General features: G+C 48.2%; 1 protein-coding gene across 4 annotated transcripts; it reads right to left on the bottom strand.

Moving 5' to 3' along the window:
• Positions 1–19,685: 19,685 nt before the first annotated feature.
• BLK (BLK proto-oncogene, Src family tyrosine kinase) lies at positions 19,686–71,021 on the bottom strand. Of its 4 annotated transcripts, none has more exons than XM_043487073.1 (13): positions 70,833–71,021; positions 38,443–38,551; positions 36,046–36,100; positions 34,541–34,634; positions 33,604–33,702; positions 32,567–32,670; positions 28,464–28,610; positions 27,850–28,002; positions 26,404–26,583; positions 25,218–25,294; positions 22,692–22,842; positions 21,005–21,136; positions 19,686–20,334 (listed from the first exon to the last, which is right to left on the bottom strand). In XM_043487073.1, exons 2-13 carry the CDS (start codon positions 38,548–38,550, stop codon positions 20,129–20,131), a joined length of 1,506 nt encoding a protein of 501 aa, XP_043343008.1. In that variant the 5' UTR covers position 38,551; positions 70,833–71,021; the 3' UTR covers positions 19,686–20,128. The 4 variants fall into 4 exon arrangements, with proteins under 4 accessions (XP_043343008.1, XP_043343010.1, XP_043343007.1 ...); XM_043487075.1 differs by lacking the exon at positions 70,833–71,021 and adding an exon at positions 57,275–57,296; XM_043487072.1 differs by lacking the exon at positions 70,833–71,021 and adding an exon at positions 43,324–43,473.
• Positions 71,022–71,237: the final 216 nt, after the last annotated feature.

Genomic DNA, 71,237 nt, shown 5'->3' with positions numbered 1-71,237 from the left:
GGCTGGGAGTCATACATCCATTAAAGCTGACAAATGCTTTGTCCAGCTGACGGGTGGCCAGATAGCCACTCTGGGGGACTAGAGAGCTGCGAGGAGCCAAGCAGAGGAGGGTAGACCTGCGCTGGGCCGAAGGCTGGAGAGGCAGGGCTGAGCATGGAGCCAGAGAGGGTCATGCAGGGTGGCCACGGCATCCAGGCCCCAGCCTCCAGCAGCACCCAGTCTTCCATGAGGACAGTTGATGTTTTCTCAGGACAGTGCAGAAAAGCAGGTTCAAGATGCTCTCCGCATTTGCCGTCATATCCTCCAGTTCTCTGGCTAAGGTAGGCATATGCTCTCCAGGGTCCACAGAGGAGAAAGTCCTTCTGAGAGTTCCTGCTGGAGTGACATCATCAGTTTCCCTCCACTTTCAGGGGAGTCACTCTGCAGACGGAGCAAAGTGTCCCGGAGGGGGCCTGATGCTCTCCTGGCCTGTGGGAGAACATAGGCTGCTGTTTTTCCCCAAATAAGGAGAGGTCTTAGGTCAGAATGTGCTTGGATCTCTGTGTGTGTGTATGAGAGAGACAGGAGGCGGAGAGAGAGCGAGACAGAGGCGCTGAGACCTGGACCAGGAGCTCTGGCTGCTGCAGGAAACCACAGTTGGAGGTGCTGAACTATTCCGGTCCCTGCAAACATCATACAAGTCAGTGTGCTTCCAGGGGAGCCTCATGATAACCGCACAGCCTGGGCTGGCTTCACAGAGGAAGTCTCCCTTCAAAGCTGCAGCTGGTGGGGGCTGCCCAGGAACTGCCAAGGAAGCCTTGTCTCTAGTTTTGAGAGATGCTGCGCTCAGAGTGTGAAGACAGCATGGTTGCTAGGGGACGAGCTGGTCCTCACAGCTGCTCTGGCTTTGCTCCTCTGGGTATCTTTGTCCAGTGCTAAGCTCATGGAAGCAGATCGAGAATAAGACGTGCAGTCGGTGAGCCTTCTCCTTCTTCATGCCAGGATCTGCTGTCCCCATTACACCTCCACCTGTCCCCGCCGACCTTGTCTCAACCTCAAGGCTAAGGAAGCAATCCTCCGGGCAGCCCCTACTTACAAATGGCCTCTTTCGGAAATAATAACACAGGTTCCTATGGAGACAGTGCAATAGTTCCAATCCTCCAGACAAAGCAACAGATTTGATAAAGCAATCATTTTCCTCTCCTAAATGCTAGTTCTTGAGGAGACATAGATTTGGTTTTTAATGTTGGTAATTCTTATCAGTCTTTTATTTATTTGTTTTTTCAATTATTTGGCCTCAAGGCATGTGGGATCTTAGTTCCCCAACCAGGGTTCAACCTCTTGCTCCCTGTACTCACAGCACGGAGTCTTAACCACTGGACCACCATGGAAGTCTAGGGAGACATAGATTTTTTTAATCAGAGGAAGGTGGAGAAATAGATGGCAATTTACCCACCTGAGGGGACTCCTGAGTATCTATGAGTGCTGTTTTGTAGAGATTGAGGACATTGTTCTTCTTTTTTCTAAATAGAAGATGACAAGTCTTTTAAAAGATATTTATTTATTTATTCCGCTTCATCAGGTCTTTATTGTGGCATGCAGGATCTTTGCTGTGATGCACATAATTCTACTTTAAAAATTGTACTTAGCTTCAGATCTAATATGTGTTCCTTCCATTCATACCGACCCTTTGCTATCCTTCATTAATTGTGACTGGGGTCATTTAAGGTGACTTCTTCAAGCGAAATTCAAGAAAAAGCAAGAAAAAGCAAGATGGGAAAGGAGAGAAGTTTCCCCTGAGAAAACTGGGTATGAGCTAAGGCAGAGATGCAGGAGTTAAGAGGGGATGTGTGTATATGTGAGCAAGTGTCTGATCTGAAGGGAGCTAAATTTTCGACAGAGTACTACTGCACGTTCTAAAGAGGTGAGGGGGGAGGGTATGTGATTCCTTCAAAGAAAAATGGGAGTTGGCCCACATGCAGATGTCTCTTGGTTTTTATTTCCAGCCACTAGAGGGCAGCACTAGCCCAGAACAGTTTGGTTGCTTTGGGCGGAGAGGCTGGTGGGTGAGACCCACGCAGGCAGCTCTCGGGCCAGGACTTGCCTGGTTCTCAGCTTTCCTGAAGCTCCCCCACCTCACAGCTCAGGCCGCTCAATTCCCACCCTCATTCCAAGTTCTGACGAAGTCTGACAAGAATCTTGACAAATGTGGTTTTCATCACTAAAGCTTTTGACTTTTATCCTTGGCCCCAAGTTTTCACTTGTACCCCAATTCTCACCACCCCCTTTTACCTCCTAACTGCTACTTATTCTTTAAAAAAAAACACAACCTTCCCTGGATCTCTGTACCTCAATCTCTTCTCTTCCTTGAGTCCCCCTGCCTCACACCCCGGGGACAGAATTTCCTGACTAAGCAGAGACTGGCATCCGCTGCTGACATCTCTGATAAAGATGCTGCCTTTGCCCATAGTGGTAGGTCCTGCCTGAAGTCTGTCCTGTCCCATGTGCTGGGGCTGTCTCTTCAGCTCCTGCCCCTCCTGAACTTCCCCCAGACTTCTGCAGTTAAGCCTCTTGACCAGCAATATCAGGAGGAAAGACAGCCACACGTATAGACCCTCCTTGGTGCCGCATGGTTTAGGATGAAGCCCACTAGCCTTAAGATGAGAGATGCCTGGCTCTTCTTCAGTCTTTGTCTCCAGCCTCCCCTCTCCCTGCCCCTTTAGGCATACCCTTTGCCCTAGTCATCCCCTTGCTTGCCTGTGCGCTCAGGTCTGACTCTTTGTGACCCCAGGGTCTGTAGCCTGCCAGGCTCCTCTGTCCATGGGATTCTTCAGGTAAGAATACTGGACTGGGTTGCCTTTTCCTTCTCCAGGGGATCTTCCTGACCCAGGGGTCGAACCTGCACCTCCTGCATTGGCAGACTGATCCTTTACTGCCGAGCCACTGAGGAAGCCCCAGTCATTCCTACTTGGGTTCTTTTTGTTGATGTTTGGAAGTCCCTCACAAGCTTATCCTTCTTTCTAGAACAACCTTCTCCTACATGAGCTTGGCTAACTCCTCTGCTTGATTTAAGGCTCCGCTCAAGCTGTATGTCCAAGGGGAAGCCCTCCCTGATGCCTGACTTGGGGTGGGAGCCCTCTCCTGGGCATCTCCATATCCTGTTCTGCCCGCTGTTGCGACTCTGGTTCAGTGTTTTGCTGAATCACACAGCCCCTGCAAAGCTGCCTGATGCTGGAGTTCCCCCACGGTGTGTGTCTGGTGGACGGGGGCTGCGACTCACGCTGTCTGTGTTCCTAGTGCCTGGACAACACAGCCTGTCTTTGTGCGTGAACACTGACTGTTCAATGAATCATGAGTCAAGGGTATCTGAATGATATACTTAAGCATTTTCCTAAGTACGTTCCAAGAAATACTATTTCCACTGAATGATAGATGTTAGTAGACTAAGGTTTTCGTAGAAAATCAATTTGGAGAAATGCTAGATTAAACAAAGTGAAACAGATGTCTTTTTTGAAGTATTTTCCACAGTTTCAAGTATGTAGTATGTATTACTGTCTTAAGAAGCCTCTGATTTTGTAGGGCTGTCTGGCACATCCTTTGGGAAACTCTGTTATAATTCCTATATCCACTCTCACATGAAGCACAGGAAGAGAGAAGTGTGATTGCTTCTGTGGGAATAAGGCCACCGTGGCCATGGTGACACACACCTTGTTTGTGTGTTTACGTGTCCCCTACGTTTGTCGCTGTTGTTGTCTAGTCACTACGTTGTGTCCAACACTTTTGCAACCCGTGGACTGTAGCCTGCCAGCCTCCTCTGTCTATGGATTTCCCAGGCAGTAATACTGGAGTGGGTTGCCATTTCTTTCTCCAGGGGATTTTCCCAACCCAGGGATCAAACTCAATACAGGGATCAAACCCTGTATTGGCAGGTGGATTCTTTACCACTGAGCCACCAGGGAAGCCCATCCATCACGTTTACTGTCTTCTTACACCAGTAATACTAGTGTTTCATAATCCTTAAGATCTATGGAAAACTGATTGAACTTCACCATTTCATCCCAGGGATACTGGGAAGTAAGGCCATTTCATCATTTCTTAATATTTTCAACCCAGACATTCTTTTAGTCAGGGACCTTCTTCCTTCTCCTTACGAGATGGAATTCACTTGCCTAATTTGTGGGTTTTGACACTATTTGCGCCCTTTTGCTGCACAATTACTTCCCGGGGTTTCCATGGGGCCCGGCAATCGTGAGGCCACTGTTGGGCTCTTAGAAACCCACTCGTCAGAGAGAGGTTCCAAGATGGCGGCCCCTCAGCCTGGGCTCCTGAGCGCCACCTGCCCTTGGCTTCACAGACTCTGAGAATTCCGAGACTTGGTAAAGGGACCCCCTTGGGGCATATTCTCCGTCTCCAGCTCCAGGAAAGGCCTCATTAATCCTCATAACGTTTTGTCTGGGCGGATAGTTTTTCAGAGGGGGCCGAGTCTTACTCTTACCTGCGCGCCCCCTCCTTCAGTCCTGCGAGGCACCCTCCCACCTGTCTTCAGGGCCCCCTCACAGTTCTCAGGGGAAAATAATTGGGTGGGTGGGTGTGGGAGGTATAAATCAGGGCAGAAAAGACAGAATAATGTCCCATCAATCACAGAGCATTAAATACATGACCCAGGTGGGATTAGCGGGACCCGTTCCGTAGCGGCCTTTAAGAACTTAGACATCGGGACTTCCCTGGCGGTTCCAGTGGTTAAGACTTCACCTACCCATACAGGGCTTGCAGGTTCAATCCCTGGTGGTGGAGCTAAGATACCACCTGCCTTGAGACCAAAAAAACTAAAACGTGGTAAAGACTTAAAAACGGTCCACAACAACAACCAAAAAACTTAGACATCAATTGCCTGGAACAGTGATCCCTGGGGTAAAGAGCTTGAAGGAAATGACTCTCAAAGGTCCCTACCACAGAGGGCATCAGAACCAAATCAGCTGACCACTGCTTTCTGATGAGGATGGAGAAGGGAAGATGGTGGGTGGAGTGGGAGGTAAGAAGGGCAAGAAGGATTTCCACTGTGGCCTTCTCAATTCATGCCTTCGTCAGCCCAAAGGACACAGCAGTGAACAATGGGGCTGACACTCTCCAAGTATCTGCAGAACTGTCCCAAACTCTGAAACAAAGACTTGTTCAACAAACAATTTTTAAGTCTACTCTGTGCCAAGTCAGTTGCCAACTTTATGTTTCATTTTCCTATTGTGGCAAAATATCCATAACATTAAATCTTAACCATTGTTGACTATACAGACCTTCATTAGCAAAGTAATGTCTCTGCTTTTCTAGACAGCATATTAAAAAGCAGAAACATTACTTTGCCAACAAAGGTCCATACAGTTAAAGCTATGGTATTTCCAGTAGTCATGTATGGATGTGAGAGTTGGACCATTGAGAAGGCTGAGTGTCTAAGAGCTAATGCTTTTGAACTGTGGTGCTGGAAAAGACTCCTGAGAGTCCTTTGAACAGCAAGGAGATCAAACCAGCCAATCCTAAAAGAAGTCAACCCTGAATATTCATTGGAAGGGCTGATACTGAAGCTGAAGCTCCAATACTTTGGCCACTTGATGTGAAGAGCTGACTCATTAGAAAAGACCCTGATGCTGGGAAAGATTGAAGGCAGGAGGAGAAGGGGGCGACAGAGAATGAGATGGTTGGATGGCATCACTGACTCAAGGAATGTGAATTTGAACAAACTCCAGGAGATGATGAAGGACGGGGAAGCCTGGCGGGCTGTAGTCCATGGGACGCAAACAGTTGGACACGACTGAGCAACTAAACAACAACAAACCATTGTTGAGCATGCAGTTCCACCAGTGGCATCAAGTTCATTCACGGTGGTGTGCAACCACCACCACCATCCATCTCCAGAACTTATCTTCCTAAACTCAGACCCTGTACCCATTAAACACTGATTCCAGTGCCTGGAAACCGTCATCCTACTTGCTGTCTCTGTGAACTTGACTACACTGGTGGAATCATACAGTGTCTGTCCTTCTGTGATTGGCCGGTTTCACTTAGCAGAATGTCCTCATTTTATCCATGTGTCATTTTCCTTCTTTTTTAACGCTGAGTAATATCCTAGTATAAACACCGCATTTTGTTTATCTGTTCATCTGTTGATGAACATCTGGGTGATTTCCACCTTTTGGCTATTGTGAATAACGCTGCTATGAACTTGGATGGGGGGCTTCCCTGGTGATTGAGTGGTAAAGTATCCGCCTGCCAATGCAGGAGACTTGGGTTCAATCCCTGGGTCGGGAAGATCCCCTGGAGAAAGAAATGGCAACCCACTTCAGGATTCTTGCCTGGGAAATCCCATGGACAGAGGAGCCCAGCGGGCTGAAGTCCTTGGGGTGGCAAAAGTAACAAACATGATGTAGCGACAACAGAAAACAATGAGAACTTGGACGGGCAGCCAGCTTTCATTTTACTTTAATGGTGTAGGCAAGCATTATTCCTGGGAAGCGAAAGGGGAGGTGGGGACATCCCTTAATTGCATCACTTGAGTTCAGATGTCATGAATCTAAGGTGCTCAACTACAGAAGTGTTTTGTGGTTGTAACCTCGTTCCAACAGGTCCAAGGGGCAGGAAATAGAAGGTTAAGTGTCCAAAGCAGATTTGAACTCATCTGGGGTGGATCTTGCAAGTTCAAGAGGAAGAATCGAGATGACCTTGGGGCTCTCTGCCTCCTCTCAAGGAGGATTCCTCTTGATTCTTCACAGAATCAAGAACATGAGCTAGTGGGCAGGTGCCAGACTTCCTAAAGAGACCACGCTGTGAGTGGACAGACAGTTGATGAATCGGAAATGTGGGGGTTTCACTGGCTCCAGAATTCTTACACTGAGCAGTCCCCACCCCCCCTCTAGCCTGCCTAAGGCAGGTACTGGAAATTCAGTCCTGATTTTTAGCTGGAAATTTTCCAGTCTCCTTGTTTTCCCCTCCTGGCATGTCTTGCCACCTTTTATTTGCAACTTACTTAAAATAACACACACACAGTGAAAGTGAGTTGATTTGAGAATACGCAGAGGAATTGCAGTTTGGAAGCATGAAATATGGAGGCCCATGGGCAAATCTAGAGAATAAGGAAGGGAAACTTAATTTTACAGAGTAAAAGGAAGGGTAGGGAGGGGCTGCAGAAACCACAGAATCTGCAGGAGGAAGCTGATCTAAAGTAGTTTTTGGCTTATTTTAAGGCATGTACGGAGAAAAAGAGTGAAAAGTAAATGTAGGTCTTTAAACAGATGCTTATGAACAGTCCTGACCAAGGAGAGGAGATCAAAATCAAAGTGATCAAATGAGTTTTCAGATTAGCGAACGAATTTGTGGTTGTTGGGGGGAAGGATCGGGGGGAAGGGATAGTTAGGGAGTTTGAGATTGACTTGTACACACTGCTGCATTTTAAGTGGATAACCAACAAGGACCTACTGTACCGGGAACTCTGCCCAGAGTCATGTGGCAGCCTGGATGGGAGGAGAATTTGAGGGAGGATGGATACCTGTATATGTGTGGCTGAGTCTCTCCACTGTCCACCTGAGACTATCCCAACACTGTTAATAGGTTATACTCCAGTATAAAATAAAAACTTCTAAGAAATAAAAGTTTTAAGTATCTGAAGATGTCAATGTATTGATCACTCACTAGGCAATTACTTCCTGACTCTCCAACCCTCTCAGGCAGGTGGAGGCTGGGGCAATGGGGCCAGGATCCTGAGTATGGGGGTGGGGGGAGAACGAGGCTGTGTGAGGGACCCTGGGAAGCCAGATGGGGTGACGGGGAGGGGAGAGGAGCCAGAGGGACCAGAGCAAACAGAAAGAACAACAATAATTTAAGATGCTGAGCACTAACTGTATGCCAAGCCCTGTTCTAGGCCAGGGACATAGCAGGAAACAAACTGACTGCTCTCAGGGAGCTTACACTCATTCTTGTGGTTTACAGATGTTCCAGACACCTCCTGGCAATTTCTACCAGTCAAGATGGGTTCCCTCAGGCCTAATGGGTCAGGATCTTCCTCTTGCTTCCTCCCTCTCTTTCTTTTCTTTCATGTATTAATTAATCAATCAACTGATTAATTATGGGATTGCTAACTGGTTAGATCAGGGCAATGCTGTAGACATGGATTCCCCACTTGGTGTCATGGATTTCGAGTGGGAACTGGAGGGAAAGGCCAGAAATGGAAGAGGTACAGCCCTTAGGGGAAGGACGCTCACCAGAGGGCTGCAAGTTGACCTTCTGTGTCACCATTGTGACTCAGATCTGGGTCACCTGGGGCCTGGCTGACACCTGAGTCAGAAGCTGGCAGGACTGTTCAGAGGGAAATAGAGGCAGCCCTACCCTGGAGAACTGTTCAGCATTGGTGGTGAAAAGCTTACATGTAGGAGACAAGGCAGTATTTTACAGGGACCAAATGGACCAGCTCCAGTTTTTAGAGTTACAAGAGGTTGGAAGGTGTGCTTGGAGTAGGGATTTAATCCACAAGACTAATGGGGAGGATATTTAGGAAGAATGGTAAGAACAAGAGCAAAAATTTTGGTGTCAGAAGGACCCATGTTGTGATCCAGCCTCAGCTGGTGATTTGTCCTCAGTTTTCTCATCCATAAAATGGACACAAGAATAGGACCCACTTCATAAGGACAGACTTAATAGAATCAAATTCCAAAGGTGTAGTAAGTACTTGGACATAGGAAGCACTTAATAGACAATAGTCCCCATTACTTTGAGGTTTTGACTATAATTTAGTCATATTCCCCTCATAGGCAGGGGCCGTGACTGACTGTGTATATCCCTTGAGCTTGGATCGTGCCTGGCACGTGCTGCCCATGGGAAGACTGAAAAGGTAAGTTGGGGCCTCTATACTCTGGGCTTCTATACTCTGGGGATGAATGTGGAGGGCATGGCCCACAGCGGGCAGATCCCACTCAACAGCTACTGCTAAGTCACTTCAGTCGTATCCGACTCTTCGCGACCCCATGGACCGAAGCCTACCAGGCTCCTCCGTCCATGGGATTTCCCAGGCAAGAGTACTGGAGTGGGGTGCCATTGCCTTCTCCGCACTCAACAGCTACTAGTATTGAATTAGGACTTGCAGTGCTGGAGCCTGGCTTCAGCCCTGGGTTGCTAGGTCTAGACCCCGGACTGGCTGCCTCCCTGGACCAGGGAAGGGAGGATGTGTGGGGGTCAGGCTAGGTGAGTCTGGTCCCCCGCTAACTTGGGGAAACACTCAGCTATTTGAGCTTCTGAAAGCAGTGCAAATAATTAGAAATTTTCTCCTACCTCACCTGTTTTTAGGAAAAAAAAAATGACATTTTTTAAAAGATCTTTTTAAATGTCTTTATTGAATTTGTCACATTGTTTCAGTTTTATGTTTCGGTTTTTTGGCCCTGAGGCATATAGGATCTTAGCTATCTGATCAGGGCTTGAACCCGCACTCCCTGCTTTAGGAGGCAAAGTCTTAACCACTGGACTGCCAGGGAAGTCCCTTGTATCTTACCTTTATGAATGGGGGGTCAGGGGAGCAGATGTCCTCATCACCTGCACGTTAAGACCTGGATGCTGTGGTTTAGGAGGTTGAGAGCCTGCTCTAAGCGCGCACACTTGGTGAATGGGGGTCCCGAATGACCCTGCTGACCACAAGCCCTGCAGCCTTTTTAAGGGAATTGTGACTGGGCTTGCCCAGATCGGCAGAGGCCTTTTGGCTTCAGAGTTCTGTAATCCTGTCTTCATTGTTCCTCCACCGACAGATGTCATAGACCAGCCTGCCTCTATCCCAGGGATCTTAGCATCTTAGGAAAGGGCTTTTGGAGAGGGGTGAGCTCAAGGTGGGAAGGTGCTAACTGGTCCTGAGTGCTTTTCTGTGTCTAGGCCCTGCGTTGGGCACTGCACAGTCTAGTGTTCGCAAACATTCCAGGCCAAGCAAGAGGGGGCATTATCCTCCATTTGCGGAAGAGACCAAAGTTCACAGTGGTCCCGTGATTACAAAGACCTATATGGGGATTATCAGGAGTAAGTGAGCCCGAGGGGCAGTGTTTCAGGAAAGGAGGCCTGAGAGATGGCTTGCCCCTTACTCTACCATCTGCACATGGTACCTGCAGCACTGGGTCCCTAGATCAGGTCCTCCTAGGCTCAGGTGATGCTTTCCAGGCTTGTGGAAGGATTCCCGTCCCCCAGGCCTGTGGCTCCCCCAGCAGAGAGAAGGATGCTTCCCAGCTCATCCAGATTTGCTACGGATGCTGTCGTGTCCATCTCAGTGTTTACACCAACTTCTCAGAGATTCTCGAGCCTCCAGTTCAGCCCCCAATCAGCAGGGAGCGTGGAGAGATCCGGAGGCCTGAGCAGCTGCTGGCCGCAGGCTGACCCCTGTGACCCCAGAGTTATCGCAGGGATTCAGTGCTGCGGTGGGCCCAGGACCACCAACGATGCAGCCAGGACAAGGGCGGGGTGGAGTGAAGAGGAAAGCTAAGGGAGGCTGCCTCAGGCCCCTGGACCAGTTCTGGCTCTTCACCGGGTGTGTAATGAAAGCCCGCTGCCTGCAGGGACAATAATGCAAGTACTGCTAGCATCTCCCAGGCACGTTACAGATACTGCTGCCCTCCCCCAGCCCTGGAGGCAGGCACGGGCACTGACCAGATTCTGTGGCTGGGGAAACCGAGGTATGGAGCAGAGAGGGGTAAATGCTACACATGGGGCGACGGCCGGGATGTTAATCCAGGCGAGTCAGCTCCAGAGCCCCGCCTTACTCCACAGTCCTAGATTGAAGCCCACTGGAATTCCCACCAAGCCTTCACATGAGCCTGGGAGCAGGAATCCTTGTGGGGCTCCAGGAACTCAGAGAGAAGATGGAAGAGAGGGCTGAGGGTTTCTGTGTCAGTGGGTAGACTGCCCACCACTGGTCCCACCCCAACCCCACTCCCAGGGAACGAGGGCATCAGCCCACAGCACACCGGCATTAGGAATCACCAGCCACAGCGGGGAGGGACTTGTCCAAGACCACGTGTCTGTCACCTCTCGTGAGTGTAGGAACTATCAGGTCACAGCCATTGTCCCAGCAAGGCTGATCACACTTGCAGTTAAACTCAAGGGACAAATCTTAGCCTCCTGAGCCAGACAAAGGTCATTTCCTCCAGCCCCCTGTCTCCAGATTTTTTTTCCCCCTCAAATACTCTTAGGATAAACCACCCAAAATTGTTAATATTCAATTATTTTGATCAACAAAAATGGCAGTTTCATATGGTCCAGTCTAATATTGAGAAGATCACACTGACTCAAGAAAATTTGCTGGGAAAACCCAGATTGGAACTCTGATACCTTTCTTGCTCAAGTCCTTTCTCATCCAGCTGCCTGTTCTCGGCACAGTTTATCCAGGGCCAGTTGTGTTGCAAGCAGTTGGGTCTGCCGTCCTGCAAATGTCACCAGCTGAGGAGTAGTGGAGGGGGTCTGGGCTGGAAGTCTAAACCACGGAAATCTGAGCAAGTCACCCACTTCCTTGGGCCTCGGTTTCCTCACCTGTGTCTTCTTACGGTGTTTTCACCATTAGACAGAATGATACATGCCAAGGACCTAGCTCCAGGCACCCAGTCAGTGCTCATGCTATATGTGCTGGGTGAATCTGAGTCAGCAAGATCAATGTTCAGCTCAGAAAGAGTCCTCACAGAGATGAAGCCCCACTTGGCCATCGACCACCCCCACCCCAACTCCACTGTGGAAAACGCTCTGCAGGCGCCTCCAGCCATTGGCAGCTGCCACCTGTGTCCCCATCAGGCTCTCTGCATCCACCTCCCCCGTCCGCTCTGTCTCTTCTGGCCGTCCACCTGGGTGCTGTTTTGCCTGGAGTCTCAGGGGTTCAGAGAGGCCTGCCAGGCAGGGATGTGATCCCATGAAGTGCACCTTCCACCTCACTCAGTCCCTCAAAAAGCCAGGAGACACAGGTCTCAGTTAGCGGGGCTCAAGTGTAATGGCATTCACTTGAGTCACCCCCAGTGGAGAGGGTCCCTCTCCCGCTGACAAAGCTAAGGGGAGCCACTGCTAGGGTTCCAGGCACTTGGGGGAGACCCAGGGCTGGAGCTGATGAGATCCACTGGGACCCCCTGCATTCCCCGCTGATGTCCATTCAGTGGCCTGCATTCAGATCCTGGTTCTGCCTTCTATTTGTTAGAAACCTTGGTCACTTAATATCTCAAGAGCTTCCTCCCTATTGGGTAGAAAGATTAAGAAGCAAAAAAGCAGACCCACCACCAGCACAGCAGCAGGCCCGTGGAGGGTGTGCAATCCATTCCGGTGACCTTACTGTTGCTATAGAAACAGATGGGAACTTCCCTGGTGGTCCAGTGGTTCAGACTCCGCCTACCAGTGCAGGGGTGCAGGTTTGATCCCTGGTCGGGGAGCTAAGATCCCACATGCCTTGAGACCAAAACACCAAAACATAAAACAAAAGCAATCTTGTAACAAATTCAATAAAGACTTAAAAAAAAAAAGGTCTACATCAAAAAAAAAAAAAAAAGAGAGGGCTCCTGAGGCTTGAAGACTGTCACGGGGATGTGGGAGCTGTGGAGGGAGGAGACGCTGGTGGTGGGAAGTTCGGCTCCCAACCCCCACCCCATTAGGATGCCGGCCTGCGCGAGGGGAGGGGTTTGGTCCCGATCCACCAGCCCAGGCTGGTTCCTGGACCTCCCGCTGGCCTCCCTCCGGGCAGGGATGATAAGCCTGCTGACGGCGCATTAAAGGTGTGGTGCAGGGCTGGCCTCCCCGAGAGGCAGCCGCTGATAACCTGGTGGGGGGGCCGCTATCTGGAGAGGAAATGGGCTGAAATGGGGGGCGGCAAATGAGGCCGGGCATCAGGAGGCTGATTGGAGCCCCAGGGCGGGACCCAGCCCCGGGGTCACGTCATCCCTTCTCTGCCACCAGGCACAATTGCATCGTGCAATCCATCACTGACGCTGCCTGGCTTTTTTCCTTCAAGTGCATTACTGCATTCTCATCCTAAAAGATTCCAGCCAAGGACAGTCAACTGTGAGCCCCTCCCTTATCTGCCTCTGTCCCCTGAGTCCCCACCCCCAGCCCAGGTCAGGCTGGGCACTCTGGTCCCTTTGCTGCACATTTACATACATGTAAGAGTGGGTGTGAGAAATACTAAAACTGTGTGTGTAAATTCACGCCATACCTGTCTTTCTGCACCTTCCCCATCCTGAAGCCTTGACATGTCTTGGGCATGTTTTCACATCATAAGGAAGTGCCCCATTCATTTTAATGACAGAAGTCTAGTCCACAAAATACATTTCCTTAATTTACTTATATCTTCCTCTTCGCTGTACCTTCGAGTTGCTTTTTTTTTTTTTTTAAATTTTTAAAATATTTATTTGGCTGCCTTGGTCTTAGTTGCAGCATGCGGGTTTCTCTGATTGTGGCCCTCTGGCTTATTATCCTGAGGCCTGTGGGATCTTAGTTCCTTAACCAGGGATTGAATTTGCGTCCCCTGCATTGGAAGCTCAGAGTCTTAACCACTGGACAACTAGGGAAATCCCTCAAGTTGTTTTTGATGTTTGCTGTTGCTATGACAGAATGTGGCCATGAATGGTAACCTTCGCATATCTTTGAGAAGGAGGGTGTGTCTTAGTGTACCATTGTTTTCTAGAAGTGCAATTACTCCACCGCTGAGTATAATCATCCCAGATTTTGCATGATGCTGCCAACAATGCTCCCCAGAACATTTTTTATCAACACTCTTGTCAACACTAGATGAGGGTAACTAGTTTCCTACATCATCATTAGAAATGAGCAATATTGTCATTTTTGCCATTCTGATGGCAAAAATATTGCATACCTATTTAATTTTCACTTTTCCACTTATTGCTGTGACCAGGCAACCTTGCTTATGTTATTAGCTGTTTGTAGTCGTCTTTCTGTCCAGTACTCATGTGCACTATTTGTCCACTTGTCTTTTGGTTGTTTAGAAACAGGAAAGTGTTAGTCGCTCAGTCGTGTCCAAGTCTTTACGACCCCGTGGACTGTAGCCCATCAGGCTCCTCTGTCCGTGGAATTTTTCAGGCAAGAACATTGGAGTGACCAGCCATTTCCTTCTCCAGGGGATCTTCCTGACCCAGGGATCAAAACCAGGCCTCCTGCACTGGAGGCAGATTCTTTACCATCCAAGCCACCAGGGAAACCCTAGAAATAGGAAGGACTCAAGTTTTCTTTCCTTTGTTATACAACTACTGCAACAATTTCCCCTTGTCTGATACTCTTAACTCATTCATGTCCTTCCTGAGGCTTTCATGTCCTTTGCAGGATTTTTCAAAAATTATTTATTTTTATTGATTTTTGCTGCCCTGGGTCTTCATTGCTTCGCATGGGCTTTCTCTAGTTGTGGCGAGTAGGGGCTGCTCTTGCTGAGGGCTCAGTAATTGTGGCACATGGGCTTAGTTGCTCCTCAGCATATTGAATCTTCCCAGACCAGGGGTCAAGGCCCTGTTCCCTGCATTGGCAGGCGGATGCTTATCCACCCTTTGCAGGATTAGCAGCAACCCACCCCATCCTTTGATTCTGGAAGTTTAGCCCACCTTTCTTTTGTAGATACCTGGTACTAGTATTAACAGTTACTCTTATTGAATGCCTGCCATGTGCCAGGCTTTCCGTGAGGGGCAGGAGAGGTATTGACTATCTCATCTGCTGCAGGCAAGGAAGCACTTAGTGGGTGCACCTGATTGATGAGAGAGGACTCAGGCTCAAGGAGTCAGTTGACTTGCAAAGGCCTCCTGGCTGAGCAGGACTCCAGCCCCCAGAGCCACGACCACTGGCTCTTTTCTTCCCAGCCTCAGCCCCTTTCTGATGTGGCTCAAACCATCCTTGCCTGAGCCCCAGTTGGGTGCATCATTTTGACTTTAACATGTTACTATCTCTGGGATGTGGGCAAAGAGCAAAATAGCAACTTGTCCCCGTTCACTCATGGATTTGACAAATCTCCACTGAGGACTTTCTATGCTTCCAGCTCTGTGCCAAGGGCTGGGGAGGCAGTGGGAAAAAGACACAGCCTGGCTCAACAGAAGGGACCGTCTGGTCAAAGCTTTCTGCATTTCGCTTTATCATTTGTTCACTCACTTAATAAGTATCCGTGGGTCATCTGGGATTCAAGAGGCACTGCTTGTTTTTCTTAATCTTGTGTGTGGTGCATGGGGATGCAGTAGGTCAACTGTTCAAATCTAGGGGCTAGAAATGAGTAAGAAAGAAACAACACAATCAAGAAACAATGCCGATGGCAAGAAGCTTGTACAGTTCTGTACTTACGTCTCTTCCCCAGGTGCCCTGTTTCCCAAGTGGCACTAGTGGTAAAGAACCTGGCTGCCAATGTAGGAGACTTAAAAGACACAGGTTCTGGAGAAGGAAATGGCAAACCACTCCAGTGTTCTTGCCTGGAGAATCCCAGGGATGGGGCCACACAGCGAAAAAAAAAAAAAAAAAAAAGACACAGGTTCGGTCCCTGGGTCAGGAAGATTCCCTGGAGGAGGGCATGACAAGCCACTCCAGTATTCTGGCCTGGAGAATCCCATGGACAGAGCAGCCTGGTGGGCTATGGTCCACAGGGTCGTACACAGTTGGACACCAATGAAGCAACTTAGCACATACCGCGTGCCCTGGCCTGGTTAGTTACCATGCATGCAGGCCAGCCCGCGTGTGCATATGAGCAGCTTCATGTGCACACGCCCCACCCCTCTTGTCCAGTCTCCAGAACAGAGGCCACAGATTCCATTTCTCTCTGGAGAGCAGAGGGCACACAGCCCAGCTCATCCATGAAAGGCCAGGTCCCGGCGGCTCATGGAAAAGGCCGTTCAGTCCAGAGCAATGAGCAAGAGGTTAATTTTAACCAAGAGCCCACAGAGTGACCTTGGCCTAGAAGGAAATGCTCCAGCAGAGGCACCCCCCAGAGGGGACCCTCCTCCTTCCAGGAGACATCAGGCCGAGATTAGGGACCCCCCTGCCCTCCTGCCCTCCTTCCTCACAGCGATGCTGTCAGCTCATGGGCAGTTGTCCCCTTCACCTCATCAGTCCTCAGTAATCTGCCTTCAGACCCCTTGGGACTGGCTCCCATCAGCCCTGTCAGCCTCTGCTACCCATGGGAACCTGGTGGCCCAGGGGCCAAACTGATTTGAAATGGAGGCAGAGGGGCTGGGGGTGAGCAGGCTGGGCTCCCACACTAACTCCCACATGACCCCAGGAAGATGCTGTCTGGCCTGGGCCCCCGGCAGGGGAGGGAGCGATTGTGTGCTGACCTCCTACTGCATGCACAACCCATACCCGAAGCTTTATGCACGTTATCTCAGCTTACCCTTGGCTTCCCTGTGAGCTGGTAAGTTTGTGTCCATTTTAAAGACAGTGAAACTGAGGCCAAGAGAGGTTAAGTGACTGGCCGGGGATTTGGCAGCCAGTAAGAGGCAGAGCCAAGAGGTGGAGTGAACACTTCCTGGTTCCTGCAAAGCCTGTCCTTCCACAGCACAATGGACAAGTGGCCAGGGAATGAGGCCATAGGGGTCTGGGCCCAGCCTATGGATGGGTCTGGGGCAGCGCCAGCTCTGCCTCCAGCAAAGCCTAACCTCCTCGTTCCAGGAACTCCCCACTGGAGTGGGCCCTGCACTGAGGCTCACCTGGGCTTGCATCCCCGATGTCCAAGCTAGGCAGGTGACTTCACCTCTTACAGACGAGGTTTTCTCATCTACAAAGGGGCCTAGTAACAGAATCGGTTCTGAGGTTGTCATGTGGCATAAACTCGGTGTGTAGCTGAAGTAGGAGCGTGGCGCTGGGCAGGGAACAAAGGTGAGCAGCACTGCTCCAGCATCCTCGCTTGGGATCACAGCAATGGATGTGAGACGCACACTCCCACGAGTGAGGTATTTAAGAGCCCTTTGGGAACAGATTCTTGTCTTCCTAATCGCTGGAGCCCTTCACGGCCAAGGAGGAACTGAAAGGTCAAAAAGTCCCTGCAGGTGCCAGTCAGACCTTTGCACACACCCACCATCCTGCCCAGAAATTTTAATTTTCCCCAGTGTCTGCTGGACACTCCCTGATGGCTATTTTTATGTTCTTGGTTGCTGTCAGGGGGAGCCGCCACCCCATGAATTATCAACAGAATCCCCATCTTATGGGCAAGGACTCTGGCCACCTCACCTCTCTGGGGACCAGAGTTACTGTCTCAAGGATGAGACATGCAGCCCGCGGCCCCACCAGCACCAGATGTTTCTCCTCCTTGCTTTTCCACCAGGCGCTCACAAAACCTTCCTGTCATCCTCTCAAAGCGGTTTGCTTAACCTTATTAAGAGGATAGCCCCACACGGCCACTTAGCCTGCCCTGCATGAGTTGGGTCCACCCCAATCCTCACTTTTCATCTCAGTGCTATTTGCTGGATCCCTCAAGTGCTGGGCGTGAAGCCAGGGTCAGCGCGCCGGCCCCTCCACCGCAGTGATGTGATGGTGAGTGGCACCGTCAGCCTTGCCACCTCCCTCCCGTTCAGGACTAGGAGGAACCCAGCGGCCACTCAGGCAGCCACACGTCTCAGAGGCCTCGTAGAGCCAGGGACCCCTTTGTAAATTGTCAAGTGCTGCGCCCTGGGGGCCCCATTCTCATTAGTAACTTTTTTAAAAATATTGGATTCCTGTTCTTTTGCCTGTGCCCCAGGGCATGTGGGAACTTAGTTCCTGGACCAGGGATTGAACCCTCGCCCCCTGCAGTGGAAGCGTGGAGTCTTAACCACTGGACCACTAGGGAGGTACTGTGAGTAATGTTTTAAAGGCTCTGGACTCTGTTCCATCAAATGAATAGCTCTTTTGCCATGGTTAAGAAATGAGGTTTTTCCAGGGAGCTAATTAATCTGATTTGGAGAATTCTCAAATACAAGAAGGGCTTCCCAGGTGGCTCAGTGGTAAAGAACACACCTGCCAATGTAGACGCCTCAGGAGACATGAGTTCAATCCCTGGATTGGGAATATCCCCTGGAGGAGAAAATGGCAACCCACTTCAGTATTCTTGTCTGGAAAATCCCATGGACAGAAGAGCCTGGTGGGCTACAGTCCATGGGGTTGCAAAAAGTCGGATACGACTGAGTGACTGCATACACACACAAATACAAAGATGTCTGTTTTTTATAAAAAAAAAAAAAAGCCTGCAATAAACTAAAATCTGCCCTCCAGGAAAGCGGGTGAGTTGGTGTGGGCAGAGGCAGGACTAGGGCTGAGGGCTGGGCCCCGGTCTTCGGACCTGGTGTGACTCTGAGTCCTCATCTAGGCCTCAGTTTCCACTCGGGAGAGGGTGAGAATGGCGTGAGGGTTGGACCCAATGACCGATTTTCAAAACAATTTAACAGTCACACTCTGTTCAAATAACTGAGCATGTGAGCCAGAAGCAAGAGGGGTTTCTGTGCTTGAGGTGGGTGGGCTTTCTCCCAACCGCTCAGCCTACTGTGAGCCTCCTTCTCCCGAGAGCCCAGCACGGAGGCCCAAGGCTTAGAGGGGGCATGGTCTGAGACATCGGGACAGAATCTTCCTGGAAGAATGGTTAAGAGTGGTGAGTCCTCACTCCACTATTTACTAGCTGTGTGGCCTTGGGTTGGTTACTTACACTCTCTGTGCCCCAGTTTCCTCATTTCTAAAACAAGGATCATAGGGTCTACCTCTCTCTTTATACCCAATAAATATTGATTGATTATGAAGCTCTATTCAGTTCAGACTGTCACAGGATCAGAGTTGTTGGCCAGAAGTTTGGGGCGGGTGGGAGGGAAGAACAGGTGGAGCCCAGGGAATGCAAGGAAGCTATTCTGTAACACTGCTTGACAGCATGGGAGTATACATAGGTCTCCACCCACAAAACACAGGGCAAAGAGTGGATCCTAAGGTAAAACTGTATGCTAAGTTGCTTTAGATGTGTCCGACTCTTTGCGACCTCATGGACTGTAGCCCACCAGGCTCCACTGTCCAAGAATACTGGAGTGGATTGCCATGCCCTCCTCCAGGGTATCCAACCCAGGGATCAAACTCATGTCTCTCACATCTCCTGCACTGGCAGACGGGTTCTTTACCACTGAGCTACCTGAGAAGCCACACAGGTAAACTATGGATTTCAGTTAATAATAATGTGTCAGTACTGGCTCCTCAGTCCTTACAAATGTATAGCCACGACTGCAAGATGTTAACAATAGGGGAAGTTTGGGGTGGGGCAGGATGAGGGGTTAAATAGGAATTCTCTATACTTTTATTTTTCTGTAAAGAAGTAAAATCTAGCATAAGCAAAACAAAAACATGACAAATGGCGAGCTTCAGTGAACAGTGCGGAGCCCGGAGCGTTCCTCGGTGTTACCATCGCCGAGTCACCTGTTTATGCTCCCGCTCCAGGGACCCAGAGCCCAGGGCTTGTTCGCCTCCCTTGCAGGCGCCATTGCTGAGCAAAACCCCCCTTCCCCCCATCACCCAGCTCAGACCTGGAGGCTGAGGATGTCTGAGGTGAGAGCGCCACCTGCTGCTGCTGCTCCAGCTGCCCTAAGAGGCAGTGACGGCGCCCCGGTCTTGGGGCTGGGGTCCTAGATTTCCTCCTGAAACCCAGGGCCGTCTGCGAGTCCCTCGAGGCACCACCCATGCAGCCACGAATGGCACGTGTGCGCTGTCCAGGCTCGTCGCCAAAAACGACACGGGAAACGTCAGGTCTCGCGACTTTATTTCCGAGAAGTCCCAGAGTGCCGAGCGCGGTCCGGGTCAGGTGAGAGCCGCGGGACTCGAGTCGCCGGTGGTTTCTTGTTTCCGGTGCCAGCACAGGGAGCCTTCTGTGACGTGATGACGGACTCTGAGGAGGGTGCCGGGCACTACCCTGAACTTTTCACCGGGGCATCCTCGTGAGGAACATGCGAGGTAGGTTCTGTCGTGGTTCGTCTCCTCTGTGCCAGCGTGAAGGTGAAGGCACGACGAGGCTAAGTCGCCCAGGGGCGCACAACCGGACAGGTGTGGCGCTGCGATTGCATCCCGCTCCAAAGGCCAGGCCGCGACCCAGCCGCCTCTAGTTTCCTCGTCTGAGAAATGGGCGTGCGGACATCTCCCCGCCTTCCAGTGCCTCTGGGGCCGAGGCCAGACCGCTCTGCACGCGGGCCTAGGGCTGCAGCTCGTACTGGCCCTCGGTGGCCGTGTGGAAGTCCTCGAGCACCGACTGCAGGAACTCGAAGGTGGGCCGCTCCTCCGGCCGGCTGCGCCAGCACTCGGCGATGATGCCGTTGTACAGCTCAGGTGGGCACGAGTCTGGGCGCGGCATGCGGTAGCCGCGCTCCAGGTTGCGGATGACCTCGGGGTTGCTCATCCCTGGAGGTGGAAGGGACGTGGCTGAGGACCGGCGGGGCATCCACCGGCGTCTCTGCCCTCTCAGCCCGGTTGGTGCCACCTTCACGCATCCCTCTATGTACTTTTCATTGCTTCCAGAACAGTGTAGATGATCTCAGTGCGGGGCAGTTCCTCCTGGATGGGGTGCTACCTGCTTACCTGGGACTGTTGGGCACACAGGTGAGCATCACTCACCAAGCATGTGCTTGGTGAACAGGCCCCAGCCCCTCCCAGGGGCTGCTAAGGGCCCAAGCCCTTCAGATCGGCCTGGGGGTTGGCTCTCAGGATGGAGGTTTGGGGGCTGTACCCATGGTGTAAGGCCAAGGGAGGGACCACTTGGCCACTCAACTGAGGGCAAACTAATTGGAAGAAACTTGAATTCAGACCCCGACCTTAACTGAATTCCAGATTTGTGGGCTCACTGACCTCTGCCAGATGCATGGGACACAGTCCTGTTTCCAAGAGCAATGCTGAGGGCAGGGAGGGCAGCCCCGCCCCCACAGCGGCACACCTGGCTTTCAGTTTCAACCGTGGGGCTCTATTCTGACACGCAGGTGGGCAGCCCCAGACCCTGCGGGTGAGACATCTGCCATCATAGCTGTCTCTGGACGGCCCTGAGCTGGGAGGGTCGCTGCAGGACGCAGCCGCCTACCTGGGTAGGGCACACGCCCATAAGTGACAATTTCCATCAGGAGGATTCCAAATGACCACACGTCTGCTTTGATGGTGAACACCCCAAAATGGATGGCCTCTGGGGCGGTCCACTTGATGGGGAACTTGGCCCCTGCAAGAAAAGCCATGAGCAGCTTCGTGAGGCCATGAATGACTTCCTCCACACCCCGCAACTCCTTGCTCTTTCTCCCCCAGCCCCTACCCTGCCTGGGGATGCCTGGGTCACTATCAGACAGAAGTGCGTCCAGGGAGTCATTCAGACCCACAGGACACGTGACCAGGAATGTGAAGACCCTGGGGGTCCACGGCACCAAAGGGCAAATACCACCCCCCTCGCCCGCTTTGTGTCTGCCTGAATTGGCTTCACTGGGCGACCAGCGTGTGTTTTTACCTGAGACTGAACAGTTTGTTTCCACCTCCCATTAGCCTTGTTTACTAACAGGAACCCATGACTGGGACAAATCATTTAACTTGTCCTTGCCTTAGTTGGGATCCCCTGCTGGCTCAGACAGTAAAGAATCTGCCTCAAGTGCAGGACACCTGGGTTCAATCCCTGGGTCAGGAAGATCCCTTGGAGAAGGGAATAGCTACCCACTCCAGTATTCTTGCCTGGGAAATCCCATGGACAGAGGAGGCTGGTGGGCTATAGTCCATGGGGTTGCAAAGAGTCAGGTACAACTGACTAACACTTTCACTTTACTGCCTTAGTTAATCCTTTCCTGCAAAAGGGAAGTGGTAACACGTGACTCATGTACCTCCTAGGGTGACAGTGAGGAAGGAGTTCAAATCCTGCAGCCCTGGATGACGTCCACAGCAGGCTGCATGGCCCAGCCCTTGATCACCTGCACCTTCCCTAGCTTTCTCGCCTGAAGTTCCCTCAATGAATGGGACAGATAATCCATTTCCCGTATCAACTGATGAATATGTTCACTAATATCACTCACTTGCTTAATGAAATGTATTTTGAGCGCCTCAAATCCTCTTGAAAAGAGGATTTTGCCTAAGTTTTTACAAAGTAAAGCAAAGCACCTGTAGCAACCCCAATTCAGGTATTAGGTTTTTGCTGCTCATACTTTGGGTTTTCCAGGTGGCATTAATGGTAAAGAACCCACCTGCCAATGCAGGAGATGTAAGAGATGCATGTTCCATCCCCAGGTTGGGAAGATCCCCTGAAGGAGGAAATGGCAACCCATTCCAGTATTCTTGCCTGGAGAATCCCATGGACAGAGGAGCCTGGTGGGCTACAAGTCCATGGGGTCAAAAAGAGTTGGACATGACTGAAGTGACTGAGCAGGCAGGCCATTAGAGTAGTGTTTTCTAAAGCCTGCTCTGTGAACCCCTGGTTCTATGAGAGGTTCACAGAACCTTCGTGAAAGAAGTTTCTGGGGTTCCAATGACTTCGGGAGACACAACGTGAAACATATGTGCCCTGTTCCTCAGCTGCACGCCTTCTCAGTGCCTTTACTATGCTGCTCTGGGCTGGGAACCTCCGAGAGAGGACTCAGAGAATGGGTGGTACCTCTAAGCCTACTCTCTCACATAGTCACTCCTCCTGAGGCACCTGTGCTCTGCAAAGCACGTCAGGGACATGCTGAACTAGCCGGGAGCAAGGTCAGACTCGCACGGCAAGACGTCCACGGGGGGCTGGGGAGCTGTGTGCTGCTCACCCTCCTGGGCGGTGTATTCATTGTCGATGATCCGGGCCAAGCCGAAGTCGCCGATTTTGCAGCACAAGGCCTCAGACACCAGGATGTTGGCCGCTCTCAGGTCCCGGTGGATTGAATTCATCTGCTCGATGTACGCCATTCCTTCTGCAATCTGAGGGAGGGGGCCCCACAGTGAAGGCCAGCCTCCCGCAGGGGGAGAAAGGACTTTAGGCCGCCCTGTGCATCAGAGCCTGACATCAGAGACAGGCGGGGTGACAGGACGGGGGAGCTGCCGCGTGGCTGCAAAGTGGGGCACACGGGCTGCGGCTGGAGGGGAGCTTTGCCCTTCATGCTGTGGAGCAGGATAAGGAGCACCCAGAAGGCAGAGTGTGCATGCGTGTGTGAATGCTTGTATACAGAGCGAGGCATTTGCGTGACCAGAATGTGTTTTAGAAGCTGTTCACCTGGAAGGTTCTGACTTTCTGCTTTCCTAACCTTCAGATTCTTGGCCACATCTACTTATAAACTTATTTATTTGCAGAGTACATCATGAGAAATGCTGGGCTGGATGAAGCACAAGCTGGAATCAAGATTGCCGGGAGAAATATCAATAACCTCAGATATGCAGATGACACCACCCTTATGGCAGAAAGTGAAGAAGAACTAAAGAGCCTCTTGATGAAAGTGAAAGAGGAGAGTGAAAAAGTTGGCTTAAAGCTCAACATTCAGAAAACTAAGATCATGGCATCTGGTCCCATCACTTCATGGCAAATAGATGGGGAAACAGTGGAAACAGTGACAGACTATTATTTTGAGCTCCAAAATCACTGCAGATGGTGACCACAGCCATGAAATTAAAAGACACTTGCTCCTTGGAAGAAAAGTTATGACCAACCTAGACAGCATATTAAAAAGCAGAGACATTACTTTGCCAAGAAAGGTCCATCTAGTCAAAGCAATGGTTTTCCAGTGGTCATGCATGGATGTGAGGGTTGGACTATAATGAAAGCTGAGCGCCGAAGAGTGGATGCTTTTGAACTGAGTGTTGGAGAAGACTCTTAAGAGTCCCTTGGACTGCAAGGAGATCCAACCAGTCCATCCTGAAGGAAAACAGTCCTGAATATTCTTTGGAAGGACTGATGCTGAAGCTGAAACTCCAATACTTTGACCACCTGATGGAAAGAACTAACTCATTAGGAAAGACCCTGATGCTGGGAAAGATTGAGGGCAGGAGGAGAAGGGGACGACAGAAGATGAGATGGCTGGACGGCATCACTGTCTCGATGGACATGAATTTGAGTAAACTCCATGAGTTGGTGATGGACAGGGAAGCCTGGCCTGCTGCAGTCCATGGGGTCGCAGAGTCGGACACGATTGAGCGACTGAACTGAACTGAACTTATAACTCAGGTGACTTTTCATATCGTTTGCCTCTAGGGGACCCAAGATTTCCCAGAGGATTGACGGAGACCATTGCCAGAGAGTGAGAAAAGGAAAAGAAAGGGAAAAAAGGGAATGGGCAGGCTTATCACTGAGTTGTGGTTTGAAACCAGTTACCAGGCTTAGTTTTCCGAGACCACCTCACCATCCTGTTCAACCCAGCCTGTGCGCACCTCAGTGGAAAAAAGGGGGTGGAAAAAAGGCACGGTGACCTCAGTTCCTGCCCTGATACTAATAGCAGATAACGACTTGGAGGGGGGTGGGGGTGGTGTGGGATAGGGGAGGGTGCCTCCCTCCAACAGGATGTGTGTGTGTGTTTCTGTGTCTCACGGGCTGACCACAGACCAGAGCTTTTCTTCTGAGAGTTCCAGTTTTAACAGACACACACCCAGGGCCACCAGATGTGCTTTGCTGCCAGTTAGAGTCCTCAGCTAAAATCCCCCGGGAGGAACGTTTCCCTCCCCTTCATTTTGCTCTTCGCCTCATGATGTCTGAGTCTCCAGAAGGCATTGATGGGCACCCTCTGAGGACGGAGGAGGTCACCACAAAGTGCTGACCTGCCATATGACGTGGAATTCGTGGGAACTCTCTGGGTTCCCCACACCGTCCTTTCTTCCTCTGGTCCTCACCAATAGAACCTTCATGGCTGCCTAGGAGACAGACTACATTTCCCAAGCTCCTTTGCAGCTAGGTGCGGGCAGGTGACAGGTGGCCAGGGGGCTGGGAGAGCAAGTGTAGTGAGTGACTTCCAGCAGTTGGCTCTAAGGGAGGGGGTGCGGTTTGCCCCCTCCCTCCCACTTCTTCTTCCTGGCTGAGGAGGACAAGATGCTAAAGCATGAGCAGGTCCCTGGGTGGGCAGATGATCTGTTAAGACCCCAGTGGGTGGAAGAAACCTGGGTCCCTGTGACTCTGAGGGGCATCTCCACTGCCTGCCCCAGACTGCCCGCCTCTGGTGCTGACACATTGAAACTATGACGACTTGGGCCTTCTGTCTGTCACAGCCCAGCCTAAATCTAACCGACAGCCTCCAAAGAGTTGATCTCGCTGAGCCACAGGGGCAGAGGACAGGGCCCAGGGGCCTGGATCACTGCATTTGGCGCTCACGAACCTGGGCCGACATGTCAATCAGCCTTGAGAGGGACAGTCGGCTACCTTCATCTGTCTTCAGGAAATCCAGCAGGCAGCCTGAGGAAAGAGAAGTTGTAGCTGAACTTCCACTGGGTGACCCGACCCTGGCCGGGCCAGCCTCTCAGGGTGTGGGCTGCTGCCCATCTGGGCGGGAAGTGGGTGGCACTCTTTCAGGCCTCTTGTACCCACAGAACAAACCACCCACGGCTGCAGGTGCCTCTGCTCTACAGAAACTTCATCTCAGCCCTCACAGCTCCCAAGAGGCGCTGATCTGCTGCCAGCTGCTCGGAGGGCATCAGGTCTCGGTCAGGGTCAAGGTCACACAGTCAAGGAACTGCTCATTCCCTGCATGACATTACAAAGCATCTTCTGCCCCCCTCACCCCTCACCCTTTGTTGGCGGACATTCTGCCTCCGAAGATGCAAGAAATCACCAGAATTACGGAGACTTATCTCCTGGAGTCGGTACAGGGGACAGACCGCCTCTTTGGTATCTAAGAGCGGGGGACTGCTCACCTGAGGGGTGGCTAAGAGGTGAGCAAGGGAGCCACATGCCTCCAGCTCAATGTAGGACCCCTTCATGGCACCCTTTAAGGAACAGACAGCATTTTAGGATCCGACAGGAATCAGGGTGCAGTCAGGGTCATAGGAGGGGTGAGAAGGATTCCTCAGGCCCCAGTAGAGAATGGCCATACTCTGGACCTCAGTGGCCGTCTCACCAACCTCTCATCATCTGTGTTCATAGGGTTGTAAAAGGTCTCCTGGACTAGAACTGTCTCTGGACGCCCAGCCTACTATTCTTTTGACTTTGCTGCCCTCTGTCCACCCCAGGGGGTGCCAAGCAGTCCTGGGCACAGGAGGGTCCCTGCAAAGATGCTGGTTCAGGGTCTCCTGAGTTATGGAAACTCCTCTATAAGGACCACTTGGCTGTCTTGTTCTCATCATCCTTCACTCTGCCCCCACCCATGCGTGTGGAACACCCTAGATCTGCAGGATGTTGGCTGATTGATCCAGCTCATGCCTCAGTGGTCCCCTGCAGAGGTCCCCCAGCCAGGCAAACTCACAGAGCAGATCAGCCTTATCCTTCTCGGCGACCCCAAGCCTGGACTCCCACCCTCAAGCCTCCCTGCCTCTGTCTGAGGGATGCAGCCCTGGGCAGGGCCCTACCTCTGGCCATGTACTCAGTCACGATGTAGATGGGTTCCTTGGTGACCACAGCGTAGAGACGGACCAGCCTCTCATGCTGGAGAGTTTTCATCAGGTTGGCCTCACCCAGGAAGGCCTCTGGAGACATGGTTCCCTCCTTCAAGGTCTTGATGGCCACCTTGATGTTGTTTTTATAATAACCTGAGGCCCGGGGACAGAAGAAGATGAAGAGGATTTCAGAGAATGTGGAGGTGGGGGGAGGTGAAACCTTAACCAAAATCTATGTAAGCTTCCAGGAGCCATCCCTGTTCTATATAGATGGGGCACTGAGGCCAGAGCCCCACCCCCTAGAAGTGGTCCTGGGCTGGAATTACAGCTCCTGATGGTGACGGATGTGCCCGCTTACGTAGAAGGATTCGAGCCTGTCCCAGCCTCCTCTGCTAGACAGGAACCCCGGGCAGTTATGGAAATTACCCAGCCTGGGAAGGGGGCTGTTTCACCTCCTGGTCCCTACAACCAAGTCTGGGGTGTGTCCCTTTTGTCCGCCTATCCCTACATAATGAGTCTCTCTGACCACTTGATAGCTTCAGTGTGGCAGTAAGCATCACAGCCCGTGGCAGAATCATAGAGGAGGCAGAGGTGGCTGGGGCCTCCGTCCCCCTCTCTGTGCCTTGTGATGTTCATTTCCAGATCCTTACAGCACCTGCACACACCCCTAACCGCCCCCGCCCCCCCCCAGTCCATTAGGTCCCTGTCTACACTGAAGTGAAAAGATAAGTCAGGACTCAGACTTGCAAGGAGCCAGGGGAAGCTCCTGCCAGGGGTGCCCCAGGCATCAGTCCTGGATGCCGGAGGAATCAGGGAGGCAGCAGGACCCCACCTGAAATCATGCCACAGAGACACGGACCTTTCCAGGGATAAAATAAAGCATCTTTTATATTCTGATCACACGCTGGTAAGCAGAAGAGCGGCCATTCACTGTAATTGAAGGTGAGGCCACAGGGGCTGGGAAGTTAAGGGACAGGCTATTCTCACAGCTGCATGTGGTGACTTTGTTATCAGGGTCCTGGAGCCCCTGGTTCAGCTCTCCCCATGGTTAACATGCTGTTTCCACCCAGTGAGACAAAGCTAAGACGAGCTAGCCAGGCTCCTCTTCCAGGTCACACAGGAGTCAATGGCAAAGGCAGCTTTGGGTAGTGAAGAAGGAAGGCGGGAATGGGCTGGGGTGGGGACAGGGGGAGAGCTGCATTCTACCCCTGCTTCATCACCATGTTAGAACAGCCGAGGGCAGGTGACTTCAGTGTTCTGTGCTTGCATTACCCCGTCTGTAAAGTGGGTATATGGCCCCAGTCCCTTCCCCTCCACAAGCCTCTGTGGGAAGTACGACGCCCTGTGCAGGTCCCGAGCCTTCTGTGCTCTAGGACGCAGGGCAGTGGGTGAGCGACTCCCGGAGTACCACATACTCACCCATCCAGACTTCACCAAACTGCCCGGACCCAAGCTTCCTGACCAGCTTGAGAGACTGCCGGGGGATTTCCCACTCATCCTGGGCCCAGGGGTTCTGGGGGGCCAGGCTCACACAGGGCTGGGTCAGCCTCTGGCACAACCCGTCCCCTTTCTCTGCATTAGGAAAGAAGAGATGAGCTGGAGGTCACAAGCATAGACAGATGTGTGGAGACCATATAGATCATGAGCGCTATATCACTCCCAGCTGTGTCCCTGCTCCTCCTTGACAGCCCCACATCCACCCCAAGTTCAGTGTGCACAAGGGCACACACACACACACACACTCAGCTCTCTACATTTGTTTTACATAAAATAAGCTTAGCATGCTATCATTGTCCTGCTGTCTCTAAGACTGAAAATACTTGCTATTCTCCATGTGGTCACAGCCAACCTACAGGATCAGGGACATCATTATGTTGACAGTTATCAACACCTTGGGTCCAGCCTTGGGATAATCCTCCACCCCTCCGCCAAAATAGCACCAATGATTCATGCGATCTTGAGAACTCAGTGATGGAGAGACATGAGGGCTCCTCTGGTACAGCCCACCCCTCTATCAGATGCCCCCCTCTTACTAGAATAGTGCTGCACCAGAGCCTGAAGAGTGGGGAAGGTGTTCCGGGGGGAGATGTAATAGCCGCCTTCATCCAGGGAGCGGATCTTATAGTGTTTGATCACCTCCCCCTGCGTGGTCACATCCTTCACAGACAGAGAAAAGGCACCTAGAGAGTTAACAAAGACACACGCGTGAGAAGTAAGACACAAAGAGGGAAAACCAGGATTGGGATTTGGGCTTCATTTCAAGGCCTTGGAAAAGTGTTGTTAGTCGCTCAGTCGTGTCCGACTCTTTTGAGACTCCATGGATTGTAGCCCTCCAGGCTCCTCTGTCCATGAAATTCTTCAGGCAAGAATACTGGAGTACGTAGCCATTCCCTTCTGCAGGGGATCTTCCTGACCCAGAGATCAAACCCAGGTCTCCTGCATTGCAGGCAAGTTCCGCCAATTCTGCTTTCCATTTTGACCATCATCAGTTACCTTTTTCTTAATCTCACCCTCCACCCTCCTGAAAGCCTTTCCTATCAGCTCATTCTAACTCTGTCCTTTGCATTCCTCCTCAAACCTCCTAAAACTGCTCCAGAACTCTGGAGCAGGCAGAATGCTCTCTTAGCCATCAGGCTGTTCTCCTACTTGGGCACCTGGGACTTGAGGACCCTTTGCCCTGGAATATTGAGAAATATAGTTTTTGGAGGGACTAAGAGATTGACTCACTCATTCATTCCTTCATTCCACTGAAAGATTGACTCTGCCCCACATGCAATAGCAAATTACAACCCAAAGCACTCCTGTCCATGGGGAAGAGCATAATAAGACACAACCCAGGGCTTCTGTTCACATCCATACATACATCTACGTATTCTGTTTTCTAGGCTAATGTTTCCTGCAGTCAGAGGTTGCAGATGCCAAGGGTTAAGAGCAATTTAGGAGGCAACAATTTCCAGCTGAGAAAATTTTTTTCCATGAACTTGATATTTCTATAAGGCGCCTCTGTTCAGCTATCTGGGTGCCACATGCTTCCACTTTTACTTGCTAAATGAGAAACCTGAGGCCCCGAAGGGGGATGTCGCTTGCCCCAGGGCCCTTGGCTGATCAGCGATCAGCTTGGGGGCTCCCGTGACCGTACTAAAGGCGCGCCTACCGCGGGCAGTACCACCCTCCGCCACCAGGTGTCAGGCTCGGACACCTCTTGTCCTGGGCGTGGGCGCTTGATTTTTGCCCAGCGCTGTTCGTCTTCCGGCGTCTTTCCTCCCTTATCAGACTATCACCCCATCTCAAATCCCTTCTCCCCTACCTTGGCCATTGCGCCTGTCTCATCGCCCACCTGCAAAAGGATGTGGAGAGGCCGCGCGTCCTGTGACGTGTCTTACCGCTGACATCCCGCCCCTCGTATCCTACCCCAGCCCAACCTGCACGCTGCAAAGTGTCTTCCCAACTTCGCCCCTGGTGAGTGCAGCAAGCCCGGGTATCACAGGAGAGTGGCGCTAGTGAGTACATTCATCCACGCTCCGCCCTAGTGAGGAAAAGAGCTATCTTCTCCACTCCCTCGGCTGTTCCCTGCTTGTGATGGCTCCAGATCAGCCAAGGAGACCCGAGTCTCTTCCTCCAGTGCCACGGGAGCTCTTATTTAGGGCCTCTCTGCCGTGTGGGCTCCTCTCAGGGCCCGTCCCTAATATCTTTTTACAATTTGGCATTCCCTCTTCTTAAAGCGGATCTCAATCCTTCCTGTTCACAACATCTGGATCCCCTGTCCTGCCTCCACCCTGCGGCTGGAATGAGCTGGGACGCGGGGCTGGGCTCCCAGAGACTGAGATTTTCGTAAAGGCCACCTGTCCTTGAACTGGGAAACTAGTCAGTTCTAACATACATACCAGTAAAATTAGTCTCGAGAAGCTAAGGGATGTCCTGGAGACCTCTTAGGTTAGAAGTCGCTGCCCGCCTTCTGGGAGCAGTGTTCCTTCCCGCCTGAAGAGGCTTTGGATTTCCGCGGAATGTGTGCGCATGTGTATAGAGGTGCTGTATACTTGCGCGGGGTCTTCTAGCCCCTGCTCCAACTGGCCAATCCCAGCCTGGACTAGTTGTGGGGTGGGGGGGCAAGGACAGGAGGAGACACCCCACCTTTAGAGATCCTTTCCTCCTTCACACTGAGGTTGGGGTGGCTTTCTCTCCAGAGGGCCCCTTAGCAACAGGCAGCCATTAAAACATCATTTCCTGGTGAAATGACGTGATGTCTGGCATTTGCTTCAAAGTAATGGGGGTGGGGATGTACATGAAATCAGATTAGCTGGGTTGATTATTGTTGAAGCTGGGTGTTGAGTACAGGGGTTCCATTTACTATTTGCTTTACTTGTGTATATGTTTGAAATATTCTACAGCAAACAAAACATCTAGTCATCTTCACCCTGCTTGGCAAGTTCTCCTCCATCCGCCCAGTGTTAGGTCTGTTTGACACATTTTAGAGCTTGTGAAAATGTTCAGAGCCTCTCAGATGATTGGGCCCTGATGCTTGTTCACTGTTGGTCTCGAATGAGTCACTTCTTCCCTCAGTTTTCCCATCTTTCAAATGGGGATATTGGCCCAGTATCTCAAAGATGGAAGGCTAGAGGCAAACCTACCAGGAAGCATATGCCTCAAGGTTCATAGCAGTACCTTTATAACAGCCCCAAACTGGAAACAGCCCCAATTCCACCGTATGGAGAAAGAACTTATGGAATATTCATATCCTGGATTCTGTTTAGCTGTCAAAGTGAACAGATTATTGCTGTTGCCTCAGCCGTGCAAATGCATCTGTGATGGATGGAATTGTGTCCCCCCATCCCTGCTAATTCCTGTGTTCAAGTCCTGTACCCCAGTGATGTGACTATCTTTGGAAATAGGGTCTTTAAAGGGGCGGTCACATTACTGAGGTGGGTCCTGATCCAACGCAACTGGTGTCCTTACAAGAGGGGATGAGGACACAGACAGATGCAGAGGATGGCCACATGGGGACACAGAGAGAAGACGGCCGCCTGCAAGCTGGGGAGAGAGGCCCCGGGGAACCAGCCCTGCTGACCCTCGACCGTCGATCTCTGGCCTCTGGAACTGTGGGAAAGCACAGGTCTGCTATTTAAGCCTCTCAGTTCCTGTACTTTACTACAGAAGGCCTAGCAAACAAATACAGAATTTTACAAGGTCGAGTGAAAGGAATAAGACACAAAAACGAAAATGGCTCGATCCCACTTGTATAATAAAGGTGAGAAACAGACAAAACATGGGTGGTAAAACTATAAAGAAAGGCAAGAAAGGGCTTCCATCAAGGTCAGGATAGTGGTGGCTTCTCTGGGGGTGGGAAGGTGAATCAGGAAGGGGTACCAGTGGGGCAGTGAGAGGGGCTCTGGGCATCTGGAATATTCTTGCTCTTGTGGTTACACAGATGTTCACTTATTCTAACTCTATGTTTATAATTCTGCTCTTGTTCATAATTTATGCAATATTTAGATGTGTTTTATATTTGATGGCCAAAAGCACTTTAAGAAGGAAAGGCAGAAAACTAATGACAGAGAAAGAGAAAACCCAGTGACCGGAGGGCGGTGGCAGAAACATTCCACTCGGTCAGTGGGTTTAGGTCTAGGAGTCCCCCCAGTTCTCATGATCACTACCCGCTTCTTTTTCATTCCATGCTGTGCCCCAAACTTCTGCTGCCTCCTAGGCTCTTGCAAGTGTCTGAGTCACAGCCTCTGACTGAGATGATCTCTGAAGATTCTTTCAGCTCCCAAATCCTTTGATTCCAGATGGGTCACCCCCCTCTTCCGCCCCTGCCAGCTTCAGCGCTCCTGCTGACCCAAGCCGTGTGAGACCAGCCCGCAGTGGCTGGAGCAGCTCTCTAACGCCCTCTCCGATCCACCATCCGTGTTGGGTGCATTTCTAGCCAGGTCTCGGGAGAGCTGTGTGTGTGCACAGCCTCAAGGTCAAATACTGGATACTCATGGGCTGTCCTGGCTAGCCCATGTGGCAGGGACACCCAGGTGGAAGCTATCAGATTCTCCTGGCTGGCACCTCCTCTGCCCCCTCACAACTCCCAGAAGGACGGCCATAGGTGGGGGTCCCCGGCTGCATGCGGAGGGCAGCAGGGCCCCAGGCTTACCTTTGTTGGTTTCGCTCTCTCTAATAAGAAAGGCACCAGCCTTATTCACTGGAGCCAGAAGCTGCCTCTCGGCATCTCTCCGGCAAATGGATCTAAAGAACCACCTGGAAGGGAAAAGCACAAGGGCAGGCAGAGCTGAGAGCGGCCATGCTCCTGGGGATCTTTCACCCAAGTCCCTTCCCCCTTGAGATACACTGTGTTCCTGTTGCCAACTTGACCCTGAGCTGAACCCCCGTATCTTGCTACGTGAAATTCCCTCAGCCCCTTTCTCTGCTCTCAGCAATGGTCTCGGTGTTTCCTTGACAAGAAGTGAGAACGCTATGTGGTGCCCTTTGTTAATTTCGCTCTGGGTAAATGCACCCGATACCTTCCCCTGCAGCCCGCCCTCCTTGCGTCGCGTCTCTAGTGCTCCCTGAGCGTGGCTGGTTGAGGTGGACCTGCCCTAGCCTCCCTCTGGTCCAAGGACTGGGCGTGCTGGGCAGGGAGCCCTCCCGAGGGTGAACATCACTGGGCAAGGCTGCTAACCTGCTCCAGCTCATGAGTTTGACGGACTCTGAGCTCCTTCCGGGGAGGGGCCGTGTCCGAGTCAGTTTGGCGTCCTCCCCAGCCCTGGGCAGAGCCAGGCTCTGGCTCTGGTTGTTCGGGGCTCTAATGACTGAGGACATGGCTGGTGCTGTGTGCTTGTGAGTGATGAGGATACTGTGCCCAGGCTCTCCTGTGAGTCCCCCGAGGTGTGAGCCCTGAGTCCTGCCCCTGGAGGCAGGGGAGGAGGCTGGCTGGTTAGCCAGGAAATGGGCAGCTCTCATCTTACAGATGGGCGGAGTGCGTAGGCTCCCTGGTGTCCTTGGCGTCACACGGACACTTAGACGTTGTCTGGGATTTTAGTCAAGCCTTTTCCAGCGACTCCAAGTCCCCACCCCTCTCCTGTGCCCTCCCTGCCGGATTCACACCCTGCTCTGCTTTTTAGCTGCTTTCTGGCTCGGTCCTGCATGGAACAGAAGCGGCCAGCACACCCGTGGGGCTGTGTGTTCACCTACTTTTCCACTTCCAGGGTCTCTACCCGAGTCACAAAGTTGCTGGGCACGTAGCCTTCTCTTCCTGTGATGAGAGACTTGGCCAACCACCAGTCTCCAGTTCTAGGAAGGAAGGAAAAACAGAACGGGTAGTGACTCTCGCGGGCCTCTCCCTCGATAGCTCACAGCCCACAGCAGCATCTCAGGCAGAAACTTCGAGAGGCAGACAGTCGGGTAGAGAGAAGGGACTGGGGCCAGGGGCTCAGTGCCAGGGGTGTCCAGGTCATTTCCAACTTGCAAGCTTCCTTCCAGGGAAGAAGGGGACGATGAGGCCTCCAGGGGAGGTATGTCTACACAGTCTGATTCACCCAAGAGGGGCCCAGTCTTCTAGTGAGCCGCCTCCTCTCGATCAATGGGACACTTTTAGAGTTTAGGGAGTAAGTTTGCACTGGATGGGAAAGACAGCAACAAGAAGGGCTGCTAAGAAAGGATGAACCAAAAGCTGTTCTGCTCTTGGATGGAGACCCTCGCAGAACTTCGAGAACAAAAGCAGCTCCCAGGATCCACAGGACAAGCATGACGTTTGAGGCAGAGGAGAAACCCTGGATAAATCTGGACACAACTGACTCCAACCCAGAGCTGTGATGGAGTGGTCAGGCAAGCCCTGTGGGTGTCAGGAGGGCTGCACGGAGGAGGTGACATTAGAGGTGGGTTTTGAAGGGAGGATGGGATTTTGACAGCAGAGCAGGAGGTAGTGAATAGGAACCACCTCACCAGAAAGACTTTCAAAAAGTGCATGAAGGAAAGGTGATTGGGTCAAGTTTAGGAAAGTGCTGGGTGACTGGGCTGGGGGGTGGGGGGTGGGGCCCTGGAGAAGATATTCAGGAGGCAGCTGTGGGGTGTCGGCGGGGGAGAGGGCAGGGGGTCCTGCAGTGACAGGGACGGTGTCCTGGACACTTACTCGCTCAGGATCTGCAACTTCTCCCCCTTCAGCATCTGCAGGTCCCGGTCGTTCATGGCCTTATAGTCATACAGGGCCACCACGAAGTGATTCTCTAAAGGGAACAGGTTAGACATGGCCACTGCTCTGGCCACGACAGGCATGGCGGGGGCGGGAGAATCCTGAGGGTCTAGGGAGATGGGCTTTGTGGACCCAAGCCTGGGACCGGCGTCAGCAGATCCCTCAGCACCTTGGAGGCCGTGAGCTGCCCCTCCCGCCCTCCCTGCCTCTGTCCCAAGGGGAGCAGTGGTCTCAGAACACGGCAGCTGTAACTGACCTGTGACTGTGCCCAGGGCCTGGTCACAGTGCTCAGCCTGACAGTACCCAGACAAGCTGGTGGTCCCACAGCAGAGGTGGGGAGGGGGCTCCGGAGCTTGCTTAGTGTTTTTCCAGTGACCACTACTTTTCTGCACAGCTCGGGGGAGCCAAGACCCCTCCAGGAAAAGGTCGCCTGGAGACCACTTATCTTCCCTGGGAGTAGATGACTCAGCTTTGTCACCAAAGCCTGGCTATTCACCCCCCTCTGCCAGGAAGGAGGGGCTGGAATACATGTGCTGAAGACTGTTGGTTTATTTCCTTCCCCTGAGCTTTCTTCCTGGAGGTACGAAGTCCCCAGCAGAAAGTGAAGGACCCACAACCCCCACCCCACAATGGTAATTCATCATATCCTCAGCAGGATAAGAAACACAAGGCACCAGGAGAAGCCCCTAACTGGGCTCCAGCTGTTTGGAGTAGACAGGCTCCTGAGTTCCTTCAGGGGAAGGGCCGTGTCGTAATTAGTTTGGCATCCTCCGCAGTCCTGGGGCAGAGCTGGGCTCTGGGTTGATTGCTTGGTGCAGGGGTGTGACTGCATGAAGCCTGAGGACCCCAGGTGCTGGGTGCAGGTGGGTGATGAGGATGCTGGGGTGGAGCACTGCTGGAAGCCCCAGCCCCTGAGCCCCTTGCCCAAGTCTGAGCTTCTGACGCAGGACGGCCGAGGTCATTCATTATGGCATCTCCACAGTCCCTCCCATCAGAGTGAAGTGGAGGCTGGGGGTGGTTAGAAGGTGGGCGGGGGGCCTTTAAAAGCGGGTTGGGAAACAAGATGGTGCTTCCACGTGTGGAACAGAGCAGGGGCTAGGATGCAGAGCATCGGCCTTGACCCTTGGAAGCTGGGTGCTAGAATCTTTGAAAGCCTGGGTTTGATGATGCTGGCTGTATCTGCGGTAACTCTTTTGGTGTTTGTTTATAGTTTGTAAGGTCTTTTACAAAGATTCAGGCTCAGATACTGAAGGAGCTGGTGCTTAGACTCCTGGAGAGATCCCCTTTGACAGGTGAAACCTGGGGCACCTCACTCAGCCTCCCTCCAGACTTCTCTCAAACCCTCTTCTCCAGGCAGCTGCTCCCACCTCAGCCCTGTTCCAGCTGCACGAAGCCGGGGCCCAGAGGACGTGGCCAGGGGGCGCTCAGCTGCAGCTCCATCTTACCTTGATCTGGGTGCGTGGTGTCGGGAGGTGGGGGAGCCAGGTGGTTAAACACAACCTAGAGCGGAAATGCAGGCGCTCTATATTAGTTCACACCCTGAGGTCTGGGTGGGGCCCTGTGGGGTGAGGCTGCCAGTTGGAGGGTCTGGGGGAGCCCGAGCTGCACAGTTAAACTCTACAAGAGCCTCTGAAACTCCCCAGGTGCCGGCACCACCCCCCACTACCCCCCCCCATCTGCCAGACCACACAGGGTTGGAGGAGAGGTACGTGGGGATGCCCCAAACTTCATAAGAAGCAGCTGTGGAACTGGGGGCAGGGAACGGGATCACTCAGGTTATAAGCCTGGCTCTGCTTTAAAAGATGAAGTTGCAGAAGAGTATTTGTTCTCAAGGAAAATTACTTAAAAAGCATATTTCGCTAAAACTCAACGAGTGTATTTCCAGATATGTACCCTGTAGAGAAAGTTTTATACAGGAATGCTCCTAGCCTCCCAAAAAATTAAATAAAAATTGTTGAAGTGTGGAAATCACTCTTTGACCAAAGACAGACAAATAGACAAACTGGTTGGAAAGTCATGCAATGAAATTCTGGACAACTCTAGGAGTTTGCCGCTATGGTCCCGCTCATTCACGTGGATAAAACCCACATCTGTAACAGAGATCAGAAACCCAGGTCTCCGGGCTTCCCTAGTGGCTAAGTGGTAAAGAATTGGCCTGCCAATGCAGGAGACACAGGTTCGATCCCTGATCTGGGAAGATCCCACATGCCGAGGAGCAACTAAGCCCATGTGCCACAACTACTGAGCCCGCGTGCCCTAGGACCTGTGCTCTGAAATGAGAGCGGTCACCACCGTGAGAGGCTCGTGCACAACAACTAGGGAAGACCTGAGCAGCAACGAAGACCCAGCACAGCCAACAGTAAACCAATAAATACACATTAAAGAAAAGATCCCACGTCTCAGACGAATATGTGCCATCTGATTCAGAGGGCAAAATCAAACTGAAGAGTGTATAGAAATGCATACATATGTGATCACACCGAAAAGGGAGGTAAGAAATGATAAACACTCAGGCCAGTGAGAGCCGAGGTGACCAGGATCGACGGGGCAGCAGACAGTCTCAACCGGTCACTCTCTGCTTCTGAGGATGAGGGGGTGCTGCGCTGGGTGTTCATCTTGTTCTTACTTTCAACTTGATGTATGTGCTACAAAAATTCTTTTTGTACTCTATATTTGTTGAACACAATTTTGAAGTAGCATTTTGCAAAACGGCATGTATCGCTTGGTTCCCATGAAGATATAAACACATAAATAGCACACAGGAAAGGGGTCTGGAGGCAGGAGCTCTGAAGTGAAAAATCCTGGTATCATTGGGCAGTGGGACAAATGAGTATTTATAATTTTTTTCCATAATTAATATATATTATGTGACTTTTTTAAAAAGTTAAAAACTTTCTAAACTCTAACACTTATTAGCAAGTAACAAACTCAATTTAAGTCAGAGTTTGCCCAGTGAATCATTCGTTCATTCAATAAACATTTCGTTATTTGCCAAGCCCTGCACTAAATTGGGACATAGATGGAGATTTCTCTAGAAAATGGGATTAGCAATCCCCTGTCCCCCAACCACTTCAGGTCACTGTCAGAATAAGGCAATGGCCAGATGGATATGCTGATGGGGGTAGAGAGATCTGGAGTGGGGGATCCAGGCATGACTCCCAGCTGCCCCAAATGAAAAGGGGGTAGGTGGCCAGGTGGGAAGAGACATGAATAGTCATCTAAAAGTGCATCTTTGGGGATGGTACCGTCAAATGGTGCTTTGTGAGCAGACCAGAACCATGAAGGGGACAATGATTTCCAGGAGCTTCTGGGCAGGGGTGGGGGGAGCAGATGTTGCTAAATGCTCCAGACTCCCCCAATTTCCTTTTTTCAAGTTGACATTTTTTTTATTTCCTTTTCTGTCCAGGCTGCCCTTGCCCATTGAAAACTGGCTAAGAATTAACAGGTGGGCCCACCAGGCCTGGTCCTGCACTAAAGGCAATATGGTATTGCCTTCTATACCTGTATATACACTGCATATGGTCACAGCCCCATCAGAAAGGCATTCTGACTGTACCCATTTTACAGATGCAGACACTGAGGCATAGGGGAGGTAAGTAACCTGCTTCGAAGCACATAGCTAATAAATTTTGGCTCAACAACCTGGCTGCTTAATTTTATAGTATACCACCACCACGACTTGAGCCAGGGTGGCTGTGGGAGGGGGCCTGTTTGTCAGAGCCCTGAGTTATCTCGAGATGTTGCTGGCCCTGGCTGGAGGCAAGCAGCAGCCCTGGAGCCGCAGAGGTAGGCTCTGTGCTCCCGTCCCCCACCCTCTCCAGCTGGGCCCCCAGGTCACTCACCAGGGGCGGCAGTGGCGGGGGCTCTTTGCCCGGGGCGTTGGTCTTCACAGGGCTCCATCCACTCCTGCCCTTCTCCTTGACCTGCCTTTTGCTGCTCACCACTCCCATCCTGTCAGAGAGCACACAGCAGATCAGCGATGTAAGTTTTCAGAACCTCTGTGCACAAGAGAACCCCCAAACCCCTTCCCGTGGCCGATTACAAAGGTAGAGAGGGAGTAGCGGGGAGCGTGAGGTCAAAGTCAGAACATGGGTTCAGAAGGGGTTTGGGCGGGCTAAGCTTGTCTGCATCTTTTTCCAAGAGCCAGAAGAGGTGGCCCAGAGAGGAGAGATGCCTGGGTTTAGGACTCAGAGATGGTCTGGTCTGAGGAAAGTGCCAGAAACCTGCTGGGGTGGATCCCAGGCCCTGGGGATGGGAGCCTTGCTATCTAGAAAGAGGTGACCGGCGCATCTGGCGGTCTGGGTTCCAGTCTTCACTGGGGAAGGTCGCATCCCCTCTCTTGGACCATTAGAACATCCTGAGATCCTTTCCAGCTCAGGTTTTCTGACGAGATGCTGTAATTTACAGCACAATGAGAGCATGGGCACCTAAGGTCAACTTCTCAGTAATATACAGGAAACTTCTCTAGAGGCAAAGGAAATATGATCAAGATTTTTCTTGAATAAAGAGACTTCAGTGACAGATGTGGGAAAGGCCCCAGCATCCCCACCATGTCACCACCACCCTCACTCCAGGCATAGCTGTTCGGCGAGTGCTTACTCTTGACCCAGAACTTCACCTATCTCATATCATCCTTCAGTTCTCCAAAATGAGTGCAAGTGGGAGGCCTGCGATGGTAAATCGCTGGCTCCTGGTCAGACAGTTAACCAACACAGAGCCAGTCCGGGAGCCTGGGCTGACCCTAGACCACCACGCTCCAGCTCACAGCCGGCCCACCCCCACCAGGCAGATGCGTACGGAGGAAAGGGCCCCTGTCTGAAGGGTGTGTGGATGACTGCCACTGGATATACACATCGTGTTCTAAGCTGCACCCCTTTCCCCACATCTCAGTGTCTTACAGTTAATGATGATTCGTAGGTAATTAGCAGCATTTCCCCCTCTCTCTTAGTGATACATAAACGCTAGCCCTCCGAGCAGTGGTGTCTTAGACTCAAAGAAACACCATAAAGCATTTCTTTCAGAGAGTTAAAAGCACACCCCTCGTATTATTTCTCTTCAAAACTATCTTGAAAAAAGAAAAGACTATAATAATTGTGAATAATGGATAGAGAACCATTGTAATAAATAACCCACAAGTATTTTTTTTTAGTATATTTCTCATACAGAACATTTGTAAACTATATTAGTAATATAGTACTAATTTTATTAGTACTATACTAATTACTAATTATTAGTAGTAATAATAATGTAAACTAATTATTAATTAGTTGTAGTTACTAATAATGTAAACAGCTCTGATACTTCACATGTTTAAAGAATGACCCTCTTTTTCTTGTATTTGTGTGCATGCTCAGTTGCCTCCGTCATGTCTGACTCTTTGTGACCCCATGGACCGTAGCCCGCCAGCCTGCCCAGTCCATGGGATTCTTCAGGCAGGAGTACTGGAGTGGGTTGCCATGCCCTCCTTCAGGGAATCTTCCCGACCCAGGGATTGAACCCGGGTCTCCTGCATTACAGGCGGATTATAGACCGCTGAGCCACCAGCAAAGCCCCTTTTTTGTATTTACTTGTATTTAAGTAGTCTCTTTTGTTAGTTTAGGTCACCTTTAACATCAAATGAAATATAGTGCCAAAGAGACAGTGAACATTTCAGTTCTCAGAGATCTTTAGGTATCCACATTTTGGATAAGGGATAGTGGGTTTGTACTTGTAAGGGCTGCTGAATTTTACTAGCTGCCTATTTAATATCTATTAATATAGTGATTTTTCTTCTTTAATTTGTTGATGTAATGAATTATGTTGATAAATTTTTTTTTCTATTGCATTCTATTTATTTCTATTGCATTCTGGAGTAAAGCTATTAGGTTGCAGTGCATTAGTGTTTTTAATACATGGTTAGATCCTATTTGTTAATATTTTATTTTGAATGAAAATCTATATTCCCAAGTGTGATTAGTCTATGAGGAATTAACATTAAGATGATGCTGGCTTCCTCACATACCAGGGAGCTGTTCACCTTTTTTCCTATAATCTTGAGTAATTTAATAACACTGGGGCTATCTGTTCTTTAAAGGCTAAATGGAACTCAGCTGGTAAGTCCTCTGTTCCTGGGATTTTAAATAGTAGATCTTTAAACAAATTTCCAATTTCTTCTATAGGAATTTGTCTCTTGCTATTTTTCCTCCTTCTTACACCATTTTGATAATTTATATGATTTATAAGAGATCTTTGGTTTCCTTTACTTTTCAAATTCATTGCAATGAAGGTTTACGTCATACTGTTTTGTAATTATTTTCATTTCTTCTCTTTCTTGATTATGGCTTATTTCTTGTTCCCAACAGCCATTAAAAGTATTTTCAATAATAAGTATGATTTTTAATTGGATAAAATTATCTGAGAGTTTCTAAGACCAAATAAAGTTTTATACCAGCTTTAAAATTATGAAAAAGGAGAGTATAATCCAAATAACATGAAAGTGTAGTAGGAATAGATGTATCACCAGTGAAACATAATAATAAGCATGCAAACAGATGCCAGTACATATAGAAATGGTGGCATTTTAATTCAGTGGAGAGCTGAGGGTTTATTTTAATAAAAGGTATTGAGAAAATATCTATCTACTTAGAAGAAAGTGCAACTGGACCCCAATCTCACACCACGTTAAAAATAAGTTCCAGGTATACTGAAAAAATATATTTAAAATTTTTTAAAAATTAAAAATTTGGAAGAAAAATTAGGAGTCTAAAACGTATGACCCAGGCTTCTCTGGTGGCTCAGTGGTAAAGAATCCACCTGCCAATGCAGGAGCCCCAGGAGATGCAGGTTTGATCCCTGGGTCAGGAAGATCCCCTGGAGAAGGAAATGGCAACCCAGTCCAGTATTCTTGCCTGGGAACTCCAATGGACAGAAGAACCTGGAAGGCTACAGTCCATGAGGTTGCAAAGAATTAGATGCGACTTAGTGACTGAACAACAACAAGAATGACAGCAACAACATTTGACTCAGAGCTGGAGATAACAATGAACCAAGATAGAGTAGCTGGAAACTAAGGATAGCAAGGCAAATTCATAACAGAAAGGCAAATTCATAAATGTTAAGGGTACTATACAGTAAAGGAAACCATCATGAAGTCAGAAGATGAGCAATAGATTGGGAGAAAGATTTGCAAACTGTATGGCAGACAAATGTCTATTTATAATATACACAGAGCTCATGAAAATTGACAAGAAGTATGGGATTAGCATATAATCTACGCAATAGAAAAATTAGTAAAAATATAAATAGGCAATCCATCCAACACAAATGTGAATCACTAAATAGGCATGTGAAATGCTAAAATTACTTCCCAATTGGAAAATGCTAATCAGAGTATCAAGGAAACACTATATCACATCAATAAGATTGGGAAATAAATACAAGGAATGGTAACACCAATTGTTGATGATAAAGGGAAATTGTGTTTCTTACTTTACCAGTACAAAAGTATTTATTATTGTTAATTCATCTGTTCTTTCTCACTCCATTTCTAGGTTGAAAGCTTTATGAAGGCTGGGATTTTTGTATTATACATCGTTAAATCTAAATTACCAAAACAGTGCCTGGCATGGAATAAGTGTTTAATAAACATTTATTGAACAAATAAAATATTAAATATTACCAAACTTTTAGAAAGCAATCTTTCAAGTTCTATTAAAATGAAAAAAAATATACATACCTTTCGATTTACAATCCCTCTTCCAAGACTCTCATGGTACAATAAGACATCATTATACAGGAATGTGTAAGATATACATGCTTTATTGCAGCGATAGTTGGGGCAACAAAAAACAGAACATAAAAAACTTTGTAGCTGCTCACCAACTGTAAAGCCGGACTTTAAAAGTGTCTAAAATATGATACATCTATTAAAAAGAATGTGCTAGATCTTTACCAGCGAGGCTAAGAGGAATTTCTACAACATATTGTTAGGTGAGAAAGGCAGGATGCAACGAAGCGGGTGAGGTTTACCCATATTCGGAAAAAACAAAGAATGAGACAAGAAACCCGAGTATAGGGTTAGGGTTAGGTTTGGGAGGGTAAACACCAAGCTGTTTACTTTGGTTATTGGTGGGGAAGGTAGAGACAGTAAAGAAGGTAGAACACCCCCACCCCCAACCTCCAACAGAAAGAAAAAGCAAATTTTAAAAAATGTGTGTGTGGGAGTGTGTAGGAGTGTTGATGCAAAGTAGGGCTCCAAAAAGATATTTCCTAAAATGTTAATATTGTTTATCTCAAATAATGGGACCTCATGTGACTTTTTAACTGCTTTCTTATGATTTTATATATTCCTTGAATTTTCTAACAGCAAGCATATCTTATTGGTACAAGTAGTAAAATGAAAAAAGACATGAATGACTTCCTCAGCACCAGAGAGGGTGTAAGACCTGGACCAGGGTCAGCCCCAGCACTGGGGAACAACTCCCTGGGTCTCAGGGTTTTCCTCCTCCTTCCAGCCTCCTGGCTCAACGAAGGGTCAGCGGGCAGCAGCTTCTAGAATTTTCCCTACATGGACATCTGGTTCTGTGCCTGCCCAAATGACCAATCCTGTCTGGTCAACCCTATTGCCACCAGTTTTAAACTTTCTGTGCAAACCTTTCTGTCCACTTAAACAACAGAACTGAACAGCCACATAACTTGACAGGAAGTATGAACACAATTCCTCAGATCAAATCACCCCTACTTACACGCCCTTGTCCTTCAGCTCCTCAGCAGTGTGCATGCAGATGGTTTTCCATGGATCTTCTAAACGCATGGGTTCTCTAGGGTCCCGCCGCCCCAGGGGCCCTGACTGGAGCCCGAGGTAATCAGGAGGGCTCGTGACAAGCACAGTCCTGTCCCGGGCTCGGGCTGCCACCCTGCTGTGATGTTTTAGCAGTTTCAGGCTGGGTGGAGCCAGGAAACGCAGGGTCCATGCAGAAGGCCTAGGCAACATGTGCAGGTCCCAGGAGCTTCAGGGGGCTTTGCTGCACTCGGGGGATACTGGCCTCCTTCCAGCAGTGAAGGACGGATGGGAGAAGGGTATACGTGTGTGTGTGAGAGCACACACATGTGCACCTGTGTGTGTGCGCGTGACAGAGCAACCGTGCGTATGCTATGTGTGTGTGAGTAGTGCAGAGAGGGTGGAGGGTAGCAAGAGAAGGGGAAGGTTGGGGGGGAGGCTCATGCTTGTTTATCTGGACTAGGTTAGACCCCCGTGCAGACCTTGACCAGAGCAGGGAGATCAACGTGGGCCCCAGGGGAGACGCTTGTAGTCTGAAACACAGCCTCAACCTTAAAACTTTTTATTTACAGTTGCCAGCATTTCACAGGTTGAAAGGATTTTATAGAAGTGATTTATTGGGTATTCATGTAGCATCCATAGGGTTTCCCAGGTGGCGCTAGTGGTAAAGAGCCCGCCTGCCAATGCAGGAGACATAAGAGATGCAGGTTCCATCCCTGGGTTGGGAAGATCCCCTGGAGAAGGGCATGGCAACCTGCTCCGGTATTCTTGCCTGGAGAATCCTGTGGTCAGAGGAGCCTGGCAGGCTATGGTCCATAGGGTGGCAGAGTCGGACACAACTAAAGTGACTTCACACAGCACATAGCATCCATAGGGTGGCTATGATTATTCTCATTTCACTGCTGAGGATGGAGTGGCCAGGTGACTTGCTAAGATCACACTGAGGGTGACAGAGTCAGGCGCTAGAGGAGACCTCCCTGCCCAAAGAGAGTGCATGGGTGCCTTGCCTGGGGTTCTATCACCAGGGCTCACAGTTCGAGTTCTGACACCCCATCTTCATCTCTGTGGGGACTGCACCTGCTTCTGAAGCCCTCAAGCCCAGAGGAGAAGCCCTCCGAGAGCTGATGGAGAGGGGAGGTGTGGGATTCCAGGGAGAGCCTGGCACAGCAGTCTCCCTCCTCCTTGGTCCAGAGGAAGGGGGTGGTCCAAGCAAGCGACCAACTGGCCAGGTGAACCTGGGCAAATCATCTCATCTTCTAGACTCAGTCTCCTCACCTATAAAATGGGGAAGTATGAAACTATTCCTCATTTTCATATATAAAGACTTTTTGAAAAAACATACTCAAAGATGAATGCTGAAAAAGTCAAACAATACACTTTCCTGTTTGTTTCTGCAGAATTAAACCAGGTTTCAATGCACTTTCTGCTTGCATCACCCTTCATCCTGGTCCTGGCATTGTGGAACACCATTTTTTTTTTTTTAGTATGTTTCTAAATAAATACTGATAACCTGTCAATTGTCTTGCCTATTTGGAAAAACTTGGTCTATTTTTAGCCTTTCACAGATGTCTTTTAATCATGCACTCACCCACAATTACAGGTGTAATTCCAGTGACTGTTTGTCCATTTGTGTCAAATTATGGGAAAAGGCACCAAAACATGGAAACAGTTGTGCAAACACTATCACTCAGATGAAAGTGCTAATCCAGACAAGATGGAACCGTTGGCACGCAGGTGGCAGTTCAGTCATCAGCTGACGTGCTCAAGTCCAAATTCAATATACGGAAAATGTTTGGGGAATGTTGACCCACACTGTGCAGCTCCCTAGGTTTTATAAAGGTCAGGGACCCAGGGCCTGAGCATAAGTCATACGGTCGTTATGCAGACCAAACCAGATGAAAGGACCAGAGCAGACAGGGCACTAAGTGAATCGTAACTGAAGGATGACCTGGGTGACAGAGGACAGCTTCACGGTGCTTTGAGCTGGCCTGGGACCCCCTGAAGTTCCGAACCTTTCCTCTTGGGTTGAGGGCCCGGGTGGTCAGAGGGGACAGAGGCCAATGTGAATGGCAGGTTGCCGCGTGGCCCCAAAAGTGCTGGTGGCTCTGAGTCCCTCCACCTGCACTGGCTGCTCCAGAAGCAGGTTATTTGAGAGGTGGGAGGTTGATGTAGTGGGAAAATGTCTTCTATTATACGAAGTCAACCCTGGAATGCACATGGTGGCAAGACAGAAAAATCATTTTGATGCTGGTTTACTTTTTTTACTTTTTAAAAACTGAGGTTTACAAAGTACAACGTTGCGGCCCTGGTTTACTCTTTTAAAGAGCAGGTACAGGACGTCCCTGGCAGCCCAGTGGGTAAGACTCTGCTTCTAATGCAGAGGATCTGGGTTCGACTCCTAGTTGGGGAACTAAGATCCTGCAGGCCTTGCAACAAAAAGATTTTTTAAATAGCAGGTACTCTCATGTGTTAAGTGGCCTTCCTGTGCCAGATACTGAGCCAGACACCCCACAAACACTGTCGTGTTTGAGAGAGACCACAGAACACCGAAGATAAGAATGCAGAGATCTGAACCCCAGTCTTGCTCCGTTCAACCTCTGTGTCCTTGGGAAAGTTTTTTAACATTGCTGTAATGGTTAGACGAGTTATTTCATGCTACTGGCACATCTTAGAACAGTGTGTGGCCCATAAGGTAAGAGCTTAATAAATACTTGACTATTACTCCGCATATACAAATATGTGAGACACCAGCCTCCCATTGGTGAGTTCCTTCTGTCCTTATGGAGTATTTGCCAACTTCTAAGCATTCCAAGTCCTGCCCCCTTCCACGAGTCCTCTAGCACAATGCCCATTTCCTAGATGAGAAGAATACAATGATGGGCTTATGAATCTGAACTAAAAAGAGGCCAAAGAGCTTGAACTGAAACTTATTTTTTGAGTCTCATGTTCAGGATAACTCGACCTGAATGAAGGTACTTCACCTTGTGCATATCATTCCCTCCACTCGTGATCGTGAAACAACAAGTGTTTCACCATCACAAGTGTTCTAACAGTGCTGGCTCCTGGAAACTATATTCTTGTGTTCACTCAGTCACAGCCAACTGCGTACTGTGTCAGGCACACCAAGACACAGAGATGAAACAAGGAAGATGTCTGTTTTTGAGGGATGATAAGACGAGAGACGTACAATCAAGTCACAACAAGTGGGGTACGCAGATGACGTTCTAAAGAGAGGTCTTCTGAGCTGAGCAAGAAGAAATCACTTCCACCTGCGAGAAAACACTAGGTAATCCTTAAAGGATGGTTCAGATATCATTTTTTTAGATTGAAACTGTTTTGAATGAAAAAATTCAAAATATAAAGCATGAGTATAACGAACACCTCTATACACATCTCCCAGATTCACCAATTATCTTTAGATACTATTATTAACACTTATTTTATTTTTTCCTTTTTTTGGCTACACTGCCCAGCATGTGGGATCTTAGTTTCCCAACCAAGAATCAACCACACCCTTTGCCCTGGAAGCATGGAGCACTAACCACTGGACCACCAGGGAAGGCCTAGAAATCATTTTCTTGGTGGAAATACTTTATTTTAAGACAAATCATTTTACAAAGGATTTAAACTTTAAAGTGAAATGAAACTCATGGCTTGAAACGTGATGTGCCACCTCCATACTCTGCATGCATCTCTAAAACATGGAGACATTTTTCTCATAATCACAACGCCATTATCACACATAACAAAAGGAGCAGTAATTCTATGGTTTCATCTAACATCCAATCCATGATCAGTTTCCCCCAGTCGTCTCAAAACTGGCCTCCTGATGTTGGTCTGTCCTATTCAGGATTCAGACGAGCTTCGCACGTTGTGTGGGATGGCTGAGTCTCTTGGGTCCCCTTCACTGGAGCGACCTCCCACCCCGCCCACCCTCGCCCCTTCATGGGCTTGCTGCATGCCGTTGACTTGTCAGATCCAGACTGGTGCTCCTGTGGGATGCTCTGCTTTCCGCAGTTTGCTTCCTCATAATGGCTCATAACGTGTTCCTCTGTCTCCCTATGTCTCATTGCTGCTGTTGTTGTCAGCCACCCAGTCATGTCCGACTCTTTGCGACCCCGTGGACTGTGGCACACCAGGCCTCCCTGTCTCTCACATCTTCTGAAGTTTGCCCAAGTTCATGTCCATTGAGCCGATGATGCCATCTAGCCATCTCATCCTCTTCTCCGTCTGCCCTCGATCTTTCACAGCATCAGGAACTTTTCCAGTGAGTCAGCTGTTCGCATCAGATGACCAAAATACTGGCGTTTCAGCTTCAGCATCAGTCCTTCCAATGAGTATTCGAGGTTGACTTCCCTTAAGATTGACTGGTTTGATCTCCCTGCTGTCCAAGGGACTCTCAGGAGTCTCCTCCAGCACCACAGTTCAAAAGCATCAATTCTTTGGCTCTCTGCCTTGTTTATGGTTCAGCTCTTACAACTGTACATGACCACTGGGAAGACCATAGCCTTGACCATACGGACCTTTGTTGGCAGAGTAATATCTCTGCTTTTCAACATACTGTCTAGGTTTGTCATACCTTTCCTGCCAAGAAACAAACGTCTTCTGATTTCATGGCTGCAGTCACCATCCGTAGTGATTTTAGAGCCCAAGAAGAGAAAATCTGTCACTACTTCCACCTTCTGCCCCTCTATGTGCCATGAGTTAATGGGACTGGATTCCGTGATCTTAATTTTTTTAATATTTAATTTTAAGCCAGCTCTTTCACTCTCCTCCTTTACCCTCATCAAGAGACTCTTTCATTCCTCTTCGTCTTCTGCCAGTAGAGTGGTATCATCCACACGTCTGAGGTTGTTGGTGTTTCTCATATGTAGAACTAACTCTGCAGGATTCACTACACCCAGGTTCATCTTTTTCTGATAGGGATGCCTAAAAGGAGTGTCATGTGGAGGCTCATCTGTCAAGAGGCTCAAATATCCAGCTGCACCACTTCAGAGATGCTAAGATAGATCTGGGTTCAGGTGATGCCAGCCTGATCCTTTCATTAAAAAGCTCCTTATCAACATTTTCAGCTAATGGTTCCATGAGAGGCCACTGAATACTGATGCTTTAATTCCAGCATTCCTTTCACACTTGTTAGTTGGGAGTTGAGAGAGTAAAGGATGAGGATGAGAGAACATCAGAAAAAAATGCCATGAATAATTCCACCAGGATTAAGTAGTATCCGCATATGGAGAAATAGTGCTTTCCCAAAGAGATGAAGACAAAAACCTTGTTCAGAAAACAGAGCTTTTCCATTGGCTAGATTGTAGAGCAAGTGATGTAATTAGTCAAGAAACCACAGCGAATGCCTTGTGCAATATTTTCAATACTAGTGGAATATCTGCCCAATGCTACCACAGAATCCACTGTTAGAATTGTAACTCCTGCCTGGATATATCAGGGCTGCTGGGCGAGCTAGCAGTGGATTTGGACTTGTGTGTGCCCTTGGCCAAAGTGACTGCCAACTTAGGCTCAGGGGTGAGTAGACACACATGTGGCTATTTCAATTTTGTAAACTGAAAATGTTTCCACAGTGGAAATTCACTCCCCACAATGATAAATTTGATGGAAACTGTTTTCAAGTGGTGAAACGTTTAAGGGTGCCGAGCAAAACTTCAGGAAGGAAGACAGCATTTCTGTGAAAATGTGTTAAAATACAGATTCATGCTTACTGTGTCACCTACATTTGATTCTGCTGACATAGCAAAGCTTGAAATTTGTTAGGCAAATTATGTGGAAAAATGGCACCAGGATAATATTTAAATTCTTGTGATAATTACTAGCTTGGGAATAAAATTCTTTTATTTGGAGACACCATATACATGTGTTTAAAAAACACAGTAGTGATAAGTAAAACATGCTGCCCATATGTCAAAATGAAAACGACTACTGGTATATTTGGTATTGATGGGACTATGGACCTTTAATTTACTTCTGTTTTGTTTCTTTTCTTTTTTGCATTGTTTTTATTACAAAATTAAATCATGAATTCATTACCTCCTAATGGAGTCAGCTATGATTTCTTAGCACAGTAGTTGCTTAACTCCCATAGCTGGGAGTTTGCAGACTCCTGAGTTCCAGCCCCAGCAGTTCTGACATGAAGGTCCAGCCTGGGGCCAAGTGTCTGCATTTTTAATTAGCTCCCTGACCATGCTGATGCAGACAAGTTCACCTACCCCACTTCATGAAGACTCTTTCTTTTATTTGGCTGCACTTCCAGAGTATTACTTGCAAAAGGGATTTAAAGATAATCCTGCAGACCTTCATAGTGAAGTCGCTCAGTCGTGTCCGACTCTGCGACCCCATGGACTGTAGCCCGCCAGGCTCCTTGGTCCATGGGATTTTCCAGGCAAGAATACTGGAGTGGGTTGCCATTTCCTTCTCCAGGGGATCTTCCTAACCCAAGGATCAAACCCGGGTCTCCCGGATTGCAGGCAGACCTTCATTTGAGTTCCTCATAACTTGACATACAGAACAGAAAGAGACTCACAGACTTAGAGAATGAACACGTGTTTTCTGGAGGAAAAGATGAGGGGGAAGGGATAATCAGGGAGTTTGGGATGGACACATACACACTGCTGTATTTAAAATGGGTAACCTAAAAAATAAAAAATAAATAAAATAAAATGGGTAACCTACAAGAACCTACTGTAGAGCGCAGGGAGCTCTGCCGGGTGTTATGTGACAGTCTGGATGAGAGAGGAGTTTGCGGGAGAATGGATACATGTGTATGTGTGGCTGAGTCCCTTCACCCGAAACCATGACATTGTTAATCGGCTACACCCCAACACAAAAGTTCTAAAAAATAAGTAAAATCAAAAAACAGTCTCTCATAAATAATGCTTATAGTGTTCCTGCCACTGATCCTCTTGTCTTGAAAAGAAACATTTTTTGTCCTCCATACACATATTCTTTCCATATTAATATATTTCTATATAGTTTTTGGACATGGGGGAAATAACTTCCCTTTCTACAACAACAGCCAGCATGACTCTGATACTTGCCAATTGGCAAAGCATTTTCACATGTGTATCTCAGGAGCCTCAGAACAAGCCTGTGAGCGGAATGCTCACCTCCATCCTCCGGAGGCTGAAGACAGAGGGGAGAAGCAGAAGAAACCGAACAGGGATTTGAGTCTCGTCTCTGACGTGAAGCCGTGTTCTCTCATGCTGAGGCTCACAGCTGTGTTCCCAAATGCACATCTGTTCACAGCCTGAATTTCTTTCTCATTATCCATCATCGGTCCTCGGCAGCCTCCTCTCCAATGTTTATTAAGCACAACTCAGAAGTGGAATTGGTAAACAGAAAGGAGACTTGTGTAGAGAAGCACCTCCACAGGTTTCAGGGGGTGGTGGGACACTTGGACTGAAAAAATTGGCTCTATTTTATGCTTGCAAACAGGAATTTGAGAAAGGTAAAGACAGCAAAAAAGAAAGAAAGAAAGGTTTTAGGCCCCTGACATTTGGGGGGCTAACTGTAATAATGTTACAGTTATTGTAATTATCTGTAATAATCGACAGACATGGATTGACAGGCAAAGAGATCTAAAATTAACTTATAAAAACTCTTTGTCGTAGGGTTTGCCCATCAAATGGGAGAGTGAATACTGACACAGAATGCCTGTGTTCCTTCCTGCTCAAAGTCAGACACATTGCCATGGGCTTTACATGTAGTGCGTCTAGTATTGACAGTAGACACACTCCTTCCCATTTTATAGATGAAGAAGCTGAGGCTCACTGATGTCTAAAGACTTGATTAAGACCATATAGTGAGTCACAGACTGATACTTAAAAATCAGTCCTATAGCTTCGAAATCTAGCTGATTCTACTCTGTTCCAAAGTATGTGAAGTAATGAAAATAAGACACTGGAGTAATGAAAATGACATCTGTGAAAAATGTGAAACTGATTAGAAAATTCAGTAATAAGCGATAAACAAGTAAAAGTAGATTATGATAGGATTTTAGAACAAGATGAGGACCTTGGAAACTGTAGACATAGCAATAAAAAAAGAAACTAAAGTGATGCTTTAAATAAAAAAAGAAATAAAAGTGGAAAAAGAGCAAGCACAGTGACCTGTGAGACAGTATTACGTGGTCAAAAAACATGTCACTGGATTATCAGAAAAGGGATAGAAGAGAAAAAAATTTGAAGAAGTGAAAGATGGAAATTCCAAATTTGATGAAAACTATAAACTCAAGGATTCAAGAAAGTCACTCAACCTCATGGATGAAGAAAACCACATCAAGTTATATCATGATCAAATTGCTGAAAACTGGCGATAATGAAAAAATCCTAAAAACTGCTAAAAAAAGATCCATTATCTTTTTAGAAAAACACCGTAGGAGAAAATCTTTGTGACTTTGACAGGCAGAAAATCTTTTAGAACATAAAAGCATGAACTATGAAAGGAAAATTTGATATATTCGAGTTTTTCAAAATTAAGAATGTCTGCACTTTAAAAGACACCATTAAGGAAATGAAGAGGTAAACCACAGACTGGGGAAAATATCTGAAAAACATGTATCTGATGTGAGAATATATAAATAACTTTTTCAGCTCAATAAAAGAAGACAAAAATTCAACTTAAATAGTTGAACAAAGAAGATATTACTTGATTGGCAAACAAGCACATGAAAAGGCGCTCAACATTATCCATCATTAGAGAAAATGGTGATTAAAATCACCAAGAGAGACCCCTACATACCCTCCAGAATGGCTGCTGCTAAAAGACCAACCAAAGCAAGTGTTGGGCGGGCTTCGGGGAAGCTGTAGCTCTCACACACCGCTGAAGGCCGACAGCAAAGTGAAATGGAAAAGAAACTTGGGAAACCAGCTTGGGAGCCTCTATTCTCTGATCCAAGATCTCATTTCTAGTTATTTATCAAACAGCAGTGGACACATCTAACACAAAAGCTTGTGGGCATACACTCCTAGCAGCTTAACTCATTAGCTCCCACTGGAAACAACACAAAGGTCCATTACCTGATAAATGGATTTCAAAACTGCAGTTGTGATTGATCACTCTAGCTATACTAGCATGGTGAACTTCCAGAGCACCGTGCCAAGAGAAAGAAACAAAACACAAAGAATATATACTGTCTGATTCCATACACAGCCCTTTCATATCCATGGGGACTTGATTCCAGGAGTCCCCCACATTTGCCAAAATACCTCCTTGTTCTCAAGGTCACAGTCTGCCCTTCATATTTACAGTTTTTGTATTTACAGGTTGAACTAACCACAAGTGAAATTTTCGATAAAGAAGAGAAGGTACAGGTGGGAGGCGGGGAAAGGAGGCGGGGAAGGAAGGGCTTCTGCATCTTTCATAGTGGGACTTGATATAATTAGCCCAGAGATATATTTAAAATCAAAGTGTTGGTCTTCTTTAAAGTTACAAAGGTGACGAAAAGGAGATTTAAAAACAAACACCGTTAGCATCCCTTATTCCTGGGATGATAGAGGGAGGGGGTGGGACAAATTTTTATTTTTCAGTTTAGACCCTTTGGAGCTTTCCACATTTTAAGAAATAATGTTTATGGATAACTTATATAGTGATAAAATCTAACTCAGCAAATGAATGGGTAGACAAATAAATTAGGAAAAGAATAAACGACTTAACTGACCGAAAATGCCTGGAATACATTATTGTTAGGTGAAAGAGTTTATTGCAGAATACTTTGTATAAAATAATTGTGGGAAAGAAAAAAAGGGGAGTATATAAAATATATTTGCAAATGAAAAAAAAATGCCAGAAAGCCCTTTGGTATAAATAAAACTGCCAGCAGGGCTGTTTCTGGAGAGTGAAATTCACGAACAAAAAAGACCTTACATTTTTACTTTACATACTTTAATGCGGTTGGTATTAAACATAGAAGGATATGCTTAAGTACGTAATACCATTAAATGGTGGTGGTGGTGGTGGTTTAGTCGCTCAGTCGTGTCCGACTCTTGTGACCCCATGGACTGTAGCCTGCCAGGCTCCTCTGTCCACAGGATTCTCCAGGCAATAATACTGGAGTGGGTTGTCATTTCCTTCTCAAAAATACCATTAAATATTGTTTTTTAAATGTGAAGTTAAAAAAAATGAATTGGCAATTACCCTAAAATAAATGGGACAGGTCCCCCTGGGCAACATTCTAAAGGATGAAAGAGGTGTGGAATTCTATCCTTTATGGGTTCAGACCATGCTTGGAGGAGCTGGCCTCCTCTGATGAATCACATTAATATACTTTCCTCTTTCCGCATGTAATTTGCTTGCAGTTATAGGAAATTCAGAAAGTAGAGAGGAAGATAAGATTTACTTACAGCACCATTATTTAGAGATAACCACTGTTAGTTAACATTCTGGTATGCTGTTTTCCATTGGCATTTTTTTAAAAACGCAAAACTGGGATCATTATCTACATCCGGTTCTGTGACCTGTTTTTAAGACTGTATCATGGCTACATTTTCCTGTCATTTATCCCCTTTGTTGCATCACATGCAGGGCTGTGGGGCTTCTTATTGGAAGGTGGTAGCATACTTACTTTACCTATTCCTCTGCTTCCATGCCCAAGCTACTTTCATTTTTTTAGTATCAGAAATAATGCTGGAAAGATGTCCCTTGCTCATATACCCTACTCTTGTTCAAGTTCCCCGTTAATCTTGGTTGAGGTTAAAAATCCTAGAAGTGGGATTGCTGGGCTCAAAAGCATAATATGTTTAAGTCTTTTGATATATGTTTTGCCAAATTGTCCTTCAGGCATTTTCACACAACTGGATATATGTGTTTCCCTGTACTTTCTCTACAAAAGGTTATTGTTCTTTTTATACTTACTAAGTTAATTTATTTAAAAAGTTCTCTTTTACTTTTTAATCTAATTTTTTTGTTTCATTGCTGTCGTTTAGTCACTCGGTCGTGTCTGACTCTTTGCAACTCCCTGGACTAAGTAAGTAATATACACATGTTGAAAATCAGAAAATTAAGCTCTATATAAAGAAAAAAATTAAAAAGACTCAAAATCTCTCCACGTATGAAAAAACACTATGAACACTTTAACACTTTGGTGATGAATTTCCAGAGCTTTCATATTTGCATATACCCTTAAGAAAATGGAACCAGACTGTTTATGCAGTATAATAACATGGTTATTTCAGTAAACAGTACAGTGTAAACTATATATACATAAGTATGATTTGGGAACCAATATTATTAATTGCATGCCATCTACAGACAACATTAATTTATTTAATCACTATTGCTCAAATAAGTTATTTTCAATGTTTCATTACTATAAATAAACCTGTAGTAAGCATCCTTATAGGATAAATGTTTAGTTATTTGTCCAATATTTTTAAAGCTATATTTCTATAAGTGGAATTATGAAGTCAAAGAAGATGCATATTTTTAAGGATCTTGAACTCTGATACTAAATTAATTTCTGCAAAGATGAATTTATATTCTCACAGCAATGGAAGAAAGCTCATTTCCCTTGGTCTTTGTCAAGAGCTTTTATCAAGTTACAAACCTTTGCTAATCCTCTAAGTGAAAAGCAACATGGCTTTAATTTACTTTTCTATGAATATTTATCATGTATTTATCAACCACTTGTGTTTCTCATGTGATGAATTGGTTGTCCACATTCTCTGCTTATTTTTACATTGAGGTGTTTATAATTTTTCCTAATTACATATAGGAACTCTTTATTTCATAGATATGTTTAATTTATATATTAATTTGTCAAATATTCTAAATACTTTTCTCATTTTATCTTTTGCTTCTTAATTTTGTTTACAGTATTCACTGTGCACAAAAGATTATCATCTTTATCTTGTCAGTTTACTAATCTTTCTTACCAATCTTTGCTCTTGGTGTTCCCTCTCAGAAATATCTTCCCCAACCTAAGATTATAGATGTATACACCTACATATATATTTATTAATTTTCACTATTAATTTTTTCACAATATTTTATATGCATAAAAAACTCAGAAACAAATGTAACAGCACTAACATCAAACACGTATTAATATTTTGTCACATTTACTTCGGTTCTCTTTTTCTTCCTCTCTCTTTTTATGTCACCAATATTACTAAAACTTGATCATAATTTTCTCCTTTCTTTGTCTCCAAAGTCATCATTATATTGAAGTGACTGGGTGTTATTCCCACATATGATTTTGTAGATTTATGATATACAAATAAACAGCCACAAGCAATATATACTTTTGTATGTTTTGCCAAAAATGGCCTCATAATGCAAGTAACGTTTTTGAAATTTGCTTTTTTTTACCCAAACTTATTCTTGTAGTTTATTTATTTTGCTATACAGATCCCTAATTCTTCTTTTTTTTTTTAATTCTTCTATTTTTTTAAAATCTTATTCCATTAAGTGAATAAACCATATCTTATTTGTCCCTTTAGTCATTTTTTGCTAAGGGCAATTGAGTTGTCTCCTCTTTTTCATGGTGACAGACTCCACGGTGAGGAGCCCATGTACCTCCAGGGTACTGGGAGGACCCACAGGGCTATAGAGTGAGATCCTTCAGTTTGGCTCTGGAGTCCCAAAACTGTCTCCAAGGTACCCAGTTGTCCTCCTCCCAGCAATACCCAAGAATCCTCATTTCCCCACATGCTTGCCAAAACCAGTGTTATGAGACATTGCTTTTTACTAATCCCATGGGTAATAAATGGAATCTTTTTGTTATTTCTTTTTTCTTGATTACTTTTGAGATGTTTATTGATTTATGTGGGTTTTCCCCTCTGTGGATGGCCCATTCATATCCTTTGACCATTTAGAAAAATTGTAGTTTTCTTTTTTAAAAAAGAACTCATTTATTTTCAGTTATTATTGATTTTCTTTTCTACCATGGAAACTATTTGCAAATCGATGAAACTTTGCTATGGTCTGTAACCAAGATATGTTCAAAAGGATTTGAAGCAACGCACATGAAGACAACTGCCAGACTCCTTAGACTGGATAAGAGAAATTTAAAAGGCAAGAGAAGTACTGATCAACACCATCACGAAAGCAACTTGTCAAGGTCTAATTCTCAGTGTTGTTTTTTCCCCTCAGTGCTGTGCAAATAAAAGAAAGATACGTCCTAACCAGAAAAAAAAAAAGAATGCATTTCTAAGAGGTATAAATTTCCAGTTAAAAAATGAATGTCATCGTGATGCAATGTAAAGCTCATTCCTATAATCAATAGTATTTAGATGGCCTGTTTTTCAGATTTCCCCCTTCTGTTCAGGCCTTCAGAAGGAAGATTACGTTGCTTCAACACCAAGGAACTATTTCAAGACTCCTGATCCAAACTGTCAGCCTGCTTTCCTGTGACAGCCTGGTCTGCCAGCAGCTGTGTGGGAGCAGGCCCACCCGGGGGCAGCGTGGCCCCTCAACTGCTCCTGCCTCCCTCACTTCCTGTGAAGAGCCTGTTCTCCCGACAGAGGCCCGTGAGCACAGGTCCTGGGCATGCTGTGGGGAGCAGAGACCAGGGATGCGCAGTGGAGCCTGTGTGCTGGCTGGCAGAGGTGAGCCAAGAGAGACCAGACAGCGAATAAGCAGAGAAAATGGCTAGTCTCTTCTGAGAAAGGTGAGTTTGTGCAGAGAGCAGAGGCAGTGTGATGGATTTGAAACAGACGCACGAGGTTATTCAGTGGAGGAAAGACTTCCCGGGTCTGAGTGACCAGAGGCAGCTCCCTGAGGTTGGAAGGGCAGGGGGATGGCAGGATGGGAGATCCTGGGTTGCGGCGGTGAGAGGAGGGCTCAGCCTGGAGCAGAGTCAGTGGGGAGGGTGGAGGAGGTGAGGGCAGAGAGGGGGGCAGGGGAGGGAGCCGAGCTTCCTTTCAAGAAGCCACATGAACCTCTAGATGGCTTCAGGTGGACCCACTTACCTGATCGAGAGAGCACGGCAGCTGCAGGGGGCCTCTGTGAAAGGTGGTGGACGAGAGAGTGGAGAAAGGGATGTTGGGGGAGATGGGGAGATGCCAAACAAGGTGATGATGACCTTTAGCTGTGGGAGGGGCTGTGCGCGGAGGGCAAAGAGCCGCCCCGAGCGCCTCCTGTGGATCAGAACCTCTCACCCTCCCCAAACTGGGGATGTCTGTCCTCAGAATTGGAACCCAGTTCCCAGCAGGGACTCAACAGATTAGTCTTCAAAAACTGAATGTGCTAAGTAATCACACATGAAAGTGCGTGTTTGATGTACCAGCAGTACCTGCTCTCTACAGCCTTGGCTGGAGCCTGGCTCTGAAAGATCCTCTGTGCCTTATTTAGGATAAAGTGATCCTAGTGCCTGTGTGAAGCCAGAGGGCTGCTCAGTGGGGTGGGGGCGGTGCTGCCAGCTCCTGGGCAACTGGGAGAACTGGGATTCAACCATCAACTGGCTGTGGACACTGTGTCTTCCCCTACCTGCTCCCTGCGTCGGTTTCCCCCCTTGTTAAGTGAGTTTTGAGTGGCCGGCATGCATCGCTCTCACTGTTATCAGCGTCTAAGGGTGCTCAGCTTCCTCCTCTTGGAGGTTACCCTCCTGAACCATGGGCCCAGCACTGGGCTGCTCTAGAAGCTGCTACAGGAGAAAGCTACCTCTTTGGCTTCCCAGAAGTCACTCTCAGCTGAAGGGTGGGGGGCCTGGACTCAGGATGCAATTGTGGGGCCTTGGGGAATAGCACCCAATCGTGTAATGGGGCCCAGAACTCTGACCACAGAGCTGGGGCTGCACCAGAATAAGCAGGGTCTCACCACAGCGGGCTCAGCCCGTGGAGCGCGGTCTTCCAGAGCTGGGCAGCTGCCGCCTGCCCCACAAGGTGCTGCTCGTGCCCAGGAAAAGCTCTCTCTCAAACTTGACTCAGCAAGTAGGCAGGGCACAGAGGAGCCAGGCCGAGGCTGCAACAGCAGGAGGCTCCGGGAAGCCTGGCGGCATCTGAGAGGTTCAAGTGTGCTTGGAGGCTAGGAGGTCGGTGATACTCACAGGGGAAAAGAGCCAGAGGAAGGGCTTGTAGAGCTCAGAGAGGCAGCTGACTACATCACCGATCATATTGCCACTTGGATTTCTAGTCAACAGCTCAGACTCGAAATGGCCAAAAGGAGCCCCTTGTTTTTTTCCCCAAAACCCGGGTCCTCAAAGCTTTCCCATCTCGCTAAACGGTGACTCCGTCTTGGAGTTTCTCACGCTCTTTCTCCTACATCCCACAAACAAACCATCACCAAGTTCTGTGAGCTCAACAGGCAGCCAGGACTGGACCACTTCTTCCACTGTTGCTATTCAACAGTGGAAGTCAAAGCCAGGCCCTGGCAGAGGCCTCCCAGCTGTTCTGTTCCTCTTCCTGCCCTCCCACCAGCCTGATGCTGGAAGAGGCAGGTCAGGCCGTGTCTCTTCTCCCCCTATTACCACCTGACACCACATATATCTCCAAATTTGTGTGATGTCTGTCGTCCTGCCCGAGAGGAGGCCTTTGTTTTGTCCACGGATGTGACTCAGTGCTTCAGGGAAAGCTCACAGTTACGTCTGGGTGAGCAAACGGACAGCTCTTCTTCTCACGTGGCAACCATTCTACCATCGACAGAGCCAGTTGATCGTATCGTGAAATTCCCTCCCTGCCACAGCCCTTGAGGCTTCAGGGTTATTACATGATATGCCAGGATGAAAGCCTCTCCTTTTGGTCCACAGCCTTGTTCACTTCCCGTCCTTCCCGAGGCAGCAGAAGAGGAGGGATTTTAAGCCACAAGGGACGCATTTCAGTCACAGCTCTGCCTCTTGTTAGCTGAATGTCCCTCTCCTCCTCTAGGAGCTGCCATGCGGAGCTCACAGCCGCTCACGTGAGCAGCGCTTTATAGATGCTACAAGCCAGGCGCTGATGGCAGCCATTATATTAAACACACACTCCACTCTTCCCCTTTCCACAGGCTCCCCTCCAAAACTATCCTAGAGAACGAATGTCTCCCTCTGGGTGAACCTGTGAGGCAACTGATTGTTCCTTCTTCCCCAGAGACCCCGTGTCCCTCCTGACGTTCCAGAAGGATGGAATGTTTCTTCCTGCCCCTTCCCTGGAACTGGACTGATTCCCAGACCCCTGTCCAAGCCCTAGTAAGGCTTCTGGTGAGCCTCTGAGCTTCCTGAGGTTACAGAGGGTTTATCTAAACTCTGCAAGGCTCAGAGATCAAAGCCACAGCCATCTTCCTTCCTTCCTTCTTTTCTTCTCCCCTTCCATTCCTCCCTCCCTTGGCAGTTCTGGAATAAATTAAGTACTTGTCATTTCCTTTCTCGGGGCTTCCTAGGTGGCTCAGTGGCAAAGAATTTGCCTGCCAATGCAGGAGCCTTAGGAGGCAGGTTTGATCCCTGGATCGAGAAGATCCTCTGGAGGAGGAAATGGCAAGCCACTGCAGTACTCTTGCCTGGGAAATCCCATGGACAGAGGAGCCTGGCAGGCTACACAGACCATGGGGTTTCAAAGAGTCGGACATGACTGAGCAGCTGAGCACACATGCATTTCCTTTCTCTCCCACATCCATGCAGTTTTCTGAGTTTAGTTCTTGGGGAAATGGGAGAAGATGGAGAAGTATCAATGCAAGGCCTCCTAGGGTATCTGTTTGTCAATTAATGAGCATTTTCTGAGTGGGAAAGATGCCTTGGGAGGTGAGAACCACGGAGCAGAAACCACCTCTCTGCTGTGCCTTGGGGGAGGGATGGCTCAACCACACAGGTTATGAGAAGCCTTACTGGGCTGTGTGGTCTGAGGTCGTCCACTGTGGTGTTTATCAGAAATTTTTTTCTTGGTTGGTATGATTCTCAGTAAGAACACAGTGTACACCTGCAAGATAGAACATGCCAAGGTGCACACGTGCACACACATCCCCCATGCCTTGAAACAAAGGCTCACGCAACATTATTTGTCCTTACTCAAGCAATGCATTTGAGTATTGTCTATTCTATTCTATTTCTCAAAAAAAATTTTTTAATTAGGTAAATACACATGACATAAAATTTACCATCTTAATTTTTAAATGTACAGTTCGGTAATGGAACAAATATTCACATTGCTGGGCACCCAACCTCCAGAACCTTTTCATCTTGCAAAATTGAAACTTCATCTCCATTAAAGAAAAACTCCCCATTTCCCCCTCTGCCAGTCCCTGACAACCACTTTTCTACTTTCAGTCTCTAAAATTTGACTACTCTGGGGACCTCATAGAAGTGACACCATACTGTATTTGTCCTTCCGGGACTGACATTTCATTTAGTATAATGCCCTCCCAGTTCATCCATGTCGTAGCATGTGTTAGAATTTCCTTTTTTTTTTTTTTTTTAAGACTGAATAATATTCCATGGCATGTACGTGCAACAATTTATTTATCCACTCAACCATGCGGCTATTGCAAATAACGCCACTATGAAAACAAGTACAGTATGCAAATATCTCTTTGAGACTGCTTTCTCTTCCCCTCTCAACTCCCTCTCTGCCTTTATCACGGCCCACAGATCACCTATCTTCACTTCTGTGCCCTCAGCCTCGTTCCTCTGACTTTGCCATCCCCATCTCCCAAACTGCTGACCCTTCCTTTAAGATTTGGGGGTCCCAGTTCTGGAGCCCATCAGGTCTCAGCAGCAGCCTCCTTGGGGCCCAATGTGTGGACATGCCTCAGGACCCAGGCACACTCTGCCTGGGTTCAATCCAGAGCTGGTGGTACAGATGGATGTTCTATTAAACTGTGATAGTATGAAAATATTCTAGCAAGAGTACAACAAATTTTGTTAGGCCTTTGCTTCAGCCTTTCTTGAATAATTAATTCCTGTTTTTGGATAGACAGTCATGCTTTGTTGCCCAGAAAACCTTGAAAGTGAATAATTTAGACTCATCTAGAAGTTGAGGCGAAGGCAGAAAAAGCCAAAAATGCTCTTATGAAAGCAAGTTACTGAATGATTTTGTGTTAAATAAGATGAAATATATAATGCACTTACAAGAGTGCCTCAACACATAGTAAGGACTCAATAAATGTGAGTTATTACTTTTAAACCATGGCATGATAATATATTATTATAAAGTGTTAATTGCTTGGACTGCAGCCCACCAGGCTCCTCTGTCCATGAGATTCTCCAGGCAAGAATACTGGAGTGGGTAGCCATTCCCTTCCCCAGGGGATCTTCCTGACTCAGGGACTGAACCTGGGTCTTCTGCATTGAAGAGAAAACACAAATACAAGAAAATGCCTTCTCACCCACGTCCCCCTAAGACTCCACTCCCATAGTTAACAGTTTAACTTTCTAGGACAATGGTAGAAAGATGCTGTTTATATCAAAACCAGTGCTATTCCATGTACTGATTATCGTTCACTGGCCAAAACTTGAGGGCCAATAAGGCACACTGATATAACATTTAATGTTGTATTACATATAAGATGCCCAAGATGAAATTATAATTTACTCTTTCCTATTGCATGATTATTTCCCATATTTCAGGAAGTCTTTCCCCTTTCAAGGCTGCCAGTTTTCAGTAATAATAAGTGGTTAACTCTGCAGAGATTTTCAGAGGAAGCAAGGAGACTTGAGATTAAATTTTGCCCCATCTTTTTGCCTCCAGGTATGAACGCTTGAGTTTAAGGAGATTCAGGACAGGATTACTAAGAGAGAAAGGAAATCAAACACATTTTGGAAGCCAAAGTCACCAACAGGTGCCAAGTAGGTTGTTGTTAATAAACACATCTGAAGAGAAAAGGTCCATTTGTATTCAGTAAATCATAAGCTCAAGTCTCCCACCCGTTGAGTTGGACTGTTGGGTTCAATCTCTTGGGCTTCAAAGTTTCCTTGGCTCTTTAAGCCTTGAGTGATAACATTTCCGTTTGATAAACACAGCTCATCTCTTATGGTTAATGCCTGTAGGAGGAAAGAACAACTAACCAACCACAAATATTTCTGTGTCAGTCTGACTCCCTAGAGAGAAATGCAAGGCTTTAAAAAAAAATCAAAACATTTAGTTTAGTGAAGAACCAAGGATGGCCATGATCATGGCAGAACCTTGAACACATTAGCAATTAGCTTTGGTTAAAGAAGTAAAACGAGAAGCAACTCTCTTAACCATAAGGCACTTTAGCATAATGGGTGTGTGTGCATGTGTGTGTGCTGGGTTGCCTCAGTTGTGTCCACCTCTTTGCAACCCTATGGACCATAGCCTGCCAGGTCCCTTGGTCCATGGGATTCTCCAGGCAAGAATACTGGAATGGATAGCCATTCCCTCCTCCAGAGGATCTTCCTGATCCAGGGATTGAAACTGCATCTCTTATGTCTCCTGCTTTGACAGGCGGATTCTTTACCACTGGTGCCATCTGGGAAGCCTCACATTATGGGTACGCACACACAGATCAGGCAGTGCGATAGACTTGGGTTCTAATCCAAGGCTCCTCAGATGGAATAATATGGTCCCCATTCCACATCTGGACTTCTGTATGTAGGCACAGATCTTTAGAATTCTTTCATTTCAACACTGGACTCACCAAAGGGAATGGGAGGGAAGAAGAGAGAAAGAAAGATAGATCAGTTTTTTAAAAAAATATTTTCAGGGACCACAATCTCCTTTGAGAATCTGGTGAAACTACAGACACTTTCGTCACCCCCAAGTACACTTAAGTGCAGACACATCCAATTTTGTGTTCAGTTTCAGGACTCCTCTCCCCTCAAACCCGCACAACAATTCATGGACCTCTGATTAGGAATCTTGGTTTAAACTATGGGACAAATGAGGCCAAATCCTTGGGTTTTGTTTCCTTCTGAGTCATTTCATCTCACAGAGAGGAAAGTCTGTTCTGCTGCCAAAGACCACATCAGGAACCCTGGCCAATGAATATAGCTGTTGACAACAAGGCAGCTAGATGAGAAGACAAGAACTCAGGCCGCGATCACCAGGACTCCAAATGAAAATCCAAGACCACCTCACTCCACCCCAAACAAGCCTTTCGTCTCTCTATATAATTGTTGTTCCTTGGAAGATGGGAAGAATACTCTTTGGCTGTGTGATGTAGTTCAGAAGGACTTTACAAGTTACATGTTATTTTGTTCCAAATCACAGCCCTCTATGACATTTTTTTTTAAAAAAAAAAAGGAGACTAAATGTTCAGTTTGAAGTAGAGTTAAGATAAGGAAATATTATGCAGCTTCAAACATGATCATTGTGATAATACTTTCTCCATTCGTCCCACTCTCTCCATTCCCCAGTGTCCACAAGCCCATTCTCTACATCTTTATCTCCATTCCTTCCTTGCAAATAGGTTCATGAATATCGTTTTTCTAGATTCCATACGTATGTGTCAATATGCTATATTTGTTTCTCTCTTCCTGAGTTACTTCACTGTACAACAGGCTGTAGGTTCACCTACCTCACCAGAACGGATTCAGATTCCTACTTTTTACAGCTGAGTAATATTCCACTGTGTATATGTACCAGGTGTAAGGTAGATAGCTGCTGGGAAGTTGCTGTGTAGTGCAGGGAGCCCAGTCTGGCCCTCTGTGACGACCTGGAAGGATGGGAGGGGGGGATGGGAAGGAGGCTAGGGAGGGAGAGAATATATGTAGAATTATGGCTGATTTGCATTGTTGTATGGCAGAAACCAACACAATATTGTAAAAAAATTTTTTTAATAGTTAAATAAAAAATAGAAAAAATGATCATTGTGAAGACATGTTGCCATGGGGAAGAAACTTACGTTAAGATGAAAAAAGAAAACAAGGAAAAAACGCAGACTCCAAAGGTCTCTGTCCCTTATGAGTCCAGGGATAAAAAGCTACATCCTACAAACCAAGGCGAGCAAGTCTTGGGTAGAAATAAGAGGTGAAATTACTGATGGCTCATATCTGTTTCCAAAAGGTTTGGTTGTGTTTTTTTTGGTATTGTATGATTGTTACAGTTAGAAAGAAAGGAGATACATGAAATATCTGTACAAAATCAGCCTGTTCTCCCAAAGGGCTGTGGCTGATCTCCTGCTTCTAAGTGGCCCTGCTTAGAAGGCTTTCTAAGTGAGCAGGTGGAGAAGACAGACCCCCAGAGGACTCGGTCAGAGCCCCAGACCCCCACTGAGCACAAAGCCTTGAGCCTGTGGCTGAAAGAGCAGAGGGGGGCACCTCCTCACTCCTGGCAGAGCATGCACAGCTTGGGGCCTTGGCCTCTGAGTCTGGGCTGAGGGGACACTGGTTCCTGCAAAGAGCACGAGGAATTTCATATCTAAATCCATGTGAGCTTCTGCTGTTTAGATCCCCCCACCCCCGCCACCCACACACAGAAGTAAAGGACCCCCTCAGGTGACAGACCCCTCCCCTGGGTCATGGGAGGGTAGCTACTCTCAAAACAGCCACCAAGAGAAAATTTCCAAAGAGCTTCTTGCAGGGCCACCTGCCAGGGGTGAGAAGGCAGCATTTTCATCAGTCGGGACTTGACCTTCTTGAGGTCATGGTCAGTCAGCACACCAGTCGTGAGCATGGAGGCTCCTGAGTAAGAGTAACACGGCAGCCCAACTCTGACCTCAGACTTGGCTCACGTCCCTCAGGCAAGCTCCTAACCGCCTCCCTTTTATCTCCTCAGCCTGTAGCTGGGGTGTCATGAACAGCAAGAGCCACCATCTTGCACACCTGGCATTTCCTTCCCAAAGCACTCAGCACACACAGGCCTGCACTCAGGCAGCAGCTCCTTCCCCGAGGCTTGCTGACCCCCAGAGAGAGAGGTGTACATACATATATGATATGTACAGGTACATCTCAGCCTCCCAGTTCATCCCACCCCCACCCCATGTCCACACATCCATTCTCTACATCTGCACCTCTTCCTGCCCTGCCAATAGGGATAAAGAAGTTATGATACAGATACACAATGGAATATTACTCAGCCATAAAAAGTGAACAAAATTGGGTCATTTGTAGAGATGTGGATGAACCCAGAGTCTGTCATACAGAGTGAAGTAAGTTAGAAAGAGAAAAACAAAAACCATATGTTAACACATATATGTGGAAAGTTCCCTGATATTTTACTGTTGTCTCTGATCCTGAAGTTGTTTACCTCATTGTATCTGTTGGGTGGAAACAATGTAACCATGTGCTACACACACACACCCCCACCCCCCCCCCCGACCCCCGCCCCGGCTCTTTCTGGCTTCCCAGCTTCATGTTCAGTCAAGATGTTTTCCCAGCTTGAAATCTGCTGTTAGGAGTGTTTATACCACAGGAATAGGCAAGGGCTACATATTTAAAAACACAGACATTACTTTGCCACCAAAGGTCCATCTAGTCAAAGCTATGGTTTTTCCAGTAGTCATATATGGATGTGAGAGTTGGACTATAAAGAAAGTTGAGCGCCGAAGAATTGATGTTTTTGAACTGTGGTGCTGGAGAAGACTCTTGAGAGTCCCTTGGACTGCAAAGAAATCCAACCAGTCAATCCTAAAGGAAATCAGTCCTGAATATTCATTGGAAGGACTGATGCTGAAGCTGAAACTCTAATACTTTGGCCACCTGATGTGAAGAGCTAACTCATTTGAAAAGACCCCGATGCTGGGAAAGAGTGAAGGTGGGAAGAGAAGGGGATGACAGAGGATGAGATGGTTGGGTGGCATCACTGACTCGATGGACATGAGTTTGAGCAAGCCCTGGGAGTTGGTGAAGGACAGGGAAGCCTGGCGTGCTGCAGTCCACAGGGTCGCAAAGAATCAGACATGACTGAGAGACTGCACTGAACACATGTGTGGTTGATGCATTTTTCTTGATTTCCCTGACTTAAGACGGTGATGGAGAAAATGTTAATAGTGTTGATTTCTCTTAAAAAGATTTGCAGCTTTGGATAGCACCCCTCAACATGGAGAAAATTTTTCAAGTAATAAAATACTGTTATCCAATTTAGTAAAGAAGTGGGTCACCCCACAGACTATCAAGTGCAGTTCAGACAAGTCTTTGTGGTTTCACTCTGATCTTACTTCTTGGAATAAATGAAAATATCAGTGACGTCCATGTGCATCAGTTGCTTGACTTTGGGTCCAAGAGTCTGGCAAAAGTTCACAAGAGCATTCTAGGGAGAATCAGTTGGTTATGTGGTATTTATAAGAATGGGTATTATATATATTAATATTTGTAAATGAGTGTTACTCATCCTTTATACCAGTAAAACTGATGATTAACTTACGTGTCTGTGTGTGTGTTTCCCAGAAAATCAGAGGTTAAACATTTGCCAGCACACCCCTGTTCTCAGTCTTAACCTGACATGTCCCCGACAGCTCTGACAGGTGCCAGGGAGTCCACCAGACAGACAAAGGGACAGACACCACAAAACAGAAATGGCTCCTTTCCATTAGGAAATGGAAACTTCAGCCTTTCCCATAAAGCCACCCAAATAAAATCATAAATGGTTTATTACTTTTGATCCTATCTTAAAGTGCAATATTTAAAAAAAAAGAATTTGTTTTTTAAAAGTCTCACTTACTTTAGAAATGGTAAGACTAAAAACAATCTTACCGTGAAATAATTTTATAGAATTTCTGTAGCAATACAAGGTAGAATAACTGTAAAAATGGACAGTTGAAACATAGGTCATTTGTCTAACTATAATAAACACAGCTAGATATCTCACCATAAGTTGGCCCTCTTGGTGAAAAAATAAAGAACCAATCTATGTTTTGTACACAGAAAGGAAGATAATTCTTATTTAACACCCTCATTCATGCTTCAAGTTCTTTCTAAAACACTCTCCTGTTTTGGATAATGTTTGGAGGGAGGGCCTGGTCCCTGTTTTGGAAGAGCCCAGATCCAGAGGGACAGCAGGCCTGCCAACAAAGCACCCCAGGCATGTGCCAGAGGCCTTGTGGACTCCAGGACTGTTTGGGCCCTGGTAGGCTTCCCGGGTGGTGCCAGTGGTACAGAGCCTGCCTGCCAAAGCCAGAGATAGAAGAGACACAGTTTCGGTCCCTGGGTTGGGAAGATCCCCTGGAGGAGGGCATGGCAACCCGCTCCAGTATTCTTGCCTGGAGAATCCCATGGAGAGAGGAGCCTGGTGGGAGACAGTCCGTGGGGTCGCCAAGAGTTGGACACGACTGAGCGACTTGGCATGGCACAGCACGACGTGACAGGAGAGAAGACACGGGCACTGATCCTGAGGCCAGGACAGGAGCGGCTTGCCTGGGTGAGAGGGGAGATGCAGCAGGCAGAGCCTCCCACACGGGGGCCTGGAGTGCTCCCGCAGGGGGCGCCTGGAGTGCTCCCGCAGGAGGGGCGTGCTGTGCTCCCGCAGGGGGGGGTGTGCTGTGTTCCCTCAAGAGGGGCCTGGTGTGCTCCCGCAGGAGGGGCATGCTGTGCTCCCGCAGGGGGGCCTGGTGTGCTCCCGCAGGAGGGGCCTGGTGTGCTCCCGCAGGGGGGGCCTGCTGTACTCCCGCAGGAGGGGCCTGGGGTGCTCCCGCAGGGGGGGTCTGGTGTGCTCCCGCAGGGGGGGCCTGCTGTGCTCCCGCAGGAGGGGCGTGGTGTGCTCCCACAGGAGGGGCGTGCTGTGCTCCCGCAGGAGGGGCCTGGTGTGCTCCCGCAGGGGGGCCTGCTGTGCTCCCGCAGGAGGGGCGTGGTGTGCTCCCGCAGGAGGGGCGTGCTGTGCTCCCGCAGGGGGGGGCGTGCTGTGCTCCCGCAAGAGGTGCCTGGTGTGCACCGGCAGGAGGGGCATGCCGTCCTCCCGCAGGAGGGGCCTGCTGTGCTCCAGAAGCAGTGGAGGGGCAGGAGACGTGACAGGAAAGGGGCTGCAGGCCCGGGGTAATCACCGCTCTTCAGCGCAGATCTTCATCTCAGCGTTGTGATTTTCGTGTAAACGCTCTCTCCCCACAGCTTCATAATTCTTTCCTCTTTCAAGTCTGCTTCCGAAGCTTTCTCTAATCTGGTTGAGACATCGCCTTTGAACAAGGGCACACCTGCTCTGCCGGGCCTGTGAAGCGTGTGTGTGTGTGTGTGTGTGTGTGTGTGTGTGAATGTGTATGTGTGTTGAGGGAGGTGGGTTGGGTTTCTCTGTCTCCCTGGTACCTCTCCAAACACTTGATCCTTAAAGCAAGGCTGCTGCCCCTGGAGATCTCGTCCGGATGCTGCAGATTCTAGGGTCTGTGCAGGGACCAGGCCGCCCAGGCGGCACTCAAGCAGGAGCTGGCTCTGAGAGTTCCAGTTTGTCTCTGCATTCCTCGGGAGATGCTCTGCTCATGGAAGAGTGTTTGCAGCACAGTTCACTGCCGCCTGGCTGACCACAGATTCTGCAGGGATGGGTGAGCCCAGGATGGCAGAGTCCATCCGGGTATTCCACGCCGGGTCTGGGCCCTCATTGGCCTCCACACTCTGCCTCCTGCTTCCTCACTGGGGAGGGGCCAGGTGTGGGCAGCTGGGCAGGTGCTGGAGGCCCAGGAGCCTGACCCAGCACAGTGAGCTCCGCTGGGAGACAGAAGTGCGGTCCTTAGGCCTAAATCCCCCTGACATAGAGTGAGGGCTCAGAAATGTGTGTTGAATGAAAAAATAAATGAATGATGAGGAAGACCATGAAGAGAGGGAAATATGGCGCTTTCTGAGAATCAGGTGGGGCACTGGGAGAGAGGCTAATAGAAAATGCAAGAGGCTTTCCGGGTTCCAGAATGTTCAAAGAGTGGGTTGGCCCCCTGGGCCATGGACACCAATTTTCCCAAGCGTGTTCAGATGTTGACTGTTTCTGCTCCAAGGCAGGATGAGCATGGATCTTTATTTTTTAGTTTTTTATTTTGGAATAATTTCAGGTTTTCAGAAAAATTACAAAGATAGGATAGAGACTTGCCATGCATCCTGCACCCAGCTTCCCTTAGTGTTGGTGTCTTTCCTAACTATGGTACACTTGCCGGAACCAAGAAAGGCACATCAGTGATAGTTGTTAAACTCCAGACTTTACTTAGAGTTCCCCTGTTCTTCACTAATGACCTTGGGGTTGTTGTTGTTCCAGGATCCAATCCAACCCATATGTGAATTCTGGATTTAGTTGTCATTTCTCCTTACTCTCCTCTGAAGTGACAATTTTCCTATCTTCACTTGTTTGTCATGACCTTGAAAATCTTGAAGTTCAAGTAGTCTGTAGACCTTCAATTTGGGTTTGTCTGATGTTTTCTCATAACTAGACTAGAATTAGGGGTTTGAGGAAGGAATAGCATGGAGGTGAAGTACTTTTCTCCTTGCAGCCAAAGTTACACAATAAATACAATGTGACTTATCCCTGGAGATGTTAACCTTGACCTTGGGGCCAGGATTCTCCACTGCAGGATTGCTGGTTTTCCTTTTCCATACTCTCTAGTAAGTCCAGTCCTCACTTAAGCTGAGGGGATTCAAACTCCCTTCCAGGAGGGAAGGGCGTTGACATATATCATGTGGAATTCTTATCTATAATGACAGAAGCACTGTAATAACAGTTCTTTAGTTCCTTGGTCATGTGGCAATTGAGGGTGAGTGAACACATTGGCCAGTTAGGAAATGACTGGAAAAGTTGTCAAAATCCTAGAATTTTTAAAATCCTCTCAAGATATCAACTATTCTTTCCTTTTCATAGTTGGCCAAAGAGCTCTCTTAGCCAAACAGGCCATCTTCAAACCTATTCCAGGGCTTCGCTAGTGACTCAGTGGTAAAGAATCCACCTGCCAACGCAGAAGACACGGGTTCAATCCCTGGGTTGGGCATATCCCCTGGAGGAGGGCACGGCAACCCACTCCAGTATTCTTGCCTGGAGAATCCCATGGACAGAGGAGCCTGGTGGGCTACAGTCCACGGGGTCGCAAAGAGTTGGACATGACTTAGCAACCAAACAGCAACAAGCCTATTCCATCACCCTACCTCCAAATGTCTGAAAAATGGAAAACCTGATTTTAAAAAGAAGACCAAAATGAAAGGAAAGCAACAGCCAATCACTGACCTTGAGTCAGACCCTCCACACGTCACTGCAGCCCTGCATCAGCTTGGCACCATGGAACCTTTACCCTCCTTCACAGGGAGGCTCTTGCCTGGAGCACACAGCCCTGAGCGCCCATCCATACCCTTACCCCACCCACAGCCTCCTCCTGTCTCTCTTCCCTGGCACATTCACCAACTCTTCCAGCTTTGAAGGCCTGAAGAGCAGACTCTATCCTAGATGGACTGAACTTTTATCAATCAAAAAAACTCTCCTGGGTGACCGTTTCATATTGAAGTAGGGCAGAAACCATCACAATATTGTCAGGTAATAGTCCTCCAATTAAAAATAAGATGAAAAAAAAAAATTAAAACCCTCTAAAATAGAAATGAAACAAAAGACGGGGCAATCTATCCACAGCCGGGGCTCAGATCCTAAGAAAGTCTTCCCTCTCCCCTGTAACACCCATAGCAATGTTCCTGCCCATTCTCCCACCCACGGGCCCCTAAGCACTGCCGGCGCTGTATGAGGAAATGCGATGATCAGGAAGGCGGAAGATGAGTCTTACCTTGGCAGTATTCAGCGGCTGCTCACCATAGCTCTTCAAATCCCGGTGCCTTGTGGGGCAGCGGCCTCCTGGCTACAACCAGCAACTCAGAAACAATCCTGAAGCAGGAGCCCATCCCAGGCGTCTCAGTCACTTCAGCAGCTCGTGGCTTCCTGCCGACGATGGCAAGCACCCTGCGGAGATGGCAGGCCACCCCCCCACCCCCGTCTGTGGTCACAGCTGCCTCCACGAGCCCCGCCCCTCCCACCGGCCCTTCGAAAGCCTTCCTGGGCTCTCTGTGCCCAGGAAAAGCCTGTGAGCAAGGACCACAAGCAGCTGGTCTTTCTCTGGAGCTGCGCCTCGTTTGTCACTGTGCCCCTCTGCCGTCAGAAAGTTTTCCCAAGGGGCTTTGGTTTAACAACAGGG

Source organism: Cervus canadensis, chromosome 14 (assembly GCF_019320065.1).
Source record: "Cervus canadensis isolate Bull #8, Minnesota chromosome 14, ASM1932006v1, whole genome shotgun sequence".
NCBI lineage: Eukaryota > Metazoa > Chordata > Mammalia > Artiodactyla > Cervidae > Cervus > Cervus canadensis.
Note: the sequence above shows the minus strand (reverse complement) of the source record. Positions and strands in the feature narration are given on the sequence as shown.

Excerpts from the sequence above, each read along its gene's own strand:
- BLK (XM_043487072.1), bottom strand. The coding sequence starts at position 43,391 with ATGCGTTTAGAAGATCCATGGAAAACCATCTGCATGCACACTGCTGAG. Across the intron at positions 26,584-27,849 it reads GTTTGGTGAAGTCTGGATGG|GTTATTATAAAAACAACATC; the intron begins GTGAGTATGTGG and ends CCCGGGCCTCAG. Across the intron at positions 21,137-22,691 it reads TGAATACACCGCCCAGGAGG|GGGCCAAGTTCCCCATCAAG; the intron begins GTGAGCAGCACA and ends CTTTTCTTGCAG.